Source organism: Zingiber officinale, chromosome 1A, assembly GCF_018446385.1.
Source record: "Zingiber officinale cultivar Zhangliang chromosome 1A, Zo_v1.1, whole genome shotgun sequence".
NCBI classification, from domain to species: Eukaryota; Viridiplantae; Streptophyta; class Magnoliopsida; order Zingiberales; family Zingiberaceae; genus Zingiber; species Zingiber officinale.
In genome coordinates, this window is record NC_055987.1 from 10,659,022 (window position 1) to 10,728,739 (window position 69,718).

The following is a 69,718-nucleotide window of genomic DNA, read 5'->3' on the forward strand; positions in this document are numbered from 1 at the left end:
ATTAATTTAAAAAGATCTAATTATAACATCTAGAATGATTGTAGATTTTTTTTTTTAAAAAAAAAGTGTCAATAATAAAATAGAGAAATACCCATGAGAGGGAGCTCGATCATATCTTTTCTTCCTCTATTTTTTTTTATTTCTTCCTAAATCCTAAATTCACTTTTGCTCCCTGTCTCACACCCAAACTCTTCACTTTCGCCCACTTTGACAACCACCGACAGCCACCTTCCTAGTTCTCACACTGTGATTTCCAGTGTTGTCATCGTTTCATCGTTGCGTCACCATCAATGCCCACTGACACTACACACGCACTTAGACCCTTCAAGGCTTCAATTTAAGTAGAGTTTTCTTGTTTAATCCATGTTGATCTAACTTGGTGCATGATTAAATAAAAAATGATTTTAGATTACTCAATTAGTTTGATCTCTTTTTATTATGGTAAAATCCTTATTCTGTTAATAAAATTATTTTTATAGTATTGATTTTATTATTATTTTTATATAAATACAAAGGATTTATTTTTATTTTTATTTTTATTTTTTGCACTGGACCCTTCAAAATCTAGGGTCGGCCTTGCTAGGAGTCTAAATATGTCATCCATTATCATCTTAAAGAATTCTAGCCCAATATTGCTCAAAAGATTTAGAAAATTTCTGACTTTTATATCATTTGGAACATGCCTATAACTTCATGTACGAGATTCAGGATTAGGATTTCTTACCATATATACTTTCTACATGCTCAACACTTTTCATAAATCTGAGTCTCCTAGGTCCATCAATATGTTTCGATCAAAAGCTATTGATAGACTTAAAGTGTTCTGATCAAACTCATTCCAACTCCTATGTATTTATTAGGTGAACCTGAGTCCAAATAAACCCTTGTTTACTCTTTTAAATCTCACCCAGTAGTGCTTAAAATAATTTGAAATATTCAGAATGTTGGATATTGGGGCCTTAAATGGACCAAAACGATTTTGAGGAAGGAAGCCATCAATTGTTGAAAGTCGTAATTGACTTCAAAATTGAAATCTACGATTCGCGTAGATAGATTTAGACTATTAATTTGCTCAAAACCGATTAAGGGTGAATGAGAAATTAATGTTTAAAATCGGCCCAAAATAATATTTATTATTCATTAATAAAGTGCATGGGAGAATAGTCTCACATCGGAAATTCTCGATGTGTGTTCTCTACTTATTAATGAAGATGTGTTAATGGAGTTAACACAAAAATAAAAGGACAGGTACTCCCTTAGCCCAGGGCGAGCAGGTGCTCGCACCTGTGAGCCCGCCACCCGCCACGTGCGCACGTGCGTACGTGCGCAATGGGCGCTTTGGCACATTTATGCTCCACGTGGCATTGCAGTGCCTACGTGGCACTCGGGTGACGTATCCTCGTGGGCAAAGGGAGATGACTGGACAGTTGACTTAGGGAATGGATGGCTACCGTTGATCAACGTTGATCAAATAGGTATGATGGATCGCTTGTGATGCGATCTAGAGCGTTGGATCGCAAAGAGTAACGATCTGACGGCCTGGGATGAGACTTGATCAGAAGCATCGAATCAATGGATCCAGATCCGATGGTCGATGACAATAGGCGGGATCTGAGGGTCACAACTCCTCAGATTTGATGGATGAGATTGAAGTGGGCTTGGTGAAGGGTTACAACCCTTCAGAATGAATGATCTAGATCGATCCAGCCCAAGGAACACATCCACTCACCCAAAGGACACTCAACCTCTTCTTTCAGTATAAATAGAACCCTCCAGATGATGGAATATTGACTAAATCCTCTCTTCTCTTCCTCAATCATTCATCTCATCTTGTGCATTCAAGAGTCCAAGAAGTCTACTAGAAGGTTCGCTGGTCTCGGAAGTCGGAGTGCTACGATTCTGAGACGTTCGTCGTTGTTGTATCTTGGGAACAAATTGCAACAATCCATTAAGCACCGTAGCGGAGCAATATCGTTTACGGAGATAGTGTCGAACACTAGCCTCGACGATCAGTTTGCATACTCGAAGCTACAGGGTTACGATATTACGTGCAAACCGATATGGCTACTAACGACATTCCGCGGTCGACCGTCGTTCCGACCGCCATTTCGCACGGAGAAAAGCCGGAGAAATTCACCGGAACCGACTTAAAAGATGCAAAGAAGATGTTTTATCTAACAACGCTAAACCTTGTACGGTTTTTGCACGAAGACACGCCAGCCGCTACGGAAGGTAGTAAGGCTGCTAGCAATGCGTGGTCTCACGGAGATTTTTTGTGCCGCAATTATATACTCAACGCCTTGGACAACACGTTATATAACGTATATTGTTTTCTGGAGACGGCGAAATCTTTGTGGGAATCCCTTGAGAAGAAATACAAGACCAAAAATGCTGGATTGAAGAAATTCATCGTCGGTCGGTTTCTGGATTTCAAGATGGTGGACTCAAAAAGCGTCTCATCTCAAGTCCAAGATATGCAATTAATACTGCATGATCTGGAGACATTCGCAGTTGCTGCGGTAATTGAGAAGCTCCCTCCGTCATAGAAGGATTTCAAGAATTACCTAAAGCACAAGCAAAAGGAGATAGGGCTGCAAGACTTGATCCTGAGGCTACGAATAGAGGTGGATAATCGAAAGTTATCCGACTCCAGAGGAACCAAGCGGACTATAGACGAAATGTCCAACCTGGTCGAGCCGAATGCTAAAAAGTCGAAGCAGTTTAAAAAGAAGGCTCAAGCAAAGAAGTTCAAAGGCTCCTGCTACAACTGTGGAAAGGCAGGACACTTGTCCAAGGACTACAGACGCCCAAAGAAGCCAACCAAGGGGCCAAAAGATGCTGCGAATCATGTCGCAACCTCTCTTGAGGACTTGGATCTCACTGCGGTTGTATTTGAAGCCAACTTGGTGGATACCAACCCGAAGCAGTGGTATCTGTTCCGATAAGGCGATGTTCTCCAAGTATACTCCGATAAATGGCAGGAAGCTCTATATGGGTAATTCCACGACGTCGTCAATTGTTGGACTCGGAAAGGTTGTTCTGAAGATGACGTCTGGAAAGGAGCTAACACTCATTGATGTACTCCATGTTCCCGACATCAGTAAGAACATAGTTTCTGGAGCGGCATTGGTCAAGGCCGGATTTAGGTTAGTGTTCCAGTCAGACAACTTTGTACTTACGAAGAATGGTGTCTTCGTAGGAAAGGGGTACCTAGAAAAGGGTCTATTCAAAATGGTTGTAATGCCTGTACTCCGAAATTTTGATGGTAATAAAATAAATGCTTCCAGCTATGTTGTTGAGTGTTTAGAGAAGGTGACAAACTGCTAACAGTCCTTACGTAGCACCCGCCCGGAAGTCTCCCCAGCATATCAATGCAAATGACAGGCGGGACGTGATGGGCGTGCCGCCCGGCCGGCACAGGGGATGAGGGCCGTCCGGACGACGCTCTTCGTCCAGCCGGCCGGACGGACGTCCCGGCCGATGGTGGGTAAAGATGGGACTGTAGCAGTATGGCGTCAGGTAAGCTTTCTGACAGACACATACCGAGGTATGGGCTGCGGACACGTACACGCCTCGGTGGACGTGTAGGAGCTCTTTCACCGCTCTATATAAAGAGCCGCATACTTCGCCGGAGGTACGCGTTGAACACCTTTGGAGCCACTTTTTTCACTACTTGCTTGCCTGACTTGAGCGTCGGAGGGTCGCTGCCGGGAAACCCTTCCCGGCCCGACTTCTGTGCAGGTTCGCCAGAGCTTCGTGAGACTAACCGGAGATCTACATCGGCGACCCGGAGAGCGCCACGTGCCCAGCATCCGTTGAGTCAGCGTTCGGACAGGATCAAATTGGCGCCGTCTGTGGGAACGCTCCTGCATCCGAACGGAAACAATGGACGAGGTTGGACGACAACACACGATGACGCTCTCCATGGAGAAACTCGACGCTCTGATAGAGGCAAGAGTAGCTAGGCTCGTGGAGCAACAAGAGCAGAAGGCTCAAGTAAAAGGATAAAGCAGCAGGCCGCCTCCACCTCTGGGGGGCCGAGCGGCCATGGGGGACCGACCGGGAAGTTTCGCCATCCTCCTGGCCTTGATAAATTTCGACGAGTACATTGTATCCACCTCACTCCACGGGTATTTGGGAGTTGAGAAATTGAGTCAGATCTTATGCTGATCGGCAGATTAGTCTTTCAGATATAGTTTCTTTCGGGAATAGAATTCATCGTAATTTTCCGAACGAAGACCCCGAGCCATTCGGTCGGAGGTATAATATCCGAGTCAAGCGCTCGACGAAGAAGGCCCCGAGCCATTCGGCCGGAGGTATAATATCCGAGTCAAGCGCTCGACGAAGAAGGCCCCGAGCCATTCAGCCGGAGGTACAATATCCGAGCCAAGCGCTCGATACCGAAGGCCCCGAGTCGTTCGGCCGCTCGGCAAAGAAGACCACGAGTCGTTCGGCCGGGAGTATGTTATCCGAGCCGAGCGCTCGACAAAGAAGACCATGAGCCGTTCGGCCGGGAGTATGTCATCCGAGCCAAGCGCTCGAAGGAGAAGACCCCGAGCCGTTCGGCCTGGAGTACGTTATCCGAGCTGGGTGAAAGGTGTGCTAAATGTAAATTTATATACATTTCGGTCGCCTATGTCCTTGTAATGCAGGAAGCAAAATTATAAAGATGGCAAATATCTTCGCCGACCGGCTGTGTTAAAAGTAGCCTTAAAGGCCGTCGAGCTCCGACGTTAAATATCAAGAGACGAGCGATCATCCGAGCGGAAGACCGCCGAGCTCGACGTTAAATATTGAGAGGAGCGAGATAGGCGTCTAGTAAACGTCTCCGCTCCGACGTTAAATATCGAGAGAGGAGACTATAAACCGTCCGGCGGAAGACCGTCGAGCTCGATGTTAAATATCAGAGGAGCAGTTTATACCGAAGGAAGACCGTCGAGCTCCGGCGTTAAATATCGAGAGAGCATAAACCCTCCGAACGGAAGACCATCGAGCTCCGGCGTTAAATATCGAGAGAGGAGCCGGCGTCTATAAACCTCCGAGCTGAAGACCGCCGAGCTCCGACGTTAAATATCGAGACGAGCCGGCCCCTCCGGGCGGAAGACCGCCGAGCTCCGACGTTAAATATCGAGAGCGAGCCGGCGTCTAGACCGTCGAGCTCCACCGTTAAATATCGAGAGACGAGCTGGCCATCGAGCTCGACATTAAATATCGAGAGACCGGCGTCTATAAACGTCCGAGCGGAAGACCGTCGAGCTCCGGCGTTAAATATCGAGAGAGGGCGTCTATAAACCCTCCGGCGGAAGACCTCGAGCTCCGACGTTAAATAGAGACGAGCCGACGCCTATAAACCCCGAGCGGAAGACCATCGAGCTCCGACGTTAAATATCGAGACAAGGCGTCTATAAACCCTCCGGCGGAAGACCGTCGAGCTCGGACGTTAAATATCGAGCGGCGGCTATAAACTTCCGAGCGGAAGATCGTCGAGCTCCGTTAAATATCGAGCGTATACTTGAAATGCAAGAGTTAAATATCGAAAGATTAGCGCAAGTATAAGACGGCGCCGAAGCGGAAGACCGTCGAGCTCCGACGTTAAATATCGAGAGACGAGCCGGCGTCTATAAACGTCCGAGCGGAAGACCGTCGAGCTCCGACGTTAAAAGTCCAGTTCCGAAGGTAAAATTCGACGGGCGACCGAAGCCTATAGGGCCGCCGGATGGTTGGTTTTCTGCGTAACCCTCGGTCGGATCCGACGTAATAGCGTAGGGCCGAGCGGCCCCTTTATAAAATGTACTTGGGGCACAAAAAGCTCAAGACCAAGGCGAAAAACAAAAATCGGACGCAGGAAGAATGGGCAAATAATAAGACACAGTTCATTCACGCCGACCGGCGGATAGACAAAATTTCCAAAGTTTGCCCCGACCAGCACGGATACAGAAAAATTACAAAATAGCCTCACAGACAGATTCTTAGTCATCAAAATTAAAAAGATGGTCAGGGATGGAGCCCATCATGGTCGCCAGGTCTTCGGCAGGGACGGACAGATCGGCAGGAGCATGACCTTTGTTCTTCATGTAGTCCACCGCCATACCCTGACAAGAGAAAGGCAGCCACGTGTCAACAAGGTACGGGTTAATGCACGTGGTTAACAGAAACTTCGGCATAAATTCCAAGGCACGGGCGAGATATCGCCGAACAGCTGAGCATCCATTAGCCAGTCCGAGCGGACTAAGGTATCGGTCGTCACTCGATCAGATCGGCAGTCCAGTCAGTCGGACTTCACCTCCTTCGACTAGACTTGAGGGGAAGACAAGTGATCCGGTGGTCAAGGCAAAGGACCCCATTGCGAGGGATCAACGCCACGTGGAGATCAAAGGACCGGGGGGGTCCACCGGAGAAGGGTGAGCCGACCGGACTTGGGAGAAAAGGATAGACCGATCAACCGACCGATGAGCATCCAACAGTAAAAGGTGCCCTGACAGGGGTCGGGGTTCCGACGCTTAGTTGAAACAATAGCTAAGAGCCGAGCGGAAGGCCTAAGAGAAGGTGACATACTGCTAACAGTCCTTACGTAGCACCCGCCCGGAAGTCTCCCCAGCGTATCAATGCAAATGACAGGCGGAACGTGATGGGCGTGCCGCCCGGCCGACGCAGGGGATGAGGGTCGTCCGGACGACGCTCTTCGTCCAGCCGGCCGGACGGACGTCCTGGCCGGTGGTGGGTAAAGAAGGACAGGAACATCTTCTAACATCCGTCAAGTCCTATGGCTAGGCCATACTCCAAGTCTGACAACGAGGTGTTCTGTTGTCCCATCGAAGACATGATGGGACTGTAGCAGTATGGCGTCAGGTAAGCTTTCTGACAGACACATACCGAGGTATGGGCTGCGGACACGTACGCGCCTCGGTGGACGTGTAGGAGCTCTTTCACCGCTCTATATAAAGAGCCGCATACTTCGCCGGAGGTACGCGTTGAACACCTTTGAAGCCACTTTTTTCACTACTTGCTTGCCTGACTTGAGCGTTGGAGGGTCGCCGCCGGGAACCCCTTCCCGGCCCGACTTCTGTGCAGGTTCGCCGGAGCTTCGTGAGACTAACCGGAGATCTACATCGGCGACCCTGAGAGCGCCACGTGCCCAGCATCCGTTGAGTCAGCGTTCGGACAGGATCATGTATAATAATACTCTCAAACGTCTCGTCAAATTAAATTTATTACCAAACGTCAATGTTGACGGAACACATAAATGTGAAGTGTGCGTGGAAGCGAAAATGACGAAACTACCTTTTCATTCGGTGGAAAGGACAACAACTCCTCTAGAGTTAATACATAGTGATCTATGTGACTTGAAATTTGTGCAAACTAGAGGAGGTAAAAAATATTTGATTACTTTTATCGATGACTGCACAAAGTTCTGTTATATCTTTGTTTTAAGAAGTAAAGACGAAGCCCTAGAGGCGTTCAGAACCTATAAAATAGAAGTTGAAAACTAACTTGACAAACAAATTAAAATAATTCGAAGCGATAGAGGTGGAGAATATAGTGCATCGTTTGATGAATTTTGTACAGAATCTGGCATTATCCATCAAACAACGACACCTTACTCACCTCAATCAAACGGTGTTGTCGAACGTAAAAATCGGACACTAAAAGAAATGATGAATGCCTTGTTGATAAATTCAGGCTTACCTCAAAACTTGTGGGGGGAAGCAATATTATCGGCAAATCACATTCTCAACAGAATCCCTCATAAGAAAAATGATAAAACTCGCGAGCCATTGTACAAATACCTGAAAGTGTGGGGGTGCTTGGCAAAGGTCGAAGTACCTAAACCAAAACAAGTAAAGATCGGACCTAAAACGTTCGATGTGGTATTTGTCGGATATGCCCATAATAGTAGTGCATATCGTTTCCTAGTTCACAAATCAGACATTCCTGATATACATGTGGGAACAACCATAGAATCTCAGAATACGATATTCTTTGAAAACGTATTCCCAAATAAAAAGGGAAACGTTGAAAGTGATAACAACGGAAGTTCAAACAAAAATGACGTTACCGAACTTAGCTGTTATAAAAGGACTATTGACGATCAAAGTGAAGAGCCACGTCGTAGCAAACGGGCTAGAGTTGAGAAATCGTTCGGGCCAGATTTCATGACTTTCATGTCAGAAATGGAACCAAGAACATTAAGTGAAGCTCTCTCTAGACCCGATGCTCCAATGTGGAAAGAAGCTGTCAATAGTGAAATTGAGTCTATCATGAATAATCATACTTGGGAATTAGTAGACCTTCCTTCTGGTAATAAATCATTAGGTTGTAAGTGGATACTAAAACGTAAGTATAAAGCTGATGGATCAATTGACAAATATAAGGCCAGACTTGTAGCCAAGGGGTACAAGCAAGAGGAAGGCCTTAATTACTTCGATACATACTCACCGGTGACAAGGATTACGTCCATACGAGTGCTAATAGCCATTGCAGCACTGTATGACCTTGAAATACATCAAATGGATGTTAAGACTGCGTTCTTAAATGGTGAGTTGGAAGAAGAAATTTATATGGAGCAACCCGAAGGGTTCATGGCTCCTGAAAATGAGAAAAAGGTGTGTCGACTTGTTAAGTCGTTGTACGGACTTAAGCAAGCGCCTAAACAATGACACGAAAAATTTGACAAAGTAATGCTGTCAAACGAATTCAGAATAAATGAATGTGACAAATGCATTTATGTCAAAAACACATCTGAAGGCTATGTAATTGTCTGTCTATACGTAGACGACATGCTAATAATGGGCAGTAATCATGATGTAATCATGACTACAAAGAAAATATTGACCAGAAATTTTGATATGAAAGATATGGGTCTAGATGTTATATTGGGAATTAAAATTCTCAGGACATCAGAAGGGATAGTTTTAACACAATCTCATTATGTAGAATCTGTATTGAAAAAATTCAATGTGTACGATCTCTCTACAGTGAAAACACCTATGGATCTAAGTCAACACTTAGCGAAAAACCATGGTGAGACCATATCGCAGTTGGAATATTCTCGGATAATAGGCAATTTGATGTATCTCACAAATTGCACACGTCCAGATATTGCCTGTACGGTCAACAAACTGAGTTGTTTTACGAGTAATCCAAACGACACCCATTGGAAAGCATTGATGCGAGTTCTGAGATATTTGAAATATACTATGAACTATGGATTACATTATGGAAAATATCCCGTTGTGTTGGAAGGATATTGTGATGCTAATTGGATATCAGATACAAAAGACTCCAAATCCACTAGTGGATATGTATTCACGATCGGTGGGGGAGAAGTATCTTGAAAATCCACTAAGCAGACTTGCATTGCTCGGTCAACTATGGAATCCGAGTTTATAGCACTAGACAAAGCAGCTGAGGAAGCTGAATGGCTGCGAAATTTCTTGGAAGATATTCCGAGTTCCATACTAATCCACTGTGATAGTCAATCGGCAATTGGAAGGGCACAGAGTAATATGTATAATGGGAAGTCACGACATATACGTCGTAGACATAATACCATTAGGCAGTTGATCTCGAATGGAGTGATTGCAATCAACTATGTTAAGTCCAAAGATAATTTGGCAGATCCTCTAACGAAGGGGTTGAGTCGAGATCAAGTATACTGCTCATCAAGAGGAATGAGATTAAAAATCTACAACTGAAAATGACTGTAGCGGTAACCCAACCTTGTTGACTGGAGATCCCAAGATCTTGGTTCAATGAGACAACGAAGTTACAGAAGTTGTGGTCCAGCACATTAGATAGTTTATCTCTATCCCAATCCTAGGATGAATTTGTTCTGCCCTACCTCATGTAGTGAGGTTAAGCTTATGCTTTTAGTGACTTCTATACCTGATAAGGTGGAGTATGGTAGGATACTCTTGATATAAGTGTCACCTATGTGAGTGTGAAGACAGGCCGCTTCAATGAAACACTCATGAATCCAAGATGGTATCCATGGTCGAAACGGAACCAACCATGAGAACCTAAAGTAGGTGAGATAGATCTCTGTGTGGGTGTTATTGTCTAAGTATACACCAACAGCTGAGCAGTTCAAGACATCACGTTCACTGCGCAGCCTAGTATACTCGATAGCATTTCACTACGGAAGGTTCAAAGCCACAAGCTACCTCTCCCGATGCAGTGATTTATCGATTAGACTCTTGTAAAGTGTCAGCATGCATACACTCATTGCATTAATTTCCATTCATGTGGGGGATTGTTGGATATTGGGGCCTTAAATGGACCAAAACGATTTTGAGGAAGGAAGCCATCAATTGTTGAAAGTCGTAATTGACTTCAAAATTGAAATCTACGATTCGCGTAGATAGATTTAGACTATTAATTTGCTCAAAACCGATTAAGGATGAATGAGAAATTAATATTTAAAATCGGCCCAAAATAACATTTATTATTCATTAATAAAGTGCATGGGAGAATAGTCCCACATCGGAAATTCTCGATGTGTGTTCTCTACTTATTAATGAAGATGTGTTAATGGAGTTAACACAAAAATAAAAGGACAGGTGCTCCCTTAGCCCAGGGCGAGCAGGTGCTCGCGCTTTGTAGGCGCACTTTGCACGTACGCATTGTCGCATGGTTTTGAAACTTTTACTTTTAGAGGTAGAAAATAATTCTTTTTCACTTTTCGAATATTTTTTTTAGTTCTTTATATATGGGTTCAAAAAAAGAAGGTAGGGTTCGGGCAGGACCAAAAGGAAGTTTTGTTTCCGTTCCCCAAACTGTTAAAAAACTAGAATTTTCTTGTTTTACTTTTTTTTTCATTGGATCCGCATCGTCGCGAGGAGCATTGAGGAGCTTAAATTTATGCTCCAGGTGACATTGCAGTGCCTACATGGCACTCGGGTGACGTGTCAGGCTCGTACCTGACGTGGCAGTACCTATGCGGCATCCTCGTGGGCAAAGGGAGATGACTGGACAGTTGACTAAATCCTCTCTTCTCTTCCTCAAGCATTCATCTCATCTTTTGCATTCAAGAGTCCAAGAAGTCTACTAGAAGGTTCGCTGGTCTCGGAAGTCGGAGTGCTACGATTCCAAGACGTTCGTCGTCGTTGTATCTTGGGAACGAATTGCAACAACCCGTTAAGCACCGTAGCGGAACAATATCGTTTACGGAGATAGTGTCGAACACTAGCCTCGACGATCAGTTTGCATACTCCAGAAGCTACCCGGGGTTAACACAGAATACTATAATGCTAGTTTTTTAAAACCAACACCATTGTGGTGCTGGTCTTCGGAAACAAGCACCATAGTATGTGATCAGAACCAATACTGTGGTGCTTATTTTTGAAGACCAGCACCATTGCAGTGTTAATCATCGAAAACCAGCACTACTATGGTGCTTATTTTTGAAGACCAACACCATTGCAGTGTTAATCATCGAAAACCAGCACTACTATGGTGCTGATTTTTGAAAACCAACACCAAGGTATGTTAAAGTTGGCAGGCGACCTTAATTTTACCTACGTGTCATAGGACCAGTATTAGATACTACATATACCTTCTACACACTAACCTCTCCTATCTCATTACAAGTTTTCGGAAATTCAAGTCCCCTAGATCCGTCAATGGATTTCAATTATAATCCATTGATGGACTTACATAGCTTCGATCAAGCTCATTCCAACTTATGTATGTTTCTACAGTGCCCAGGAGTTCAAATGTGCCTTTTGTTATCATCATAAAGGATTTATAACATCACTTAAAAGGTTTAGAAAGTTACAAACTTTGTGCCAATTGGCATGGGCCTATAACTTCATGTAAGAGACTCGAGACTATGATTTCTCACCATATATCCATTCTGCATACTCCGTACTTCCATCTCATTGTAAGTTTTTGAAAATTCAAGTCCCCTAGGTCCATCAATGGATTTCTGTTAACATTCATTGATGGACTTAGAGAGCTCCGATTAGGCTCATTTCAACTCATGTTGATTTCTGCAATACCGAAAAGTCTAAATCTGACCTTTATTATCATCGTAAAGGATTACTAACATTGCTCAAAAGATTTAAAAAATTTCAGACTTTGTACCAATTGGCAAATGGCTATAACTTCATGTAGGAGAATGAGGACTAGGATTTCTCACCATATATCCCTTCTATATAATCCACACTTTTATCTTATTGTAAAATTTCAAAAATCTGAGTCCCCTAGGTCAATCATTAAATTTTGATCAAAATTTATTAATGGACCTAGAAAACTTTGATCGAATATATTTTAACTCTTATGAGTTTATTAGGTGAACTTGAATCCAAATAACCCTTCATTTATTCTTTTAAATCCTTCCTAGCAGAGCTCAAAATGATTTGAAACCTATAATTAATTTTTTTTTTTCAATTTCTTTAGCATAAATACTAAATTCAAAATCTTACCATAAAACTTAAACCATAAACACTAAATTCTAAACCCTAATTTTTTTTTTTTTGAAAATTTAACACTAGTTGAATTTTTGAAAAAATTAACACTAGTTCCTCACATATGGATGGATATGCAAGATACATATATATATATATATATATATATATATATATTACCATACACTCCCGTGCACACCTAAAATTTTATTTAGTTTTGAATTTTTTGTTACTTTATACTATAATTTAACTCCTAAATTTTAAAGAGAAAATTTTCTTGTCATAACCAGAAATTTATATATATATATTAAAAAAAAGCTAAACGACAAAAAATTACCAATTTCGCTACCATGAGTGTCACCCAGTGCCCAAATTGGATGCCAGGATAATAGGACATTTATATATTCAAAGAGAACAAAAATGAACTATTCTTAAATAATGTTTACAAGTAACATTTATGAATAAAACTTATGAATCATATTCATTAATAAATTTTTATCAAACTTCAAATCAAAAATCATTTAGAAAAAATAAATAAACTTATAATATCAAACTCACTAACCAACTAAATAAATTTAAAAATATAAGTTTTAACAATCAAACAAACTCGAATTAATAATTAATAACATCTAAATGAATCAAACTTAAACTAAATTCATATTCATACCAAAAAAATAAAGTCAAATTTGAATAACTATTTGAATGATTTGATTCATTTAGATGTCTCTTGATTTGATTATATTATTATATCAAATAAATTTGAACAATATAAATCTCAACTCAACTTGACTTATTTATAACTCTATCGAACACTACCAAAAAAATTTACTTAAAATTCTATAGATCTTATAAATAAAGTAATTGACAATAAAAATGATGAAAATAATAAACACTCGTATATGATTGTGATTTATCATTATATCACACACTCGTGTTTTAGCGCTGCATTACACTAGGCAAACTTTTGCTAAGTAGGAAGTTGCAGGTTATTATTGTACACTTATTTTGGAGTCAAATTTTACATATGACACTAATGCATAATTTGATTGAAAACAAATAAATGTTTAATTTCACGAGAAAAAAATTAATAAGAAGAGTATTTTGGAAAAAAAAAATAATATGTCTTTTTGGAAAATATAAAACTATGATACGTCCTTTGAAAAATTTCGAATGAATTTGGGTCCGAAAAAACAATAACAAAAAAAATGGTATCGTGAAATAAACTTAAGAGGCTCGATCAGCCAGGAACCAAAGCATTCATTTATTTTATTAATATTTAATAAATTAGATTCAAGATTTCATAATGGTCGGAAAAGAAAAGTTTTGATTAGTAAAATATGAATTTGTTAAAAGAAGAAGAAAACAAAAAGAGGCTAAATCCATGAGACTTATTTTGGTGAGTTTTTCTTACTTATTTTTTTATTTAAATAAAAATAGTCAGACTTGACTGTATGGTTGATTATTCAACGCACGAAGTAGGTGAGCAAAAGTTGTATTTAGGATATTCAGAAAATCATTACACTTAATATTCCTGTCAAATCATCTACACCCATTGGCCATTGATGGTAGGTGAGTTTTTCTTCCTTATATTTTTGTTTAAATAAAAAATAGTCAAACTTGACTTTGTGGTTGACTTTGATCTTCTTGAAGTAGGTGAGCAAAAAGTTGTATTTCGGATATTTAAAAAATTATGGATAAAAATCATTTTTTTTTAAGAATAAGTATTTTTTTAAAAAAATAAAAGGACGTTTGTCCCACCAACCTCCCGAAAAACTAAATATTATTATTTCTCATGTCACATGTGAATTTGACATGTTCAATAATAATATAATATTATAATAGCTATCATTTTTATAATTGTTGCAATACCAATTTAATTTTTTCAATAATATTCTTACGTTATACTGGCTAACATTATATATCTACTATAATATAAATTTATCTTATTTAATAATATTCATATCTAGCCGCTACTAATAGTAACTGTTACGTTATACTATTTGATGCCACGATAAAAAATAAATTCATCTATCATGGATCAATTGATAGTATCAGTCAAAGTTAAAACGGTCAACATCAGAACTTACGGAAAGAGTCTCGATCAAAGGTAGTTGTCTGATTACCTCAGTCGACAAAGGAGTGGCCGAGCGGATCATCCGACCGATCAGACGGATGAACATCATGGGTCGATCGGACGAATAGATAAACCCGTAACTGATTGTTTCAGTCGGTAGGAAAACTAGTTGCTCGGACCGCTTGTCCGGCGTAAAGAATGACATTACATCTGGAGGGGACGAGAAAACAAAAGAGAACACTTTGTCTATCATTAAATATGAAGAAGTCAAGACAAAGAAGAACACTTCATCTATCATTAATGCATAGAAGTCAAGACAAAGAAGTCTTTCTTTGACAATTAATAAAATTAAATAAGGGTAACTGAACGATCACAAAAAAGATATAAAAGAATACACCAGATATAAGGAAAAGTAAGATTTATCTATTTCTTAATTACTCATTCTTTTTTTCTAATTCTAACTTGAATATCGGAGGATAATACCAAGAACTCTTTCCTTAATTTAATTTTATTTTATAGGATTAAGGTCTTCATCCCATCAGTAATCATCCAATCCTTTACTTCCCAACTTCTCTCATTCAGTTAGATCACTATGCATTCATGTCCTTTTGATTTTTGACATTTAATTTCAAATTATTAATTATTCCGGTTAAATCATCAACCATTTTTATTATTTGAACACTAATTAACTTTCTATGTAAGGGCGGAGTCACATGTTAGATTGCCTGAGCTTTAGCTTGGTACTCGACAGCGTTAGAAGGAGTTGCAATTTGAATTTGCTATTTAATGATCATTATTTGAGTTTTTGAGAAAAATGAGCCTTGTTAATTATTAAAGAGAAGTGATCAAACTTAACCCAACTAATACGTAATGGAGTGCCATCTTTGCCTCGGACTAAGGATTAAGCAGGGGTTTTTTTTTCGGCTATTTAGTTTTCGAAATTATTTCGTATTTAAAACTCTTTGGGTCGTCGGCGCAGATCGAATTGTCTTTCATACGAATAAAAAATATCCACAATTTTTGTGGAGATTAATTGGCCAAATAACTGGATTATAAAAAAATTGTTTTAATTTGTTGTAGATTTTTTGACTCGTAAACATCACAGGATAAGTTTGCCTGTCGATTTTTCGTGGAAATTTTCTGGAAAAAAATTAAATTTCCCGATCAGTTGCTATTCACTACTCGTTCTTCATCTACCGCGCGCGCGAGGTCGACGGCGACGATGCCCGACCTCAACCGCCCAACTTTGTCGTCCTATTCGCCCCCCGCGATCCTTAAATACCCATACGAATCCCCTGTTAATTACACACCCAAAGCAACATCGTTCAAGTCCCGAGTGTCTAACTCGAGCTAGCTCGATCGTGTATCCATGGCGATTAATAATAACGGGAACGCCTTGGCCTTCAGCGACGCCCAGTGGTCGCTCGCCGGGAAACGAGCGGTGGTCACCGGCGGCACTAAGGGAATTGGGTAAAACTTCTAGAAACCACGCCAATTATATTTCCTCCTCCTTAATTAATTTCTGCATGCCGCGTGAGTGAAGCTACGCCATCGTCGAAGAGCTGTGCAAGTTCGGCGCGACCGTGCACACCTGCGCGCGCCAGGAAGCGGATCTCCTCGAGTGCCTGCGCCGGTGGGAGGCGAAGGGGTTCAAGGTGACTGGATCCACGTGCGACGTCTCGTCGCCGGAGGACAGGGAGAAGCTCATGGCGGAAGTGAGCTCCGTGTTCGGTGGCAAACTCGATATCCTCGTGAGTGCATCTACGCGAATATATCGAGTCGTTCGATTATGTGCGTGCGATCGTTACGTTGTTAACATGCTTCGTGCAGGTTAACAACGCCGGCACGGGGTTTGTTAAGCCCATGGCACTGATAACGCCCGAGGAGTACAAGTTCATGATGAGCACCAACGTCGACTCTACCTTCCACCTGTCTCAGCTCGCCTACCCCCTTCTCAAGGCGTCCGGCGGCGGCGCCGTCGTCAACAACTCCTCGCTCGCCGGCTCGCTCGGCATCGACAACCTCTCCATCTACGGCACCACCAAAGGTGATGATCACGATCGACAGTTAATAAATAAATAAATAAATTAATTAATTCAATGTTTGCGCGATTAATTCAGCGGCGGTGAACCAGCTGACGAGGAACTTGGCCTGCGAATGGGCGAAGGACAACATCCGAACCAACTGCGTCTCACCTGGTTCGATCAGGACGCCACTCCTAGAGCCGGTAATTAATGTAATTGATCATCTCGGTGCGATCGACTCGATCGATCGATCGAAATGCTTGACTCGAATTAAGTAATTGGTACACGCATGTCGTTGCAGCTACTGGCGATGCCGGAGTTCAAGGCGAAGGAAACGTATCGAATTCCGCTGGGCCGCGTGGGTGAGTCGGAAGAGGTGGCGCAGCTGGTGGCCTTTCTTTGCCTCCCTGCTTCCCGATACATCACCGGCCAAGTCATCTTCATCGACGGAGGCAAATCGATCAACGGTAACCTTTGAGTCTTAAGATATATGTGGAGACCTAGCTACAAAAGTGATTGTAACTCCTATCTAAATAAAGTCTTATATATAAAGATGAGCTTAAAGGAATTGGACTGGTTTCCTTTTTAAGTGGAATTCCACAATAAAAAATTAAGAGATTAAAAATAGAACATGACTGGTTCCCTTTCAACTAATTAAGAAATTAGTTGATCGGACAGAAAACCAAAGGCGACATGGGATGACTCGAGGCCACGCCATTCTCGACACGCGTCGCCCGGACAATCCACCGACTGTGGCCGCATCGCCGTCTCATTTTATTATTTGAATTAAAAATTACATGTGATGAAACTGAACAAAGTCGTGCAAGGCGAAGGCGGCGATGCCACGTAGCCACCTCACGCACCTTACGATCGAGAATTTGGGTAAGTTCGGACCGGTCGATTAGACCGTCCGCGTCATCATTGACAAAAAACATGTTTCGCCTTTTGGCGGTAGTGGACCACGTGTTCGCATCTTACCACGCGTCCCGGAGAGGATGCGGGAGAGGCGGGATCGACGGTCGAGATTCACTCGAATCGGTGGGAAAAGAAAGAAGCCGGCCCCTGCAACCGCGATCCACGGGTTTCGTACACGACAGCTAGACCCGTCACCGCGGCATGGCTAGATGGGACCGATGGGGCCCTCTCGTTGGCTTCTCAAATGCAGGGTGCGAGTTTGGGTATATATGTGAACTCCATGCCTAGGACACAGACTCGCGTCCTCCCTCTTCTGTCTTCCACAAATTCGAAACCGAAAGGGATCGAAGAAAAGGGGATCGGTTGTTGCTCGACGGCTCCGTGCGAGTGAATACTTGATGGCTGAGATCTTCCATGGCGCTGTGAGCTGTGGCGCGGAGGCCTCGGCGATGGCTTCGTGCGAGTCTGGACCGCTGGCGGCGATTGGGCGGCGGATGGAGAGGCGCAAGTTCGCTTCTGGTACAGAAGCTCTTAACTTGGATGAGATAGAAACCAGTAGGAAGCGGCGCAGGGTGGATGAAACCGGCGACGCCGATGCAGAGCGCGAGGAGAATTCCGAGTCGATGACCGGCGGAAATATCGAGACTCCTCCAGTAGCGTCGCCGGAGGAATCGGAAAAGTCAGATAGGTGTCCTAGGTATGGGATATCGGAGTTCTGCGGGAGGAGGCGAGAGATGGAAGATGCGGTCTCTGTTCGTCCTGATTTCCTCCGGCGAGACGATCTGACCCTGGGAAAGCACCACTTTTTCGGAGTCTTTGATGGCCATGGTTGCTCTCATGTGAGACACTGCACATGCTTTCTCCCAGGTCCTCTCCTCCAAAATTCTTTCCTCACAGCTGACGACCTTCTTTTCCTCCGCGTTTCGCAGGTGGCCACGCTATGCAGGGATCGGATGCATGAATTTGTGGCGGAGGATGTCATGGCGCTGGGGCTGAATAATGCCCTACCGCATACGGTATGGAAGGGGACAATTGAGAGGAGCTTCGCTCGGATGGATGCGGAGACAGCTAACGGGGACGGCGTACGCCCGAGCCCTGGCTGCCGGTGCGAGCTTCAGCCGCCTAAGTCGGACCATGTGGGATCCACTGCCGTGGTCGCCATTGTTAGCCGCACTCACATCGTCGTCGCCAACTGCGGCGACTCGCGCGCCGTTCTCTGTCGCAACGGCGTTCCCATTCCGCTCTCCTTCGATCACAAGGTATATATATAAAACAAAAATTGGTTCTTTTATACATAATCTGGCACAGAATTGTGATACGAACTGATGAGTATTTGGTACAAATTCGGCAGCCTGACCGAGAAGACGAACTCCTGCGGATTGAAGCGGCCGGGGGTCGGGTTATCTATTGGGATGGCGCCAGGGTGTTCGGTGTGCTTGCCATGTCTCGAGCTATAGGTAAGCTCAGCGTCTCACCCTTTTAGTCCTCCTGAATTGGATGGATTTTATGTTTGATAAGCGTAAGCTAATCGATCGTGATGGAGCAGGAGACAACTGCTTGAAGCCGTTCGTGATCCCAGACCCGGAGGTGACGGTGACGGAGCGTGATGACGGCGATGAGTGCCTGATACTGGCGAGCGATGGGCTGTGGGACGTGTTGAGCAACGAGACTGCCTGCAACATCGCGAGGATGTGCCTTAATGGCGGCGGCGGCGTCCGTGGCGAAGCCGCAGAGACGGACACCGCGAGCCGAAGTGAGGACGACGGCGAAGAACTGGACGATCGCTGCGGCGTCGACGCGGCGTGCTCGGATGCGGCGTTGCTGCTGACGAAGCTGGCCTTGGCGAGGCAGAGCGCCGACAATATCAGCGTAGTCGTCGTCGATCTTAGAAACAAGCGGAAGAGGGAGACGACGGCGAACTCCCAATAGCTACTACCATGATTCTACTGCCGTGCCGCAAATTCGCAACCTGAAGCTTTTTTTTTGTTAGGGTTCAATCAGGGGATGAAATTGGGCAGAAGGAAATAGGAAAGTTACGTAAAAAAATTCGTCATCCTATCCTATTATTCAGTTAATGCAATAAAAATACCCGAAATTTTGAAAATAAGAAATTGGAAGGAAAAAAAAAAACAACTACTTCAATTGGGCGACCGTCATGGAAACTTCCCTACTCCGAAGGCCATTTTACTTGGTTTACAGATAAAGAATATCCAGTAAAAGTCCATGTTTTTTTTTTCTTTTCAAACCGAGGGCATAGACAACGGGTGCAAACGAATCGAATATATAGAAAAATATATGGCTCGAATTCGGTTCGAAATAGGTATATTTGAGTTTGAGCTTGATTTGAAGTTCGAAAAATTTAAAATGTCTAGTTCGAGTTCGGTTCGAATTAGGGATCGAGTTCGGCTCGAAATATTCGAACATGTTCGCGAATTATTCAAATTATTGTTCGAAAATAGGTTCGAAAGACTTGAAATTTATTTATTTAATATATATTTAATTTATATTAATAAATATTAAGACTCGCGAGCGGCTCGCGAACGAGTTGAATAATATAATTTAGACTCGAGTTCGGCTCGAAAAAAAGTTCGAAGATGTTCGAGTTCGGCTCGAATTCGATAAATTTGAATGCGAATCGAATATTTTTCGAGCTGGCTCGAAAAACTCGTGAATCAGCTCGATTCGTTTACAGCCTTAGCATAGGCGCATAACCGAGTTGACATATGACAGATTTACAGAATTACGTAAATGTCAAATATTGATAAAGATCAAGGAGCTAGTTTTGATTTCTGATGTATTCCCTCATAATAATGTGGGCAGTTATAAAGAGTCGTCAGAATGAAGGATCACAATCAAAGCCAACTATTTTTTTCCCCCTAGACTATGGTGTAGTGGTGTAGTGAAAGAGTATTAAATTGTCATTTAGTTATAGTATATCTGTAAGGATTATTTTTCAAATGGAGCACTCAATCATAATATACTGGGCTTCATCTACCGTGAATACTTCCTGATTTATCCTAACAACTGGTAGAAAATTTTTATAGATCAGGATCGATCGTTTAGATTTGGTGTTACCTAGTTTATCATTTTTTTTAAAGCCAACGATTTTTAACCCCTAGGTTTGGCTGAGTCGATCACCACATGGTAGAATTGTCAAGTTAAGTAAGAATCAATTTACGATAATATCGAAAGAAATATCTTTTCATATGATTACTTGTTTAGTTTCCTGATTTTTTTTACAAATAACTATGAGACTGATCATGTAGGGCATTCGGAATAATTTTATGGGTCTTTTGCCAAATCAAAGTCAAAGATTTTTATTTTTATTTTTGGTAATTTATGGAAGGATAGAATATCTTTAGCCTCCCGTATTTTCTATCCTGCAGTATTTTGTCCACCTGTATTTAAAAAATAATATTTAATCTCTCTGGATCAAAGTCGGATATGAGAAATCTTATAAAAGATAACTGTGCCCATAATTTTTTTTTTTTTTCATTTTTCAATAATAATAAGGGCAAAAAAATACATTGAATTTACTATTATATCATTAGGTAAAAATTCTCACAAAATGCATACATATACTAGCATAAACAATAGAAAAGCAGCAATTTTGGAATGGATAACTAGTCAAAAACTCATTTCACTACCTTAACCAAACAAAAAAAGAGTCAGAATTCCAAATTGATGAATGAAAATTAATTGAAGATGGAACAAAGTTTATCATTAAAAATTTCCTTCTCACCATCAAATGTTGCATACAATGACAATTTGCTGGCGGAATATTCTTTATTCTTTCTAGCACAAATTTCTAAAAGAGTACAATATGATAGGTATCTAAGTTCTGCTATAGGCCAATTGGCGGCCACTCGGTCGGGAGCTTGCCAGCTCGGCTTTCTAGAACGCAACAATCGACTTGTTCTTCACTCAGCCCTTCATGTTGTCCAAGAGACGCACTGTGCCTGATCGACCTATGCTCGATCGGACCTTAGGCCTGATTGGCTAGGACGGTAGATCGGGTAAATTAGTAGTTAGTTCCAAATTCCATCTGTGAGTTGCGAACGATCACTGTTTGGGTGGTCTGGCCGACCCTTCACGTCTGACCTACGTTGTGAGGCCCGCTCAGCCAACCTTGCATATTTAGCAACTCTAGGTCCATCCGACCTTGCGACTTTGACTTCCACATCAGCTGGTCCTTCCAACTTTGACCCTCTTTTCGAGGGACCTATCTTTATCACCGTATCAACAGTGATATTTTTTTTAAAAAAAACCCAACACTATTATTTTAATGTAGTCCGTAATTAGTGGAAGGGATAAAATAAATAATAAGATAAATGATAGGCAAAGGGAATGAGAAGCACAAATTACTCAGGGACAGTAAGCGTATCCCATGCGGAAATAAAAAAAAAATAGAAAATATATATAAATCATTATCACCCGAACCTAACCTAAAGAGAATCATCGCTTCTCCCTTCTCCTCCACCCACGACCTTAGGACCTCCTCCACAGGCGCACGAAGCAAAGATCCGTCAAAGCTTTCCACGACCATCCAAACCCTAAAGCCGCGAAGGATTTCCCCACCAGCGAAGCGACATTGCGAAGCTCCTCTAGCGAAGCCTCAAACAATAGGGAGGAGCTCGTCGTTGTTTCTATGGAAGACACGGACATCACAACTCAGCTTCTCTCGTACCGTCTCTAGGTAGCTCTCTATCTTCTCTGTGCTCGTGCAGATGATGTTGTGCAGCGTGTGCCTGGCCACGTTGTGCGTGTGGCACATGAACACGCGAAGCTCCTCCACAGCCTAAGCCCTAAAGCTCCTCCACCAGCAAAGCTCCTCCGCCAACGAACCTCCTCCTCCAGTGAAGCTCCATCACCCAATTATATCAGCTACATGAAGGCCATTTACTCCACGACTGAACCCTAAAGCCAGAGAAGGGGTCTGTACGAGTTTGTTTTTATTTAGATTTCCCCAATTGATATTGAAATGAGGATATGTGTTGTGCTTACTTGAATTGTATAAAACTGAGGACAAATTGATATGAAAAAATACAAGACAAAGGAACAAATATTCATGGCAGTTAGCTCTTCATCAGCAACATCTTTCACTCGAAGAAGACACATGAATAATGAACAAGATGAAACTCCCTATATATTATGTTATTGTAGGATAAGAGTTACTCTTTGGACATCATGGAAGGAAACCAACCCAGAAAGATGATTTTTTCATATCCAAAATTTAAATTAAGTTTTCCTTATATAAAATTGTTTCAAAATCAACTATATTTATATGTTGAGATCTCTTATATATTTTTTAACTATTGGGTTTTCATTATTATTCGCAATTTAGAAAAGGGGATGTAATTTCTTTTTATGGCACAATTTAGAATTGTTAGAGAGAACTAAGACAATTATTAATGATTTGAAGAGGGATAACAAAAAATTATATACGGAGATTAGTGAATTGAAGAAATCTAATAGTTACGAGGGTGCAGTTGATTGCAATGGTCTTCTAGAGGATGTGAACAACTCTGTTATTTGAAGTTGAGTGATGAAATATGTTCACTAAATAGGAAGTTTATGTTGGATCATAGAGACACTAGAAGGGGAGAAGGGGGGGTGAATAACATTCGTTGAAAATTGCAAATTAAAACTAGTTACGTAGCGGAATAAAAAAACAATTAAAGAACAACGCTAACAAAGTCAAGTTTTACTTAGTTCGAATCCTGTGACGACTCCTACTTCAAGGCCTACAATCATCAATCACTTTCGTTGGACAATCACTATCAGTTCGAATAATGTGTTATAAGTATTGAGTACAAGAATTGAAATAATTGTTACCGACAAATAGAAAGAAAAATTGAAATCTTTTGTTCTTTGAACTTTGGAGAAGCTTTTCACTGTCGTCGGAGCCTTTTCGGAATAACACACAAGAATGAAGCTTGTAGTAGATGATATTATGAAGTTGTTGATCGAAGACCTTTATACAGGCCTATTTTGGGCGCTTGGAGTCTCTCCTGGGCGCCTAGAATGTACTAACGTGGCGAACTCTCGTCGAAACTTGATATTTCAAGTTTATCCACTTTCGGGCATCCGGGTCTCCTCCGAGCGCCTGGACCATTGAATTGTGTTCGGCTAGTCGTCATGCTCCAACTCAGCTTCTGGGTAACTTTTGTGGTCGTGGTGCCTGGACCAACTCTAGAAGCTCGAACCGCTCGGGGTGCATGGCCAGGTACCTGTGGGCTAAGCTGTCCAGGCGCTAGGATCCCGGATGCCTGGATCCCGGGTGCTCGGATCCCCTCCGGGCACCCGGACTCTCTTTTTCAGTCTTTACTTTCTTGCAAAAAAGAGTTAGTTCAGACATAAAAATTATCCTGCAAAATAGAGTTAGTATATTAAAAATTCGATAGTAGTAGTAATTAAATCTTGTCTCCTCGAGACTAGGATTTAGTAAAGATCTAAGCGTAGGTTTTTCAAATGGACCTAAGTTGGATCGACGCCTATAGTTCCCTCAACCAGGAATGCGTTCTCATTAGATCTCTCCTCCAGATGCTTACCTCCACTTACCAACTGCAGTTGCTTGACTTTGTTTTTAACCCACCAGGTCTTCCCGCCAATTGTTAGGTCCCGCGGACCCAACTGGATTTTGGCCAGTTGTCAGATCTCGCGGACCTAACCGAACTTCTCACTAGATATCGGGTCCCGTGGACTTATCTGGATTTCGCACTAGCTATCTAATCCCGCAGATCTAGCTGAATTTTAGCCTAGTGTTAGGTCCTCCAGACCAATCAAGCCTTGCACACTTGGTAGAAAGGTTGGACAAATAATACATTTAACTTTAATCTATTTGTCATAAATCAAAACTTGATTATCCGTGCAACCTGTACCAACAGTTTAGAGTTGTTATTGTTGTAGTTGTATTTATTTGGATTGTGATGATTTTGAGGTGGTTGATGTAATTTGCTATAAGCAAATAATTGTTGAAGTAATGAAAGATATTTTTGGGGTTTTAATGTACCTTCTCAGTTATTCTTGGTTGTTCACTTGCATATCCTTTTATGTCCCATGAGTTTTTTCTTAGTAGCTTTCAAAATGCAATGGAGAAATTGAATTTGTAAAGTTTTGGTGATGAGTTACATTTGATATCTGAATTGTAATTCCATAAATACATGAATCATCTTATGACATCATGTAAGAGATATTCTGATTGTGATTCTATGAATACATGAATCGGTACAGAGTTTTATGCATCTTGACACCTTGCTTTACAAGGAGATGAATGATAAATACACATTTGGATTCTACATCTATGTGCTACTTTGTGTGTATAGTCATATGTATGTGATGCTAAAAGACTTGATAAGATTGAAGTCAGACGAGAATAAGATTGAAGTGGTAGAGATGAATAGTGTATGATATTGAATGACTTATGATCAGGGGAAAATAACCATTTTTTAGAAATCAATACTAACTTAGGGTTGACGAATTAGTAAAAACTGTTCATTTAAGGTAGGATAACTTTTATTCATTGCAAGATAACACATTCTAGTAACAAACTAATAGACAATGGAGTCAGCAGGGTAAAGGAACAAAGTGTTTGAAGTTTAATAACAAACTAACATATTCTAGTAACACATAATTTAAAAGTTTAAATTAACATATTCCAGTAACACATTTCAATAACAAAATAACACATTCCAGTAACGCATATACATTTGTCTGTGATTTTCATAATTGCATCAACAAATTGCATAGTTACTACTTACTAGGAAGTTGAACAACTCTGTTACTCTAAACATAATTGCATTACAATCTTCTATAGTTTATGTAGCAGCATTTTAACTCTTAATCGAACTGAGAATAGTTTTACTCTAGTTGAGAGTATGGCGATCATTGACACCTGATTATGGATAATCATTAATCTCAAAACCATCCTTTCGGTTTTGCCTTCCTAGAACACTTCATCTCCATTCATAATTCGCATTCCAGTCAAGAACATCAACTAAACTACATTTGGTTCGAGCTTAAGAGAACAAATGATGATTGACAATGGTACCTAAACAACATCATTAGGAACCAACAGTTCTTTGTCCAACCTGAATAATCTTCGACTCCCTGTAAGAAAAGAAGCACTGCTTAGATTTAAAAAAAAAAATCCTAGAAATACAATAAATGAAGAATCTGCAATCAAACCTTGAAATTTATCAATTTGTTCAATGTTTGATAACTCATCTTATTTTCTATCAACTATAGAACCTTAAAGACAGTTGTACTTATGTTCAATGTTAACAAATAACAAAAGTAAGAATAATTATCACCAAAATATAACACCAAAGTACCAAATTGCACAAAATATATAAACCAAATCTTTTTCCAAGACTTTGCCTTCACCCTTTTCTCAATTTATTCAATTTTTTATTATTTTCTTTTCGTAGATGGATGTCCACAAGACCTTACTTTGAGTGGACTGTGAAACTTTTTACTCTCATTTCTTGATTCATCATGTATTATGTTGATATCTTGATAACCATCCAATGAATCATCAATATTGATATCTATAAACCTTTTTTTGGCTTCTTTCAATATCCCAATTAAAACGAATCTCCTCTTATCATTTTTTGACCCAAGTTGCTCCACTTCCTATAACAATGGTTGAAGATTATGATATCTTCGTCTTTCCTCTATATGATGACAAGAGTCATCATGAATATTGGTGATTCCTTGATATCCATGTTTAATGCATTTGCGCCATCATTCCAAAATATAAGTTTCTGGAATTATAGTGACATTTCTTTTGATCAGAATAGACATCAAATGTTTACATATAATTCCATGAAACTCAAAGAGACGACACAAACACTTAATTTGATATTGTAACTCACTATATTGTACCCAAAAGAAAATATCTTTTGGAGTTGCCCCCTCTTTTCCATATACAGTTTTCATCACCTCAAAAAAGAGTGTTGACCCTTCTTGCTTCACAAATGAAGTGTTACAAAACATCAAACCTCGCAGTTCATCTTGAAATAACTTGAATATCTTGTTAGTACAAACACTTTGAAACTGCTTTTCAATTGGATTGTCGCTGATGATCGAAATAATTGAATTGAAAGACGTAAAATCAAAATTATCTTCCTTTTCGATCTTGCTTTTTAAAGTATTGTCATATTGTTCAACAAACTACCTCAAAGTTGTTTTTGAATTAATATAATTATCAAAAAATACATTTATACTCTCACTTCTTTGACTTGTCAACATCCCTATCCAAAAATTATCTTTCACATACATAGGTATCTACTTATGATGAATTTCATATAAAGAATTCAACCAACCATTTTTCTCCATGCTAAATTCTTCGATCAATTTTTTCTAGTTAATATCACATTCTTTAGATGTCAAAGAATTGTAAACAATATTCTTCAAGTTTCTCTTTATTAACTTATAGTTGGCATGACTACTAAACTTTGCTGGAAGTTTTTTCATAATATATCAAAGACATAAACGGTGATGAGAGTCTGGAAATCCCTCAAGAATTACAATTTCATCGCTTTGCATTGAATTGAAATAATAGCTCATGGAGTTCACCCTCTCATATGTGCCAACCATCTTTGCATTGAACCAAAATAATAGCTTGTGGAGCCCGTCCTCTCATATGTGTCAATCATAATTTAAATAACCAAATGAAAGTTTCTGTATCTTCTTTAGATATCAAACCACAACCAAGTAATATGGATTCACCATGATGATTTACTTCAATAAACTGAGCAAATGACATATCATAACTATTGGTAAGATATGTAGTATGAAATGCAATGACATCAGAAAAAGAATCACATGCATCCCTACATCTTGCATTAGCCCAAAATATATTTTTTATACGAGAATCTTCATCTATGTCAATCACATAAAAGAAATTTGAATTTCTACTTTACATAGGACAAAAGTAATTATTCAAGGTTTCTATATCACCATTCTCAAGCCTTAATCTCCGTGCTTTAGCTACATAATTTCTACAGTTTCTATCATCAAATGGTAAATTTTCATAACCACCAGCTCAAACAACAAATGATTGAAAACTTTTACTCAAAGTTATTCCCGCTCGATCATTCAACTCTAATTTCATCTTAGGCTGGGAATCTAATACTCTATTACATCTAAAATATCTTGACTTCCTTAGGCTTAATGCATGATTGTGGTCTAGTTGAATACTAGTAATGACACATAATTCGTCATTCTGAATTGTAATATTTATCTTTACTTTACAATCCATTTTGCTACAAGGTCTAGGATAAAAAGAATTTTTTTTCACTCTAGGAACGATCGTCTTACCAATTTTAGAGCATCCGAAATAAAAATACTTCATCTAACCATCATCTTTTTTTTTTGGAACCCAACTTTGAAATACCAAAACCAAGACTTTACATATAGGATTTGTAAAAATCATGAACTTCTTCAAATGAATAATACATCCCAACTTGTAGAGTATCAATTGCAATTGAGCTTGAAGAATCACCCAACACTTGCACATCATCCTTAATTAATAGTTCTTGCTCTATAACAATTTTACAATCTAAATTTAAACAAAACAGTTATTGACAAACATAAAAAAAACAATAGCACAAAGAAATGTTTAAGAAAATTATTAGAAATAAAAACTACAGATGAGAACATAACAAACATATTTAGTTGACAATCGTTGTTTGCCAACATTAATGATATGAGTCTCATCAAGTATATTATGTGCTTATTGTGCATCCCATTTCATACAAAAATTTAACATTAGTGATATGAGTTACATTAAGTTCAAAACCTAAGTCAATCATCTCATATTCCCATTTCAATATCATAAAAACAGAATTACCATGGAAGTTTTGTTGGTGGAGGAGTTTTAGAGCTTAGGTCGAGCTTCGTGGCATTGCTTCTCTACTTTGTGCACTTGTGGAGTTCCCGCGGCCGTGGGGTGGAGGAGAAGGGAGAAGCGGCAAGGTGGAGGAGTTTTGCGGCGTCGCTTCTCTGCTTCATGCGCCCGGGGAGGAGAAGGGAGAAGTGGCTAGGTGGAGAAGAAGGGAGAAGCGGTGGGGTAGAATAGCTTTGCAACATTGCTTCTTTGTTTCATCGCCCGTGGAGGAGAAGGGAGAAGCGGCTTTGCTTCTCTGTTTCGTGCGCCTACGGAGGAGGTCCTGTAGCCATGAGTGGAGGAGAAGGGAAAACGACGATTCTCTTTAGGTTAGGTTCGAGAAAGTGATTATTTTTTTTAGATTAGATTCGAATGATAATAATTTATATATATATATATATATTTATTTATTTATTTCCACATAATTTCTGAGTAATTTGTATTTCTCATTCTCTGCGTATCATTACTTAAAATAACAAATATTTTTTTTTTTTAGAAATCTGAAAGTTACGTGCTTGATAAATTTCACAACTTCAAGGTTCTTTTGATCAATCACTGTTTTTTATATTATTTTTTAATGCTAAGTGAGAAGCTGGGATTTGTGTTCCAGCTGCAGCGTGGTGGGACAAATTCAAGCGTGATGGGACAAATCAACAGCGCACGCGGTCCCAGCTAAAGGATCACCAGGCTTACCAACAGCGTCCTCTGCTGATCTAATCCAAGATGCCTTGTAATTCTCGCTCTGCAATTCCTTCGGCGGAGCGACAACACGCGCATACTCCCCACCCGTAACCCCGGCCTATCGCTGTTACAAGTCCAAGTCGACCGCTCACGTACGTTGCCATCACCTATACGAGGAATTTTGCTCTCTTTCCCTTAACTGCCCCCGTTTCTTCTCGAACCTTCCAAGCCCCACTTCCATGCCTGCCGGAGACGGAGGGGTGATCCTCTGCCACGTGTAAGCAAGCTGGCCGCTACCGCCGCCGCGTGGGCTCCTAAGACCTTTCTCGCCACTCGTGGCCAGGAACGCTCCGCCGGATCCGACGTGGCTCTCCCGTTATGCACGAATTGATTCGGCGTAGTATTAGGGCTCCGCTAGCCCCCCCTTTCATTTCATTAGTGGAAGTTGCTCCGAGTCTACTTCTGCTTTTGTGAGCGGAGCTCGAGGTCGACGTCAGGCGATCGAGAGGTGAAGAGGAAGCTGAGAAGAGGAAGTGGGGAGATCGATTTGGTGGCGCGGATTGGCGGGTTGGGACTTAAAGGGAAGAGGGGGATGAATGGTGGTGAGGAAGGGAGAGGAGGAGGAAGAGGAGGGGAGGAGGAGATGGAGGAAGACGGGAGGGAGGCGATGGTGGTGGAGGTGAAGGAGGAGGAGAGGGCGAGTGAGAAGACGGTGCTGATGTGGGGTTATCTCCCAGGTGCGTCGCCTCAGAGATCGCCGCTGCTTCAACCGGTGGCCGTCCGAATGCCGGACTCGCAAGCCGGAGACTGCTGGAAAGACGTCAGCGGCGGTGGATGCGGTTTCGCCTTGGTCATCTCAGGTATTGACACTTGTTCTACTTCTTTTTTTTTTCCTTTCTCTTCTGTCTCTTTTGGCACCTTCAGTGCCTTTCGTCTCTCCTATTAAAAAAGAGCGCTTTTGATTATGTGCTCTGGTTCGTTTTCTTTTCTTCAGCTTTGTCATTCATCTTGTTGGTCTCTTTCTTCAATCTAGTCCGACGTTGAGTGTGTTGAAGTGATTATGTAGTTTTTCTCGCAGTTTTTTTTCCTATTCATTAAAAAAAAGAGTATCAGTTGTGTCTATAGCGTTACAAATAGCTTGTTTTTTGTGTGGTTAATATTGGATCTAATTTCTGGTGGCTGGAATTAAAACTTCTAAAATACTGAGCGTAATTGAATTGTCAATGAAGGGCATTTTTTCAAGCTAAACAAAAGGCACAAATTAAGTCGTAGCATGTGAATGGCTAAGCATGATAATGCCATAGTTAAATAATCAGTTCTCGTGAACCTTGATTTGTTCTGTTTCCTAGATTATGCATAGACATTTTTGTCGGAAGCAGATCCTGTTACATACTTGTAGTCTGACGAGGTAATATTTCTTAGGCATGTTATCTTTTCAGACGTCACTACTAGAGTTGAATGTTTACTGATTATTGACTCGAACAATGCTTGCTTCTTTTTTGCATCAGAGTTTGGCAAGCTTTTTACATGGGGTTCGACTGATGATATGGGGCAAAGTTATGTTACATCAGGAAAGCATGAGGTATTTAATGTTATTTGAATGCTTTGAACCGCCATTCTCTCAGTTTTCTCTCTCTCATGAGGTATTTGTGTTATTTGAATGCTTTGAACCGCCATTCTCTCAGTTCTCTCTCTCTCTCTCATTTTCTGTGGTCACCTCGGGGCTAATTGGGTTTATCATTTTTTTTTCTCTCGCTCATTTTCTGTTTTTTTTTTGTTTCAAGTTGACCTTTTGGATGGATGATCCTCATATGTTTGGCTTTCATTAGGAGACTCCTGAAGTATTTGACCTCCCAACTGAGGTGCCCATAGTCAAGGCAGCTGCTGGATGGGCTCATTGCGTAGCAGTCACAGGTGCTATGGTTGTCTGAAGTTTATAAATAAATCCTAGCGCATCTATTATTAGATTACGTCACCATAAGAAAAAGAAGAAAATAAAAATAAAAATATTATCTTAAACAATTTATACATAGTTGATGGGTAATCTAATGAATGTAACTACAATTGAGCTTTTGGAAACTCAAATTTCTCCTTCTTAGGCCAGCTCAAGGAGATGTCTATACTTGGGGATGGAAAGAGTGTGTCCCAACTGGGAGGATTATGAGAGACCAATCATTTCCTGGAGGGACATCAGAAAAGGAGGAAAAACATGGTGGATTCCTGAGCGATCAAGGTGATAATTTGGATGTCGTGCCTATTATGATTCTAGTACATAATGATCCTCTTTAATTTAATACTCTTTAAAATTCTGTTTCTGGTTTGCTCATAACAGCAAGCCCTAGGTCCCAGGGGTCAAGAACTAGTGGATCTGGTTTTGATAGTAGGGTTGGTGATGAGAATACTAAGAGAAGAAGAATAAATTCAGTTAAAGTAGGACCAGAAAGTTCATCATCAGGGGATGAAGCTCTTTCAGCGCCTCCATGTCTTGTAATTCTCAATGTGGGAGTACATATCTCAATTGTTGCTACTGGTGGACGGCATACACTAGCATTATCAGGTACATCCATTTGCTTGCTTGATACATATAGGTACCCATTTATTCTATGCAATAAATTATCTGCTGGTTTCTTTGCTTTTATATTACTACTTAGTATGCTTCAAGATTATAGGAGTAATTGATGCTAATGCATTATGGCTTCAAAGTTCAGATGCGGGTCAAGTGTGGGGATGGGGATATGGAGGAGAAGGACAACTTGGTTTGGGTAGTCGTATACGAAATGTGTCTTCTCCTCATCCTGTACCTTGTTTAGAATCAACTTCTTTCAGTAAAGAACGATCATCCATTGCTATGAAGGGGAATCAAGATGGCCAGTCTTATAAAATCATAGGGAGCTCTGTCACGACCATTGCTTGTGGTGGTCGACACAGTGCTGCAGTTACAGGTCTGTAACTATTTCATATTTCTCTGTGCCTCAGTTTTGTTGTCAACTGCATTTTTGTTTATTTTTTAATTGTTGTCTTTCAATTTAGTTAAAGTAATATATCTAATTAAAAGAAATTAATTGATTTAGAAATAGTCTTTATTTAAAACATATGGAGACAAAATTTATGTATAATACAATTTAATGTTCTAATACTTACCTCTATGTTTTAGCGCGACGTTAATTAACTGATTTATATTTCATTCCAAACTTGTATTGTGTACTTGCAGATACAGGAGTGTTACTTACTTTTGGCTGGGGGCTTTATGGCCAGGTCAGAAACACTTTTAACAATTCATACTCCAATTATGATCATCATTTTAATATTATCTTCCTTGTCATCTATGTGCCTGTATTTGAAACATCTCTAAGTAAAGAGAAAATGAGGAGGTAAGCATGTGTTATATTTGCAAACTTAGGTTTATTGAAGGTTTAAGGTGTGACTGAAATTATTTTATAATACTGAAAGCTGAACATTGTACTTGGTTTAGATGATAAAGAAAACAGAGAAATTGCTCTAAACCTGTTTCTACCATCCCTTTTACTTGTCAGAGTGCCTTCATTCTTGAATGGGAATTTGAGGGCTAAAGTTAGAGAAGCCCTTAATAGATGAACAAACATTAATAGTTATAGATTATAATATTTTCCGGCAATCATCAAAATTATCAAATTGGTTTTAACTTTGGGATAGCTACCAGAGAAATTTGAAATGATGCATGACTGTAATCCACGTCAACACTATTTCTATTGTTTTCTTGTTTTTATGCCTAACTACATAATCCTCAAACTTCAAACAATCTTGATGCTGGAGTTAATTATGTGGTTCATTCTTCTAATATGTCTTGACAAATTTAGATGGAATGGCTAGTTTAACATCAATCCTTGGATACTTCTGGTTCACCGTGTCCGTGCATGCGAATGTGGTCATGTTGAGATAGGCAACCAGATGTTAGGAAGATAGCAAATGCCTTGTCATACTTGTTAGGAGCTTGAGCATTCTTAGCATGCATTTCTTGCAACACAATGTTGATACTCTTCAGCTGATATAATTGCGTGATCAAACTTTATGGCTATACATAATTAGTTTTGCGCTTCCATTTAATATTGAATCTTTTAGAGTTAATATCACTTTCCTCTAGTTTATATGCCACTGGAGAGCATATCAAACTAAGTATGTGAATGGCACATCATAATTTCTTGTTTTGTACTTATTCATCGTCTCAGATTAAGTTTGAGAACCATATGCTCTCATTCATCAGAGCATGTTTAATGTGTGAGTAACATACTTTTTATTTTCTGATAATTGAGTAGAGAAACTAGTAATGATTGGTTTGGAATGTGGTCGTTCTTTTATTCATGTACCTTGCTCTTTAATCAATCTGGATATTTCCCTTCGCTGTCAATATCATTCACTTCCAAATGTTAAATGTTTTTTAGGATGATGGCATAAAAATATGTTTCTTTAAAAAAAATAGTGTGGATTGTAGAAAAAGACAAACATATTTTACTATTGAAGATGATGTCCATTTTAACATGGGAGTTTGCCTTATTTCTACGTTTTTATCTGAAATACTAACTTATCTTTTCTTTCCCTTATTTTATTTTTGTTCAGTGTGGACAAGGAAGTACGGAGGATGAACTGAATCCAACTTGTGTTTCATCTCTTCTGGGTGTCGAAATTCAAGGAATTGCTGCTGGCTTGTGGCACACTGTGTGCACATCTATTGATGGTGCCGTATACACCTTTGGGGGAAATCAGTTTGGGCAGTTAGGAACTGGTTCTGATCTAGCAGAGGTGATTATTTTCATTGCCACGAAATCTTAAATTACTTGGACATTCTTTGCGAAATGATGGAGTTGTTACATTTCAAGACTGCACAGAATACTTTCTAGGAAGTAGAAGAAAACTTAAATCATTTGTGAAACTTTGCCTGCATGCTATTTTATGTTTCAATCAAAGCGGCATCAATCTGGTAGTATGTATCAAGATGTTACTGCATAGGTGCAACTTCCAGTGACTTGACAGTTACCCCTTCGGCATACTTGTGGTTGCAGACTCTTCCAAAACTATTGGATCATCCATGCCTAGAAAACAAGAATGCTAAAGTAGTCTCTTGCGGAGCACGCCATAGCGCCATGATGACAGGTAAAATATTCTGAATTCATCCAATTATGCAAGTTCAGTTTTAGTTGCCAAACTCTATCCAGAAGGTGTATTTTCACTTTGCAGTGAGCTGCCTGGTAGTCTATTTTCAATGTGTACTGTTAGCTGGCTTAAATATGGTTGAAGAGCCCGTTCTATTTCTTATATTGTCCAAAAAATGAAATTGCATTCTTGTTTTTCTTAACGTATAGGCCACTTTTTAGATATAGTTTCACCCATTTCTGAAACAAAAATATTTATATGTACCTGGAACATGACTACATATTTGTATTGCAGAGGATGAGCAGGTTTTTTGCTGGGGATGGAACAAATATGGCCAGGTATCATTGTCTACTAAAAAAAAATCTTATTGTCCTCGAACTTTAGCTTTTTCATTTCAGCTAATATATATATATTTTTTAAATCTTTGCTCAGCTCGGTTTAGGGGATGCGATTGACCGAAACACCCCAGCATTGGTTCCACTCGGAAGCCACAGGCCAAAAAACGTTTCTTGTGGGTGGTGGCATACCTTGGTTTTTGCCGAGTCTCCTACATGATGCTTGTTATTAAGACGTCGACATGTCTATTATCATTCACAATTTTGTTAGAATCAGTAGGTTTTCAACTATATGCATATGTATATATAGAGCAGTGTTATGCTGCACCTAGCGTGCGCGATTGAGAGGCTTCCCGCGTGGGCAGGTGCGCTCAGTGCGTGCATGGGATGTGCAATATAACATTTCTATGTATATATATACTGGTGAAATAGGCATAAGCTTTTGCATGTGAATCATTCTTTGTATGATTCCGGCGACAAGGATCCTCAGGTCCATTTTTTATGGACCAGGGGATGATCCACAATATAATTGTGGCTGCGATTTGGATGTAGTTGGTTACGATCCTTTCTTGGATTCACCTTCTCATCTTGGTTATGGTTTAGATCAGTGGGTAGATGACCAGACTCTCATGTGCCGAGCGGGGTGGCTTTCTGTCTTCCATCCCAATCCAAACTATAATTGGATGGGAAGGTGAGTCCAGAGAGGAATCACAATCAATCATGGCTACAATCCAACTGCAATTATATTATGGATCATTCTCTGATCCACAAAAAATAGACAAAAGGATCCGATCTCAATTCTGACAGCCACAATGTCACTCTTGTACATTACTAATACAGGTTAGTGATCACGCCATTCTGGCCTTCAAGACATGAAAATGATGTTAACATTTATGAGCAGGAAAACCAGCCTAGTTTCATTCTAAAAGCAAGCCCTCATCTGAAGGTTAAAGGTGATCTTGTGCATTGCTCATCACTCATTGAGATTATTAGTTATAATTTTTATTATTACTAAGCTTATCGTGAATGTGCTTGGTTCTTAAAGTTCTTGGAACCTTTTTCTACTTGTTAATTTGATACGGTCATAGGGAAGAATCATTATATGCAATATTACTCTACCTTTTTAAAATAGTTGTTTTCAGAATTCGTTCATGATTTTTTATCATAAAATAATAATTTTAATATTAAGCCACGGCCCTTTTTTAATTTTTTTTCCAGATATATATAAATAAATAGATTTGTTTTTAAATGGAAGGGAGTGAAACATGGCAATAATGTGGCCTTAGTGGAGCGTATGGTCAACGGTTCGAGAAGCATTTAGCGTGAAGGATTCTCTTCATCTAGACATACGAGTGACACCGTTGACCTTTTAACATATGCTTAGCTTTGGCTCGTGTCTTCCTTCAGAATTAAGATGGAAATATTCAAAATCTTTAAATAGCTCATGAATAAGTTTAGCTAAATTATAAGGAAAAAGAAAAACTTTATCTATTTTGTTAGAATACTTAAAAGAAATTTACAATTCACAAATCTGTTGCTTGTATAATATCATAAGAAAGAAAAAGTTAAAACCAACCAAGTGATGAAAACATATTCCTCATTCATAAATTCGTACATTTTCTTTTCCTTGGAATTACCCAAACTAGTTGCAGAGCTTGAGCGTTCAACTTGTGATTAAACAAAATCAAAAAAAAATTGTTAATTCTATCCAATAAGTCAAAAGAAAGCGATGATTTCTTATGAACTATAATTTTAAAAAAAATGGTGATAACTTTAAGGAGAGCTTGAGATTGAAGCAAAGCTAATGGGCAATTATGCCTGACAGTACATTTTTATGCCCAACCATATCTTTTGCTGTATGATTTGACCGATTTGATTTGATCTGATCGATTTGGTATTATTGACATTTATTTTTGGCTAACTACACCTATAAATTTAATTTACTTACCATAAAACTAAACTAATATTAGTAAACTTACAATTTTGGTAGTACAAAGTTATCACTTCTCTATGGTCGGCTAAAATTAAGTAAAAAGGTCTAAAAAAATATCTATTCTTTCCCTTCCAATTTAAACAACATTTATTTTTCCAACTAATAATCGACTTACTTGTGGTTTACGGAATAGCATCTAAATTTATTTTAAGCAATTAAAAATACGGTAAATTGCCATTCACAAATTCTTTTTTTATTAAATTATTATTTTATTATTTATTATTACGTGGCGAGGAGTGGCCGCATAATTGTTCCTTCTGCAGCCCGCAAAATCCGAGCCTTTTTCTTTCACATCGTCCCTTCTCTATTTCACTGAGGCCACTCATCGAGCACTTTGAGTGCGGCGCTATGGCCCAAGACCTCTTCCTTCCCTCCTTGTCCCATTTCCTCCGCCGCCACCTCTTTCTCGTTTCCGGCGAGGAACCCTGCGACCCCCACCCGCGGCAGGAGGACGAGCATCGCTTGGCGGTGCTCACGCGGCGCATGGCTCGCCACCTCCTCCTGGACGACGCCGAGGTCGACCAGGAGATGCCGGAGAAGGCCGAGGTAAGAAATCGCGAGCTCGTCGGCGATTATTTCGGGATTGATTTGGTTCTTGTTTCTGGAGTTCATTTTTTTTTTCTTTCCCAACGGGCCGATCCTTCGACTACGATGATTTGTTAGGGTTACCTGGAACGCGGGATTCTCGGTTCGACGAAGGAGGCTTCTTCGGCGTTACACGATCTCAAATGCTTTTTCGATCCGGCTTCGGCACGCCAGCAACTGCAAGCGGCTAATGTCAGTCTCAGTTCGGACGATCTTTGCTTGTTCTCGCCGTTCTTGTCTGTGACGCGTTTACTCTTCTGCCAGTTTCAGCACCTGAAGCGACTCCAATCGATGAATCAGAACTCCAATTCGAGGCAGAGCAAAAACAGAGGTTGCGGACGTGGAAATGGCTGCCCCTTAGATCTGCCGCCTTCCGCGTGGCCGCCTCTGCTAAAGCCACCTCCGCCACTGCCGCATCACCGGCGGGCGATGCTCCTCGGCACCTCCCGCAAGGAGTCCGTTGGCACCGGCGTTTTCCTCCCCCGAGTCGCCGCCGCCAAATTCGTGCCAAGGAAGAAGTCCAGTGAGTTCGCCGCCACCCTTCTAGTTACCATTCACCTTAAACATTCTCGCTGCCTCTTGAAACTCACAGCTTCTTCCACGGATGTAGTTCATTACAAAAAGCGTCAAGCTTCAACTCTGAATCTGAGCTTAAACGGTAACAATTCCACCGATAAAAAATTGTGTTAATTTCAACGTTTTATCGATCCTCTTTATAAACAGGAAATTTCCCCTTTTTTTGTTCTTTCTTTCTCCCCACAGCAGCAGCAGCAGCAGCAGATGCGCCAGTCGCAGCGCAGGAGACTGAACTTCCCAAAGAGTGGACGTACTGACTTCGTCTCTCTTCAGACAATAGCAGTTCAAGCAGTGCAGCTGTTCTAAATTTTGCGGAAAGAAAAGATATTATTTGTTTATGCTTTTCCCTTTCTTTTTCTTTTTAATGTTCAGTTGATGTAAATCGCCATATCGCCGGAGAGTGTTCTGTCGGCTAGCGACGGTGGTGCGGGTAAAAAAGGTTCATGAACTCCAATAATAAAATTTTATATTTATCCACTTAATAAAAGGTAATATTTTATGCGATAGTTTACCAAATAGTGCACTTAGAAATTTTAATTGACCAATAGATGTGTGTTTTGTTATTTTGATATTTATCAGAGGACATATTTTTTCAAATGCATTTTTCATTTTATCTTTCTGATAAATTTATTTTTTTTTATTTTTTATTTTTTATTTTTTTCCTTGTCTCTCTCTCATTCTCCTATGTATGAGATTCTTTTATTTTTCTTTTCCTTTCTTTCCTCTATTTTATTTGCATGTATAGTATATGTCTGATATACAAATTATATCAGTCCAACGATATTTAAAATTTAATTAATTTTTTTATAATATTTTAATACATTTAGAGAAATTAAAATAAATCATGAATAGTAAATTTGAATTCCTTATAATTTTAGAAATTCACAGAAATTGAAATAAATATTATTAGAGCTCTCTAGGTCCATCAGTAGATTTCGGTCAAAATCTATTGACGACTTTGTTGGTGCAACATCCCTCAGGTCAAGGTTGACCTGGGTGACCAAGCTGAGTCTTGGTTTGAGTTTAGATGTTTGACAATAAGAAATTGATTGAAGAAGAGTCAAGTAGGTCAAGATTGACCGGATACGCAGATGGAAAGCCCTAGTGAGTGAAGCTAGGCAGATGGAAAACCCTAGTGAGTGAAGCTAGGTGAAAGTCCTGGTGAGTGAAGCCAGGCAAGGGAAAATCCAGATGGATCAAGGATGATCGGACATCTGGTGTTGGGAAGTCCAAGTAGGTCAAAGGATTGATTGGATACTTGGCACGAGGAAATACAGATAGGTCAAAGGGATTGACCAGACATCTGATGGAAGTCCAAGTAGGTCGAAGGTGACCGGATACTTGGCATGAATAGAAAAGTCCAAGTGGGTCAAAGGATTGACCGACACTTGGTGGGAAGTCCTAGCAGGTAAAGGGTGACACTAGGCATGATGTACCAACAGTCGAGGTTGACCGGATGTTGGTTTGAGAGGCTTGGAACTTGGTTTGGGCAAAACCAAGTGTTGGATCGATCGGTGGATCGATCCGAGCTTCCTAGAGCAGAGCCTCGGATCGATCCGTGGATCGATCAGATGTCCCAATCGATCGGTGGATCGATTGGGACGCCTGATGTCAGCCAGGAACCCTTAGTTAGCGCGATAAGCTCTGGATCGATCCGTGGATCGATCCAAAGCCTCCCCGATCGATTGGGAGCAATCCAATCGATTGGGATTCGACCGTTGGCGTCGTTTATAGCTGTTGGCGTGCGATTCCTTCAGTAGAACTTCACCGATTCACTTCAGATCTCTCGCCAGCTCCTCCACAGCACTCACAAAGCTCATATCGCCAGTTCTTGAAGGATCTTGGAAGTTCTCCAAGTCAAGAGGCGGATCAAAGCCAAGAAGAGAAGCTAGGGTTAGGGTTTATACTCATTGTAAGCTTGTAAGCTTGTATTTCTTGTATCCTTTCCCTCTCTTCTTATATTGAGTCTTGTAGGGCTTCTCCGCCCTTGGTAGTTACCTTAAAGGAGAGTTTTATTTAGTGGAGGGTGTGTGTGTTGGTGTGGATCCTTGGATTAGTCACCTCTTGTGAGGTGGATACCAAGTAAACCAACCGTGTTAGCGTTGTGTGATTGTTTCTTTATATTTCCGCTGCACATCTTTGAAGGAACAAGCAACGCCGAGCAACGAGCGAACGCGACGAGCTATTCACCCCCCCTCTAGCTACTTTTCGGTCCTTACAGACTTAGAGAGTTTCGATTATACTGATTTCAGTTTCTATGGATTCTTGATGTTACAAGGAGTTTAAATATGTTATCCATTGTTTATTTTGACTTTTAGAATGTGTTAAAATATAAGAAGAAAGAATTAACAAAAAATCTCTACGTTAGGTCTGATATGAAACCTCCACGTTAGACCTGATATGAATTATATCAGACCTAACGTAGAGGTTTTTTTTTATTCTTTCTTCTTATATCTTAACATCTTTTAAAAGTCAAAATAAATAAATGGATAGCATATTTGAATTCCTTGTTATATCAGAAATCCATAGAAACTGAAATGGGTGTAATCGGAGTTCTCTAGGTCAATCAGTGGGTTTTGATCGAAATCCACTGATGAACTTAGAGAGCTCCGATTGTACCCATTTCAGTTCCTATGGATTTCTGATATTGCAAGAAGTTCAAATATGTTATTCATTGTTTATTTCGACTTTTAGAAGGTGTTAAAATATAAGAAGAAAGAATCAGCAAAAAACCTCCACGTTAGGCCTGATATGAATCATATCAGGCCCATGTTAAGCTTGATATGATTCATATCAGGTCTAACGTGGATGTTTTATGCTGATTTTTTTCTTCTTATATTTTAATATTTTTTAAAAGTCAAAATAAATAATGAATAACATATTTGAACTCCTTGCATTATCAGGAGTCCATAGGAACTGAAATGGGTACAATCGGAGCTCTCTAGGAGTGAATTTCGGTCAAAATCCACTTATGGACCTAGAGAGCTCTGATTGTACTTATTTCAATTCTTGTGTATTTCTGAAATTACAAGGCGTTCAAATTACTATTCATTGTTTATTTTAGCTTCTCTAAATGTATTAAAATATTATCAAAAAATTAATTAAATCTTAAGGCCTATGCTATGTATGCATGCAAATTAAAAAGAGGAATGAAAGGAAAGGAAAAAATAAAAGAAGCAATATGTATAGGAGAGATGAGAGAGGAGATAAGAAAGTGATGAGGAAGAAAAGAAAAATGATAAAAAAAAATTAAATTTATTAAAAGGATAAAAAAGTATTCACTAGAAAAAAATATATTCTTTGATAAATAATAAAATAATATATTTTTTATCAATTAAAATTTCTAAATGCGTCATTTGATAAATTATCGTATTTTAAACCTTATAAAGCCTCCAAATAATACTGACGTGTAGTTCAATAAATTCAAATAATAGTTCAGGTCAACTAGACAGACCTGGCTTAACCAATTGCAGTAAATTAATATTTAAAATTTTCTATTATTGTTTGGAAGTTTATTTGGGAAACAGACTGCCTGCGGATCCACTGCAACTCTCACTTCATCCATCGAATTAAAATACGTGCCTTCTTCTTACTCGGAGGGCCCCACTCCAGCGGCTGCTCGGTTTTGAAAATGGTCGATTCAATTCTAACGACCGTACACAAAATTGGATCGGATCGCAATCGCTTGTGGACCCCGAATGTACCCGTCTTCTGATTGGTACGATTGGATTCAAATCACAGTGCCAAACTGTTTACTATGTGCAAACGATTTAAAATTTCGCTGAAGGTTGAACGAAGCCGAGAGGAAGAAAGAGAGTACGAGAGAAGCATTTTGAAGTTTGAATCTGTCTCAATGCGGCGACTTCCACGAAGCGGCATCGCGACCAGCTTCACTTTCCGGATCGGTGCGATTATCCCTTTGAATGCTGTCTGGCCGCCGAGGATTCGGGAATCCGGCATTCTTTTCATGGTTCTGGAGGCTTAGAGAACAGGATTAGGTTTTGGTTCTATCTCCCTTAGTTCTTTCGAGCTTAGCGTTACGATTTGCCCGCTTTAACTGTTTTTTTTTTCTCCTGGAGGGTAGATCGGCGATTTGATTTTATTGGAAAAGTTGAAATTTTGGACTGGGGGAATAATAGTAGAGTTTCGAGTTCTATTGTATTGAAGTTTGGTGGAAGGAAACATGAATCACGGCCTTAGGGCTGGGGTGATGGCGGCGCCGGCTCCGGAGCGGACCTTGACCAAAGAGGCGGATGACGAGCTCGCCCTATTCCTCGAGATGCGGAAGCAGGAGAAGGAGCGGAGCAACATGCCACCGCAAAACGCCAGCGAAATCGACCCTCCATCGGGTATTACCAGCCGTGATAATTCCTTTCTCTATGGATATAGAACTTTTTTTTTTCCGGTAGTTCCTCACTTCACAACTTTCCTTCCTAACAATGAATTTATCTTTGTTGGTTCTCGTGTATAGGTTCTAAACAAGGGATTGCTCCCCTATTCAAGATCACAAAGGCCCGAATGGATGAATTCCTAAACTCTGACCGCGGAAAAAATGACTACGACTGGTATCATAATATTTTCCTATCAATCATATACTTACTATCTATGACATACTTCCATGATGAATTTAGATATTTGATCTTTGCTCGGGTGTCCAATCTGGAAATATGTTTTCTTCACCAATCTCGTCGTGTGGCTGTTGTAGTGTTTGTATCAAATGGACTAAGTTCCTATGAGCTTAATGCATTTCTCTCTTACGAACTTGGATAAACTAAATTTCTTTCCGTCCTTTGTGGTTTAGTAGTAATCTTATTAAGATGATCTATAATAAAATTCATGGTTGCTGTTGGACTTACCAATTTGGAGAGTGATCAATTTTCTGAATTGGGTATTTTACAGATTCACAAGCTTCAAATTCTGAAGATCTAAAGCCTGTATTCTTTCATCCACATATGAAAAATATTTGTCGTTCTATATTTTTATTTCTTATTTAATTTCTCCTCATCCGCCTTTTTTTCCTTGAGCTAAGGAATCCCTGATGAAATTCCAAATTTCCTTACGGTATCTTACCATGCAGCGGTACATTTGTCATAATATGTAATGTGATGTGTGATCGCAAGTACACGGCTACGTCGTCAAGTAATAAAAAATCGAATCCACATAGACTGTGAATCAAGTACTAGTCAGAATGACAAAATAGGTTATTTAGAGAATCAAGGGTGGTTGAAGTTACGAAATGAAGGCAAAATGTGAGAGAGAGGGCGAAAGAAGCGATGTGATCAAGTAGATGAGAAGAAATAAGAGAAGGCAAAATGATCACAGAAAAAAGGCAGAGTGTGATTAATGTGAGAAGACAGAATGTGATCATAGAAGGAAGACAGATAGGACTGTAAATGAACCAAGCGTTCGTGAACAAGCTTGGTGTTCGGCTTGGTAAGAGCTTGTTATGTTCGTTCAATATACACAAGATTAATTCAACCAACAAGTTTGAACAATTCGTTAAACTAAACAAACAAGCTTGAACGCATATGTGTTCAGTTCGTTAACGTTTGTAAATAATGTTCGTGAACAACGTTCGTGAACATGTTCATGAACCATATTCATTAATAAAACTCTTTTCAATATGCTAAACAAATAATAAAATAAAATAAAATAAACAAATAAGTTTAAATTATCAAGCTCAATAACCAATCAAACTAAAAGTTTCAAACAATCAAACAAGCTTGAATTGATAACTCAATAATATCTAAACGAACTAAGCTCAAGCCAATCTCGAACCAAGCTCAAGCCAAGCTTGATGTCCCCAGGGTGTAGCACAGCTGGGGGTGCATGGTTTCGTGGTCAAAAGGTCCAGGGTTCGATCCTCGGAGTGTCATTGCCTCCCTCCATATCCGTGGGACCGGCTCTAGGGGGGCCGCTGATGTGGCGGTTCCACATTTTTGAATTGAGAGCTTGATAACATCTAAACGAACCAAGCTCAAGCCAAGCTTCAAACAAGCTCAAGCTCATAAAAAATAAACCAAGCCAAGATTGAGCAATCATTTCAAAAGTTTGGTTCATTTTAAACTCGGTTCGACTCAGCTCGGTTACCTTATCAAACAAGTTGAACACCCCAAAGCTTGGCTCGGTTCGTTTACAACCCTAAAGATAGAGTGTGATCAAGATAGGAAGACAGAGTCACAGAAGACAGAGTGTGATCACAGCTAAAAGGCAGAGTGTGAATAAAGTAGAAAGACAGAAAAATCACAGAAGGTTCAGTGGTGAAGGTAATTCTAGGATTTCGGTTTCACCCAAATGATTTTAAATACTTAATCTATGTTTGATTTTCTATCCTCAATGGTTTTTTTAGGTAGATCGTCCTATGATATTCGATATAAACTTTTGGTACTACAACGGTGTACCAACCCTAATCATTGTCTACTTTCGGAAGGATCGTAACTAATGATCGAAACATAGGGGGACCCTATTACTAGATCCCTCGACCTCTATTAACCACCTTTCCTACTGCATGACAACGAATTAGGTTCAATCCATTAAGCTCTATGATGACCTAGGGTTCCTTGTGGCATATCGGGTTGCACTTTCGTATCCGACTCTCCGCATCTTGATGTTCTACGGGTTGGAGGGTTGGATTCTCCTTTCAGTTTATCGCTAAACCATCGTGGGATACGAATCTTGTGCTTTTGACATCGAGGTCATGTTAATACGGTAGATTTGAACCATAAACACACATTTCATTGAACAAGAAATATGCAAACTCAGTAGATTGAATGAAAAGATGTTCACATATTAAAAGGCTACTCCCTACATTTTAGAATCTAAATAACTACTCCATCATAAGGAAATTATAAACCAAAGACACTCAAAGAAGCATTCATAGAATCCAAACAGAGAATAGAGATAAGAAATGCTTAGGGAGAAGATTTTCGGAATGGTTCCTTGTGCCGGAGATGGACAAATCATTAGAGTAGATGCAGGTGATAGCTCGGGGAAACCCTTTCTCAAGGAGGAGGACGAAGCCCTTCGGTCCAGATCCCTAATCCAAATGAAGAGAGCTCCTTTTATAGTGTTGAAAAATGGGATGCCGACATGGACCGCGCGTCTTGGCACAGGCGCCCGTGTCGGGTATGGAGGTGCTAGATCTGGCGGGCCACGACCCGTGCCGTTGGGCATGGGCGGCCATGGCAAATCAGCAGAGCCCGACACGACCCGCGCCGCCTAGCATGGCTCGTGCCGCTGGGCACGGGCTGGTCGTGGTAGAGTAGCAGAGCCATGCACACTTGTGACGTGGGGAACAAGCACCCGTGTCTGACCAGGGCTTCTTCATCTTGATCTCTTTGCTCTCCATTTTGTTTCAATCTTCGTTCCTGTCATTCAAAATACACGAGAGCAGTATCTAGGAGTAATAAAACATGAAAATGAGACATAGAATCATGAATCATGCATGCAAAAGTAGGGTTGCGTTAGGTTGCCAGCCAGCGTCAAATTATGGCAAATATTCAATGAATGAATCCATTAAACTATTGTGCTAATGCTAGGTTGTTCCCCGGAAGGAACGCATTGCAGGGTCCGATCTCCAGAACTCGGGTGTAGTGATAAATATGCAAGAGTTCACGTTACAGGGTCCGACTGTAATGTCTCAGCAAGGACCGCTACATTTCCATGAGAACTTGGGTGTAGTGTTAAATAGGCAAGAGTTCTCACACCATAGGTTAGATAAGAACAAATATGATAGGAAAACTAATAATCTAAAATTTGGAACATGGAATGGAGGTAGTAGATATAATGATTAGGAGAAAAATTAGTATTTTGTGTGTACAAGAGACAAAATGGACAGGCGAGAAGGCAAAGATGATAGAGAACTCGGGTTTTAAGTTATGGTACACTGGAAAGAGTAAAACAAAAAATGGAGTGGGTATCATTGTAAATAGTTTGTTAAAGGATGAAGTTGTAGGAGTAGTTAGAAAAGGGGATAGAATTATAGCCCTTAAGCTAATAGTGACGAAAGAAACTATGAACATAATTAGCGTATATGCACCACAAGTAGGATTAGATGAAGCTACCAAATCAAGGTTTTGGGAGGACTTAGATGAAATATTACAAAATACGATGAAAACCCTATATACTTCACACTTATCATAATGCAATGGGAACAAATGTGGATGGATAATTTTGAATTAGCTACACAGTCTATTGTGTCACTTAATTCCATGTATAATTTCTAGCTAGTAACTTTATGGCAATATTTATAGTTGTAATCTTAAATTTTAATCACTACCAACACAGAAGAATGGACAGCATTATATCTAAAATAATGATGTTATGTTATGAGCAAAATAATAAAAAACCATAAGTTGATCTATTTTGTAAATCGTAAGGAAAAATTACGTGATAGGATAAAGAGTTGCTACAAATCTAAATATACTTTATCATGCTTACAAATGATTTTTTAAAAAAATTGATTAAATCAGAATGAGAATTGGTTTAAGCAGGAATAGATTATTTGGCACATGATTCTGGCTCCAAAAAATTGTGTTTTCACCAGAAGAAATTAGCTTATTCACTTGCATATCTGATAGTATGGTGACGTTCTAATAGTGAGGATTGGATCTGAGAGATGAATATGACAATGAGCCTAGGGATTAGAGTGTGATTGCACCATACTGAAAATGTACACCACATCTAATTCATCTAGTTCTTACAGCTGCCTCCAACCTTAAAGGGAAAGAAAACTCGTTGCATAGATGTTACTTAAATTTGATCATAAGGTATGCCATCAAAAATATCAGTTACTCTTGCATGTTTGTGTTGGCCGTGTGGTGAGTTCAATTTTGATATTTCTGAGTCACGGTAGTTTGTAGACAATCTGTAGTTCGTATAACCATGGTATATTTGTAAACAATCTGTAGTTCCCTATAATTTCTCCAATTTCTAGACAGCTTGTATTGTTGGCAACTGGTGTGAGTACTGCCATTGTATATACTCACATGATTCTCCTAATATATTCATTTGATTAGGACAATATATATTGTTGAAATATGGAACCAATGATGAAATTTTGATACTAAAATTACGAACTTAACCTGTCTACCATGGAGTTATTTGGTTGGCTAAGTATTTACATGGTCTCACCTGGTGTGACAAAATTAATTTTCTATTTCAGGCTTCTTACACCACCAGGTACTCCAATTGTTCAATCTTCAGATACTGAATATAGAAGATCTCCTATCGGCAGTAATGGAACACCAAATGCTCGTTCAACTATGCTGAGATCTAGGGTGAGCCTATTGTTTATTTTTCCTTTTTTTCATATATGCGGTTTACCAATGAAATAAACCATGGAATGCCTTGATATATTAGCAGTATCATACACGACAATTAATTAGGGCACAACAATCCATAGATTACTTGTTCTTTATATTTTCTGGTTGAGGATGTTTGACTTTACATAAAAGAATAGGAAAAGCCACTACAACCTCTATATTTACTATATGATACTTTTCGTGCTAAGCTTGATGAGCCATTGATCTCTAGTAAGGACTCCTACATCTTCACTCTTCTTGTCTCCTTCCCACTTCTTCCTCTCTTTTCTTTTTCTTCTCACCTTCCTCCTACTTCCTTTTCTCCTGAGTCCATTCCCTGCACATTCCCTTGTGCTCTGGTATTGTGGTGGGAGATTGCATATGAAAGATTACCTCATTTACCTTATTAAGTTTGATCCTATCAGTGATTTCTCAATAGAGATCACATAGTTGCTGTTGAAAGAATGTTTATATTTTCTGTGGCAGTCATTTGTTATCACATTGGTTATACATACTATAGAAATCAGAGTGATCCACTTTTTTACACCAAATTTTTTGGGTCATCATAACATCCATCCGCAGTTAATAAATGCTCCAGATCCTTCAAGAGATTCATTGTTACCCAGACCTGCATTGAACTCATCTGCTATGGGAATTCGGCGACTATCCTCTGCCGGTGGCCGTAATCACAGTGGCTCTAGACCTGCTACGCCGACTGGACGTTCTACTATACTTGCTGGTCCAATAACTACCAGTAGACCTTCCACTCCAACATCTCGAGCTACTATACGTTCAAAGTCACAAGCACCTCCACCACGGTCGTCGACACCGGTCAGGTCTTCTACACCAACTTCCAGACCCACAGTACTGACAACCAGTAATCACTCTTTGAGGTCAACAACTCCTACAAGAAAGCCTTCTACACCAAATCGACCATCTTCTGTCATAGGATCTGCTTCAACAGCATCTAGAAGTTCAACACCATCACGAGGAAACTCTGCGACCATAAAGTCTCGACCAGTGAAACCAGCAGACATCCCTGGCTTTTCACTTGATGCACCTCCAAACTTAAGAACATCATTACCTGATAGACCATCTTCAGCTTCTCGAGGCAGGCCTGGAGTCCTCAGCAGACGGTCATCTTCTGTTGAACCTGGTCCCGGTGCCCGACCAAGACGCCAGTCTTGCTCTCCATCCAGAGGAAGGGCTCCAAATGGTGGCACTCAAAGGGTAAATTCTGTGCAAGCTCCAAGCAAACTACAGCAAAGTGGTGCCAATGTGAATTCTATTGCAATTGGAAATAAAATGGTCGAGCTCACAGTCAACATGAGAAGGCTCGTGCCCTTGAAGCAACACGACTACCGATCAACCAATAGCAGCCTCTCTACTAGATCTTCTCTTTCACCAGGGAGCACCGGTTTTGGGAGATCACTGTCGAAACAATCCTTGGATATGGCCTTTAGACACATGGTATTGGCCTTTGCTAGCTTTTGATTCATGTTTCTTTCAATTCTGAATGTTCATCTTTGCCAAAGCAGGATATCGGACAGACCATTCCCAACAACCTGAGGCCGGTTTCAGCATCATCATCGACTTATAGTGTGAGGTCGGGACCTACAAGAAGTAGGACTTTGAGCGTTTCAAACTCTCCTCTTGCCACAAGCAGCACCACCAGTTCTGAACGAAGCGTAAATAACAACCATATGGCCGGTCTGGATGGAAGTGAGGTTGAAGAGGATATGATCAGTGAGAAAGGAAGCATTTGTTCCTCTACTCTCTCCATTGCCAGATAACCAAGTAGAAGCGTCTCTCTCTGTTCAAATAAGTTCTAAACACACGAGGAAGGTTTCTTTCGGAACGAACTGATGAATTATGTAATACTTGGATCAAATTCTTTGTTCCTAGAATTTACGGCGCTAAATATTATATTTGACTTTCATGAAACAGAGTTTGTCCTCTCCTTCAACATGTTTAGAAAGTAATTTATCATATCATTATTTGATTATTTGGATAGGCTATTGGAATCTTATCCATTCATAAAATATATCATTAAAATTTACTTTCTAGCATGTCCATATATGAAGAAAACATTGATCATTTGACAAAGTTGTCCTTAACCATTTTTTTTTCAGAACAAGGATCGTCATTTCAAGATTCTTGGTTCAAATACCACTAGACATTTGATCTTTATCTTTCTGAAATCATGACTACTTTGCACTGTGGCATTGTCAAAATAGTTTCCATCACAATGTAAGAAGAACACACATTATTTCAATCTTGATTACTCACCAGTAGTCCATACATGAACATAAACCTCCGGTGAAATGATGGAAGCGAAAGCGGTCTCTCAAGATTATGTCCCTGTTGTATATACCAGACACAAGTTTGGCAACCAAGTGGCAATCGTCGCAAACACGAAGATTCTTTGTAATCCTTATTGGTGCAGGAGAAGAGGTACTAATGAGACCGAACGCAATGGCCAGCTTCTCACTATGCAAAGAAAGTGCTCTCTCTTTCGCATCTTCTTCTATATCTTGCAAGACCAGTTTCTTATCAGGTACATAACCCACCGCTTTCAATCTTGATGCAATTTCATCCAGTTGCAAATATATCTTCTCTTTCAGAGGGTGAGATATATCCCCCACCAGGAACTCATGAACAACTCCTTGAACCTCAATTGAGCTACAACCTGCTTCCTTTTTAAGCGAACTGTCTTTCATCGACTTCCTCAGCCTTGCCACGGCGTTCCAATTTCCTGACCTGGCGTATAAGTTAGACAGAATTACATGTGCTCCGTGGTTTCTAGGCTCCAGCTTCAGTAGATGTTTACAGGCATGCTCACCTAGCTCAACATTCCTATGGATAGCACAGGCTCCAAGCAATGCTCCCCATACCGAAGCACTAGGCGGCATCGGCATATTCCTTATACACTCTTTAGCTTCTTCCAATAACCCAGCGCGGCCTAGGATATCAACGATACAACTGTAGTGCTCAGCATTCGGTGCAATGCCGTAGACAGGAAGCATTTTGCTAAAAAACAGCTTGCCCTCATCGACCAAGCCTGCGTGGCTACAAGCACAGAACAAATTGGTGAAAGTAACACCATTAGGCTTGACCTTGGCCTCCTGCATTTGTTCAAAGAGATCCAAAGCTTCCTTTCCCTCCCCGTGCATTGCGAATCCAGCAATCATGGCACTCCACACAAACACATCCCTGTTCTTCGTAGATTCAAACACATCGAGCGCCTTCTCCAGATCTCCGCACTTGGAGTACATGTCGATAAGAGAAGTGGTCAGATGAAAATTCAACGCGAAGCTGTTCTTCTTGATGTATGCATGGATCCAACAACCCAATTCCAGTGCGCCCAATTGGGAACAGGCAGACAGTGCAGCGACTAAGGTTACCTCATCAGGCTTTACATCAGCTTGCTGCAGATCGTGAAAGAGATCCAGTGCTTCCTTTGAACGCCCACTCTGTTCATAGCATGAGATGAGAGCATTCCAAGAGGCGATATCACGGTCAGGCATTTGATCGAACAGATGGCGAGCGGCATGAAAATGGCCTAATTTGCAATACCCAACAAGCATGGTAGTCCAGGAGATGGAGTCCTTCGTGTTCATGCTGTGGAAAAGCAACTCTGCGTCCTCCAAGCTTCCGCACTTCACGTACATGTCGAGCAAAGCGTTGTCGAGTATTGAGCTTGCCTCAATGTCATCATTTCGCTGGATGTAAGCATGGATGCGCCTTCCGAGTTCCAAGTCGCACTTTTTCCCACAGATGGAAGCGGCGCTGACCATGGTGACGTCGTTGGGCATCACGTTCTCCCGCTGCATCTCCTCGAACAATCGCAGAGCGTCGTCCCAGCGGTCTCCCAGCGCGAAAGCATTGATCATGGAATTCCAGGACACGACGTCTCGGGACGGGATATTGTCGAACACCCTGAGGGCAAGACCGGAATCGCCACACGCTGCGTAGAAGTGGACGAGCGTGTTGAGGATGAAAATGTCGGAGCTGAAAAAAGGGGACTTGACGACCATGCCGTGGAGCGCGGCGCCTTCGCGGAGGGCGGAGAGCGCCGCGGCGGCCTTGATGGCGAATGGGAAAGTGAACTTGTCGGGGTCGTCGGGGCCGTCGGAGAGTAAGCGGGCGAAGAGGAGGAGGGCGAGGCGGGGGTCGGGGCCGGCGGCGTGGGCGCGGATGAGGGTGTTCCAGGAGAAGAGGTTGGGGAAAGGGATGCTGTCGAACAGGCGGCGGGCGTAGGCTAGGTCCGGGGAGGGGGAGAGAGAAGCGCCGACCAGGAGGCGGCTGGCGGAGAACGGGTGGTGGAGGAGGCCGAGGCGGAGCATGCGGCAGTGGATGCGGTGGATTGTCCTGGTGTCTAGGCGGCGGTAGTCGTCGAGGAGCTGGAGCACTGGATGGTCGTCGCCATTGCTATTGACGCGGACGCAGTTCCTGTTGCTGTCGTTGGATGCGCGCATTGGAAGAGCAATGGAGGAAGGGAAGGAAGGGAAGGAAGGCAAGAGTTGATTCGCCATGGATGAGGACGATGAGTTCAAACTTCGAACCGATTCGAACGTGAGTACAATATTTCAACCATATATTCACTTTGTCCAAATATGTTAGTATGCAAATATTACCAATTTTATAATAAAATATTTTACCGACTAAATATTATGATCTCATACCTTACTAATTAAATATACCAATCAAATATTTAGGTGTTTACAATCCTTCCTCGCTACATCTAATTTTATATTTAAATAAGATTAATACATATAATTTTAATATATTAATTTTGCATTTTTTGGTTAATTAAATTAAAAAAAAATGGTAGTCCACTTTTTTCTTGGACTCCATAAAGAAAAAATTATCTGACATTAACTTATACCGCCAATAATCCCAAGAATAAATATTTTCCATTGGAAATACCCTTAGTTATAGGATTGAGGGTTTACTTGTCTCCGCATAATAGGTTTATTATAAGAGCACCCACAATGAGATGTTAAATGAGTATTATAACACCTATTTAATACCCCTTCTCCATTGTGAGTGGGCATTATAATGCCCACTCACAAGAGAGAGGAGAGAGGATGTTTAAACCTTTAAACACCTTCTCTCTTAATTTTTTTAATATTTTTTTTTCTTTTTTAAATTATAAAATTTTTAATATTATTTAAAAAACTAATAAAAGGGATGAATAAGTGTATGGTGGATCCATATTAATGTTAAAAGGGATGTGAGTAAAAGAGATATATTGTTATAATAAATATGTGACAGTAGACTCTATATCTTTTGATGAGATGGTGAATATTATAATACATTAGTTGTGAATGCTCTAATGGTAAAAGATCAACTTCTGACCGTTGCACTAAAACTAGATGTTTTACATGATTGAAAGAACAGATATAACATAAAGGAGCCGTGGTTTAATTTAAGACAGCAAAAAAATTATTCAAATTATACAAATTTTAATACGAACTACTGTAATAATAATTAATTAATTTGTGACTGAATAAATTTTGACTAAATTATTTTGATCTTTCTAATAACTAAAAATTACTTATTAATTCAAAGTATGTTTAATCAAATGATAAATTGTCCTAAAATTTTTAATAGCAAACTCAATTTTCTCCTCCGTTCCTATATTAGAAAAAAAATTATTCTCACCCTCTTCAACTTCCTAATCTATATCGATTTGCTTAATTGCCCATATTTTTTTAGTTATATAAAAAATTCTATAATGAGATATAATTTCTCATAAATATAACATATTTAAACTAAAATATACTGAACCTCCCTCCATATCCGTGGGGTCAGCACTAGGGGGGTCACTAAGGTAGCGGATCTACTTTTTTTATTTAAACTAAAATATACTATATTTTCTATCAAATTCAGCATCATTCTTTTTCCGCTTAATCAATTGATTGACATAATCGATTCTAATTAAATGATATTGAATTTAGGAGAAATTTTATATTTTATTTTATACTTTTTGTATTTATTAAAATTAATAAGAGATTTTGGTCTAAAAATAATGGTATAATTGTTTGCGCAATATCCCTAGGTCAAGGTTGACCTGGTTGACTAATCTTGGGTTGACTCAAGCTTGAGTCTTGATGTTTGAGTTTCGATGTTTAACAATACATGAAGATTGCAAATGCAATCATCCGATTGGGGGATTGTTGATATAATTCATCTCTGGTTAAGGACTGACCAGTTAGATGTGAAGAAGAGTCAAGTAGGTCAAAGGGTTAACCGGATACTTGACTAGGAAAGTCCTAACTGGACGTTAGGGAAGGGGAAATCCTGATGAGTGAAGTCAAACAGTTGGAAATCCTGGTGAGTGAAGTCAGATGAAAATCCTAGTGAGTGAAGATCGGTGAAAGTCCTGGTGAGTGAAACCAAACAGATAGAAAGTACTGTGAGTGAAGTCAGGCAGATGCAAAGACCTGGTAAGTGAAGTCAGACACGTGGAAATCTAGGTGGGTCAAGGTTGACCGGACACCTAGTGTTGGGAAGTCCAAGTATGTTGAGATATATTATCTGTATTTTTTTAGTTATATAAAAAATTCTAAAATGAGATATAATTTCTTCTAAGTGTAGCATATTTAGACTTTTTGTATTTATTAAAAATAACAAAAGATTTTTGTCTAAAAATAATAGTATAATTTCTCCTAAATTTAGCACTATTTAATTAGAACCGAGTATATCAATCGATCGGTCATGTGAAAAAAGAGTTGTGCTTAATTTGATAAAAAAATATACTAGATTTTAGTTTAAATATACTGAATTTAGGAGGAATTATATCTCATTTTGAACTTTTTTTGTCAAAAAATGAGGACAATTAGATAAATCGATGTACATTGGGGAGTTAAAACAAAGAAAAATTTACATACAGAGAGTGAGAATAAATTTTTTCAGACGTAGGCACTAAAAAGAAAGTTGAGTTTATATAGGGAGTTTAGAATAATTTACCCTTAATCAAAATGAACACTTTTAATTTTTTTAATGTAAATGTGTATTTGTGGTGACACTCACTATAGGTTAAAGTTAGACTTGACTACGGTTCAGAATTGACAGTTTAATGATTCGAAACCAACAGTTTGACGGTTTAAAACCATCGTTCGACGATGCCTAACAAGTCAACACTTAACATTAACCGCTCAAGACGAATATGATTCATGTTCGAAACCACCGGTTCACGGTTCGCCATGGTTTAAGATTGTTATATCAATTTTTTTTTAAATTTTAAATTTTAAATTTATTTTTAAAAAAGGACTTGTACTTATTTAAGTTGTTTGTGTATCCCCTTAGGGTATAGGAAAATTAAAGATCGTGTAGTTCTTTTACATGTTTATCCTTTTATATTAGGAAGTAAGTTGTTATTCACTTCTATTTCTCGTTCCTGTTGTATTGGTTCCTTCGGTATCAAATTCTTCAACTTCGTCAATAGAAAGTTGCATTCCTTAGATTCTTTTCTCGTCTCTGGTCAATCATCGAGTAATGCTTGAGCTTTCAATGAGTCGAGAGACAAAGTTGATCATCGTTCATCTAATATGTTACCACTGACACTAAACGTCTGCTTCACAGCAATAGTTGACACTGGACAAACTAAAATTTTTTTGGTGATTATGGAGAGGACGGGAAAAGCTTTGAGATTTCTCGGACCACCACTTTAGGATATCGAAATTTTCACTATCTGCTTCACTAAAATCAAAAGAAGTCGTAAAATAATTCTCAAGTTTCTATATGAAACTTGAGGATTCGCGTGGATGTTTCGCCCAACTTTTTTTTAATGAAAGTTGTGCTTTTATAAGTTTTAATTTTATGTTTCAAAATATTAGATTGTACTTATATTTTATATAATATTGATTATAAAGATTATATAAATAAATTTAACATTATAGATAATATTAACTAAATAGAGAAGAAGAATCTTTAATTGAAATTAAAATGTTATAATACAAAGTTAACATTTCTTATAAGACTTCTAATTTAAATCTAGGATCTAAAATAAATATAATTAAATAAATTTTAGGAATAATATAAAAATATTTTTCTCATTTAGTTTTCATAGATAATATGCAAAAAAAATAAAGATTCATCATTAATACGTTCATTTAAAACTAATATTATATTAGAAAAATTTTCTAAAATTAAATGTATGGTGGGCTAATAGACACCGAAAAGTTGTTCAGTTGTATCGTTAAATACTTAAATTTTACAAATATTATTACAAATATTCCATTGATGCGAAAATAAATATATATTAGTATTAGTATTTTATGTAAAAAAAATATAATAACTTTTTTATATTGAAATGAATTTTGTAATAATTGATATATTGAATTCAACGTCTTGTTACATCATGTGAAAATTTTTTAGTTCTTATTTCATTAGTTTTACAAAACTTACCTTATTATTTCATTGTAGATGAATGCTACCATAAATAAGAAATTACAACTCTAATTGGTTTAATATGATTTTCTAAAATTTTTAATTAATCTTGAACATATAAATTTAAACACATGATATACACAATGAATATAAAAAAATAAACCAACAATAACATGTTAACAAATAAATTTTAGTTCTATCTATACAAGAATTAGTATTATCCAATATTATTGAAAAAATTTTGTAAGTTAATCTATATTTTTCTGAAATTAAATATAATAATTATGTGATGTTATGAGTATGTGATTCATTAAAAATTCTATAAGATAACAATTTTTTTTTGGAGATTCAAGAATTATCGATCCAATGATAAGTCATCCATATACTAATATATTTGCTAATGTTCACTCCAAATATCAAAAACATAAAGAAACTTTATTATTTAATTTACTAAATTCATCAATTAATTTTTTTTCTCCTTATTTTATTAATTTTTTTTAATTGTACTAGTAAATATAGTTCTAGGAACACGTTTAACACATACATTAAAAGATTTTTTATAAAAATCTTCAAATGTGTATTTCGATCTAAAACTCAAAGAAGATGTTTTACGGAAACAAATTTAGTTAATGATTCTCTTAATTTATTATTAAAATATACAAATAAATCGAAATCAGTATTACTGTTAGTTGAAGAAAATCTAGATAATTATAATTTAGAATGGTCCATTCCATATTTCGTCGAGTGCTTCGTTTCTATGTGTTATTTCAACGATCCATAACCACTATCAACTTGAATTTATAGGAGACATTGTAGTGCTTACATTTTTTACGCAATTCTTCTAATAAAAGAGTGACTTTCTCAATATGTTTAATGAAAATAAAAGATTTTAGAGGAGAAATTTTCTTAACTTTAGAAGTAATTGCATTGGTACTTCCTTATGATTTAGGTGTCGTAATCGAAATGTGCTCGATCTCATCATCGGTGGATTAAATGTCAGAGGCCTTATGCAGATTCACTATTTCCTTTCCCCTCCGAGATCGAGATGATGAACCTCCACGACTTCCTTCCATTGTAGTTTAAAATTTAAACCTAAAGTGTGTAAAAATGGAGGCTGGAGTAAAAAATGTGTAGATAATGCAAAATTAAAAATGAGAGTATAGAAGATGTGTGTAAAAATGATAAATGAACTTCCTATTTATAGAGTTTGGATAGTAACAGACACTAAATCATAGCAATTGATCAAAAAATAATTAAATAATCTTAACCGTTGAAAAAAAATACTCCTACCACCCCCTCAACGGTTATAAACTGTCAGTTAATCGATGGAACCAACGTTCAACGGTTTAAGAAAAAAAATCGATGGGCAGAATCAATGGTCCTTCGGTCCTACCGAGCCGATTCCGATTCGACCCAGTGATCCTAGTCAATGTGCAACTAACCCGTTGACCCGAATCAGGCCCGAGCTCGATCCGACCCGTGGTCAGGTCTAATTAATGTGATACCAAATTTAATTTTATTATATAATTAAAAATAATACAATCTAGAAAGATCTTTAAATGATCACTTTGATTAAAAAAATCTTAGTAATACATTAAATCCTTCTTTATCATATATTACATTATTGATGGGTAAACTATTTTAAATTTTTAGAGGTGGATAGGATTCCTTGTTTATCAGATAAATTTAAGAGAACAATTTGGCACACTGAGAGAGACCGTTAATTTAGATGGGTTCAGACTAAAATTTTATCAATTTATTTAAAAGTGAATCAAAATGGACAGGTCATGTGGGTTATGAGTACAAATTGAGAAGGAAATTTTTTTCTTGAGATTATGAATTATGAAATTAATATATGTAAATTTTTATGAAAATTATGACTTATTTTTTTATGTTATTTCACTTTTGACTGTTGGTTAACATGTATAAATTCTACATGTGAAATAATTTAAAAACATTTATTTATAAAATGATCAAATCCAATGAATCTTAGAATTTTTTATATACTTTTTAAATTGATTTTATGGATTAATCCATCTAACTCACAATTTATCAGGATTAATTATTTGTATTTGTCGGAAATTGAACTATATCTTTCCAATGGCAAACCTTACTTAAATACCAACTCGATTATATTAGTAGGAGCTATTGATATAATTCATCCTAAATAACTTAATATCATTGATCCATGACAAGATACGAACATTTAAATTGCATCTGTCCCTAATAAATATTGTATTCAAACTAATCCCAAACAGCATGTTGCAGTAACTATCTGTCTCCATCTCATGGCGTGCTGCCGAAGATGTCTCCGGTTTCCCAACTGGATAGATTTCGGATGATATGTTGTCCAATCAATCGACCAACCAATTGGATACAATTGATTCCACACACAAGTTATCAAACAGTTGGATGAATTCTCCTAATTGGTCCAACAATCACCTATCAACCACTCTTTTTTTTTCCCAATAAAAATATAATTAATTCCTCATTTTTTATTTTCCCTCCAAAGTCCACAGAACACATGCGATTCGATCGACTGTCGTGCGGGTAACTCCCAACCGACGAGAAATTAGATAGAAATTAGGTGCGTGACGACTTATTCCCCCAACCTTGCGTCCTTATCCTCAAAATCTAATGCATCACACCTTTTTTCCATTCAGCTTAATGGATTTAATCTAACCGAACACGACTAACCTCTATTTTGTGTGCACAAAGCAAAGATAGCAGCAAGGATTTAACACGTCGGTCTTCCTTCAAAGTTCAACGATGGGCGTTTGTTTCTCCCGTTTTCCTTCAGCCCACCTCGCCCTCTGCGCGGCCTTGGCCCTACGGGCGCACGCGCTGACTGAGTCAATTCATCGAACAGTTGGCGGTCCGACTTTAGAAACCAAACTCCACCTACACTCGGTCAAGATCTCTCGAATTTTTTGACCTGGATTGAGGAAGAGGGTCGTCTCTTGTTCTTATCCCCAGCGGATAGTTTCTTTCCGCCTAACATCCAATTTTTATTTTTTTATTTTCCTCTGATGGAAGAAGCGCGACTCAGCTGTTCGACGTAATGCCCACCTCAAGTTTTCGACCGCCTAACGCCTGTCGTACCGTGATGAAACATCAACCTAGTTAGGTCATCGTGCCAATAGACATAGATAAACATACGTAGATCATAACACGGACATGGTTTTAAACTAACAGTAGAGTAGAATGAGCAATAAATAAAGAGGACTTGTTGGGATATAATGCGGTCTTACCGGGAATCCAGATCATCCAGTGGATATCCAGTAGAATTAGCAGTGCGTAATTTGAAGAAATGGATTTCCTACTCGGATTATGCATTTCACCGAGGCACCCACCTGTTTTAGCCAATAGAGGGAAAGATAAAGACATGAGCATGCGTAATTTTAAAAAATGGAATTGTTTCAATGTTTGGATAGGCTCTCTCAATGTTTATCTCTATCATTCTGCTATTTGGATTTTTTTTAAAAAAATTATTTTTATGGAGTTCCATTTCGTGGCTCGTTCCTACCGCCATTATTTATTATTATTATTATTTAATTTTTTTTAATCTTTATCCTTTGCCCTGTGTTGCGTGTGTATATATATGTATATCCAGTTATATTGATTTCTTACCAGCATTTCGTCGAACAGGTTGTCTGCCATCTTCGACCTGTCTCCGCCACCATCTTCTGAAATACCGAGGATTATTGATATGGCGGCGTCGAAGATATCCGCGAGATCTCCAGCGGCATCGGATCAGAATTCGTTCCCCTCGACGTCCTCCTCCGCTCCCCAACCGGAGTGCGATGCCTTTGCCACAGCCGCCTATCAGCGATATATCCGCCTGCCGGAGCTCGCCAAGCTCGCCGGGTCCAGGAAATTCCCCCAGTGGCGCAACGAGTCGGTTCTGAAGCCGGCTCTCCAGGGCCTGGAGATCACCTTCCGGTTCGTTTCCATCTCCCTTTCCGACACTCGGCCGTACGCCAACCACCGCGAGTGGAAACGCCGGCTCGAGTCGATCGCCTCCCGGGAGATCGAGCTCATCGCAGCGCTTTGCGAGGAGGAGGGCGGTGCCGGCGCTCCCATCGCGGATCTCAGCTCGTGCGCGGGGGTTCTGTCTCGGGGATACAGTTCGCAGGAGGTGTGGAAGGTCCCGGGCGCGGCGGCGAGCGTGGTCGCGCGCACAAGCGAGGCGAGCCTGCTGCCGCGGCTGGCGGCGTGGGAGAAGTCGGAGGACGCGGCCGCCAAGATCCTGTTCCAGATCGAGAGCCAGATGCAACGGTGCGCCTTCACTTTGGGACTCGGCGAGCCCAACCTCGCCGGGAAGCCCACCCTCGAGTACGACCTCGTCGTCCGGCCGTTCGACCTCCACGCCCTCAAGCGGTGCTCCAAGGCGCACCAAGAAGACCAGGTGTTGTGCACGATCCATCAGATCCTTGAGTCCTGGCTAAGCGCCGCCCGGGAGCTCGTCGCCCGCGTGGAACAGAGGATCGAATCAGAGGAGTGGGCGGCCGCGGCGGGCGACTGCTGGCTCATCGAGCGCGTATGGAAGCTGCTCTCGGAAGTGGGGGACCTCCATTTTCTGATGGATCCCGATGATTTCCTCCGGATCAAGAGCCAGCTAGGGATCAAGGCCGCCTCTGGCGGCGGGGAGTCGATCTGCTTCCTATCGGAGACGCTGATTCACGTGACGGGCGCGTGCAAGGAACTTCGGCGGAGCGTGCCGCGGATCCTGGGCGTGGAGGCGGATCCCAACGGTGGCCCGCGGGTGCAGAACGCGGCGATGCTGCTTTTCCACAGCCGGCGGCGTGGGGAAGGGGACGAGATGGGGAAGGTTGAACTGCTGCAGGCGATGCAGGCGGTGGAGGCAGCATCGAAGCGATTCTTCTTCGCGTACAGGCAGGTGGCGGCGGCGGTGATGGGGAGCCTGGAGGTCAGCGGAAACCGAGCGGCGTACGTTCCGGCGGAGGCACTGGATTCGCTCACGCAGATGTTCCTCGAGCCGCCTTACTACCCGAGCTTGGACGCCGCGAAGACCTTCTTGGGGGAGTACTGGCAGCGAAGCGACCTCGGAGCGACCAAGGCAAACTGGTAGAAGACGACCTAAGTTTAGATCCAAACTAAAATGAAACTAGAAAAGATTAAAAATATATATATATTTTTTATTTTTATTTTTTATTGAATGTATTTAATATCATTATTTAGTCTACGTAATGCGTGTTTTTGTAAATGGGAGTATAACGAGTTTTAATGTCATTATATTTAATTGGAGTATAACGAGTTTTTTCCTTCTAAAAGTAAATTAAATTGAATAGAATTAATTAATCTTTAAAATAATATATATTAAAATCGAATAGGAAAGATGGAAATTCTATCTCGAAATTGTGGATGCTTTAGCACTTATTTGATTAAACGAGTGCGGACGCAGAAGCACCTTTAGTGCAAGTCACCGGAAGTTACTTAATAACTTTCAAATTATTAATTCTAATAACTTAACATCATTATTTATTTGATCTATCTGTGTTTCTGATTTTAGATTATGGGTTCAGTTGTTAGTTTTTAATATTTTTTTCTTTTCATTTTTATTCTGGTTTTAGTTTTTTTATGGGAAAAAATTTTAAAAAAAAACCTCATTTTTAAAATAAATTATAGGTTATTAAAAAAAATATAAATTAGCGGCTATCTCTCTTCTATTTGTTTCTGTCTAAATTGATATATTGTAATAGTTATGAAAATCGTAACTACTAAACAATTATAATAATTATGATATCATAGTTATCATTAAGCTGTAGTTTACAATTAAGACTAAGAGTGACTTGTTAATGATGTAGGAACAATAGAGTTAGTTTTCGAAAGTCATGAGACTTTTTTTTTTTGAAAAAAAAAATTTAAGCCTGTTTAAAAATTTATATTTGTTATGGGTAAAATTCATAATCAGCCAAGTTTCAGATTAAAAAAATATCATTTAAGACTTTTCTTCTTAACATCATTTTTTTACTATTTTTTATAATTTTATATGTTTTTTATTAGAAACAGACTCAAAGATGCATATATTTTCTCAACTGGAACTTTAATTATTTTATCAAAACAAACTCAAAAATACATGCATCGATTAGTTTCTCAATTCGAAATCGGATTAGTTGATTAGAAATAAACTCAAAGATACACATATTGGATTAGTTTCTTCATTCAATATCAGATTAGTTTATTAGAAAGGAACTCAAAAATACATATATTAGATTATTTTCTCGATCCGTAATCGCTTAGATTAAAAACAAGTCGTTTTTTTAGGTTACAAATAAAGCTTAGTCTATTTTTATTAAAGTATTTTTTATATTGTAGTAAAACTATTTTTTACCCTTTTCTTAGTCCATAAGCAAATTAGGAAAAGGGTCCACAAGATGCCATCCTATAAATTCAGGGAATGTGTTCTCTGAACTATTTTTCTTGATTCACTCATGGACTAAGAAAGATGGATTGGTGGGAGACAATGATCCTCACATGTTAAACAGGTGAGGACTATTACTTCCCACCAATATAAATATTAGATTAAGAGATGATCCAGTATTTATTGATTAGGAATAGGAGCATACTAGAAAAAATGAATTGATGAGAGATAATAATCCTCACATATTAAACTAGTGAAAATTAATATCTTCCACCAAAATAAATATTAGATTAAGAAATAATTCAATATTTATGGACCATAGGATCCTTTGCTATGAACAGATGCATTCTGAAATAATTACTATATCTAATGGTGTTGAGGGTGGACGCCCTATTTCTTGATTTCTCCTTACGTGGTGGGAACTTGGCAGTGTTTTACGGATGGGTGGATCCGTTGAATCTGGTCCAATTCGTTGTCAACGCTTTTTCGTGGTATAAATTCTACGAATCTTTAAATGAGATAAGTTTCCTGTGCGATAAGAAGAAACGCAATTCATAAATATTCTATTTTAAATAGAATCTTTATTTTATTTTATTTATTTATTTATTATAGGTAGACATTCTTTTCTTTTTTTCTTCACTTATTCTACGTATTTAAAGTATAATTTATACATATTTAGAAGTCAATGTTTAGAATATTCATTTCTATTTGAAATTCAAATTTCAAAATAAAATACCTATATTATTGACATCCTCTCGTATAATATTTCAATGTTAATGACGGCTCATCATTATTTATTACAATTAAAGCACATTATAATTTTAAAACCTGTATTTATAACACTTTATTATTAATTCCAATTAATATAAGTAATACATAAAATATTAAAGATAAGTTTTTTTTAATAAAATCTGAATTTATAACACTCATAGGATAAAATTTGATGCTAAAAAATAAGTGGAGAACCTTTCTCCACTATACTTCTTTTATGCTAAACAATAAAATACATAATCAGGAGGTGAAAAAAAACTTAATTTTATTCCTATATTTTCTAAACTTTGTGATTCCTAACAAAAATATTGGTATGTGATGAAGAGAGAATGATGCCAAAGATTAAGACTCTGGGAAAAAATAATACTTAAAGGTGGAGAGACAATGATAGTAAGCATTTTGAATTTAGGAAAAAATAAATCTCAATATTTTTTTTTTACTTTGATATAATCCTAAAATTTTAAATTTTATTTATTTCAATATATGGTGTGATAACCCCTTTTATATATTTGTATATAATACTTAGTGACCTAATACATCAATACATATAAATTTTGTAAAATAAATATTTTCTCTCAATTAATTAAATAATATTATTTAATAATAATATGATTTATTTTAATGGACTCCTCCTTAAGAAGTTAAATGGAACAATTTGCTGGCAATATTATGAGGGTATTTGGCTGAGCTTATAAGCTCTCTAAAACAGCTTATAAGTTGTTTTGGAGCTTATAAGCTCTTCAAATTTGTTTGGTAAATTTTTTTTCGAACAGTTTATAAGCTGTCAAAATAAGCTGTTTTGAAGTTTATAAGCTGTTTTTAAAAAAGTACGGAAGACCTTACTTTTTTTAAAAAAATCTTATTTTAGTAAATTTTTTCTCTAAAATATCCTTATATAATTTCATAAATCCTCATCTTATCCTCCATAAATTTTTATAAGCCTAATATCTTTTTATCTCCGTCGACTTTTCTTCCAACGCTGTGTCATCTTCTCGGCCAATGCCTCTTTTCAATTTTCTCTCCCTCGGTGCAAAAATTCGTCCAAAACCCTCTATTAATAAAAATATCAAAATCCTCTATTAATAATATTATACCATTTTTAGTAATTTTATTAATAAAAAGATCTTATAATACCAAACACATCAATACATTTAAGTTGATTGTAATAAGTTCACCCAAACACTTTAACAACTTATTTTTAAAATAAGATTTAACAACTTATAAGCTCCTAAAACAACTTATAAGTTGTACGAACTTATAAGCTATTTTTAATAAGTTTAGCCAAACATCCTCTATATCTTTTTGCCCCGGGCTATGGTGTAGTGGCAGGACATCCAGGTTGTCATCCAAGTACCCGCGATTCGAATCTCAGTTATGATGAATTTATAAAAAATTTTCCTCCAAATGAAGTACACAACTAAAAGAAGCTGGACTCCTGAACTGTCCGCTGCGAGCATTTCTTGATTTATCTTGATGACCGATGAAAAATTTTTATGGGATCAGATCTATCACCTGACAATAATTTTGTCCGAATTCGAGCATGATTTTTTTTTTTAGGTCTTTGATCACCATAACTAGGTTGGGAATAAAATAAAAAATCTATTTGGATGGAAATAAAAATGAGGGTGAAAATAATAAATACGGATCAAAACGGAGGATATAAAATCCGATCTGATCAAACTTTCGTCCTCTTATTTCGCTATTTCTACTTTTTAATCCCCTTTTTCCTCGACCCATTCGAGAAAATAAAACGAAGTCCTGATCGACGCCATTCTCCTCCCCTCTCTCTCCTCCTCCTTTTTTTTTTCTACCGCCGCTTGATCGACGTTGTCTAGATCGAGCAGAAGCTCTTTGCCTTCGATTGGGGGTGAGTCTAGATGGGGCGGCTGTTTCTGGTTAGCCTGGAGGGCAAGATTTACAGTTGCAAGCACTGCCAGACTCATCTCGCACTCTCCGACGACATCCTTTCCAAGGTGCGTTCTAGACCTTTGACAACCCATCTAATATTAGGAATATCGCCCCTAGATTTCTCGATCGCTTTTTTTTTTTTTCGTGTGGCTCAGGATTATATGCCTGCTCGATTGATAGGAATAGAGAATGTTCTTCGCTCCTTTAATCTCAGAAAGGAATTTCTCCCTACCCTATTTGTTTTTTCATTAATTGTTGCGGCGTTGCTAAACAAACTGTATCTAGGGTTATTTCTTTTTTTTTTGCCTATCCAGATAACTGGCATGGCGCTCGCGATTCTCTTTTAATTTATTATTAATGAATCATCAACCCTTTTCAGTGTTGAGTCTCTTCCCCTGCCACCAATTGACAGATAAGTAGACGATCCTTAAATAGGTTATAACTAGAATTACTGAAACTTGAAGTATATGTATGTTGGTAGAAATATTGTTAGACTTCTGATATCTGTCCTTGAAAGTGGCATGGATTAATTGAGAATGTTAATCAGATTGGAAGGGTGTTAATTCGTCCCTAAAGCATACTGTTTGTTTGTGTTGCTCTCTACAAGATCATAATTGTTAATAAGTTGACTGTATGTATCATAATTAAGATCTTGTTGGATATTCTGGCACAGAACTCTGTTAAACCATGAAAATATGAACAGAAGTGATAAGTTGGATAGGATTTTTATGGTTGAAAAAGAAAAATATAAAGGAAAAAAACTCATGGCAAAGCAATCGCAAAATATTTTCCATCCATGATCCATCTACGTCCTTGGAGTAAGGAAAGAGGAAGAAAAGCTTTTTAAAAAAAAATGCAGTTTGGTGCATGAAGTTCCCACCAATGTAAGTCCTGGAGAAGGGTCAGACCACATTGGGTCTATTATATGTAACCTTACTTTGCAGTGCAAGAGATTGATTCCGTTACTTGAACATTTGACTGCAAGACAACAATGCGCCAAGACTCTCCTCCTTAAATTTTAAAACTTTATTTTTTTTTCAAAAACTTAAAACAAAGAAAAAATCATTTCAATATTTTAAAGTCCGGATTTGAACTGTAGTGCTTGCAAAAGTGAGATTCCTGTCCAAATTGAACTGATGTTAAACTGTTACTCATCTAAGTTGTCAAAGCCCTTTTATTTTGTAAAATAAAATAATTAATAAGGTATGGAAGTTACATGTGCATTTAAATGAATTGGTCACGTGATATTCATTCATCATGAGCCACAAATTGTTTATTTCTATTGTCTGACATCCATCTAACTGATTTCTGTATATTTATTTGTCCAATAATTAAAGAAGGCGTCTTTATAATCTATAATGACAATCAAGATATTTCATGTAATGTTGATTAAATTATAGCACATTGAAATAATGTTCGATTCTGACCCTTTGCCTAAAGGATAGCCACTGTCTATTTAAGGATGTTCATGTAAGTTCTCTTGTATGATCATCTTTAGCTTCAATTTATCTGCTTCCGGCATTATGTTCTGTGACTTTGAACTTTAAGACTGTTGACTAATGATGGAAACAATGCAGAATATATCCAAATTTGTGGCTTGAACTTTTCTCCATATTGCTGAATTAAATAGTTAATTTGTAGTGTGTAGGTAACTAGCTTGCCATAATATCTCTTTCCTTATTTTTCACTCTCTTCTCCAACAGGCATTCCATTGCAAACATGGTAAAGCATATCTCTTCGACAAAGTGTAAGTGGCATAATTGCAGTTTAGTTGAATTATCATGTTAAAAGTATCTCTATACTTTTTTGTTAATGCCGATGTTCCTGTGGTTAAAGGGTTTGATCATTTGCTTGCTATAGAAAATCTTTTATTTCACAGCCAGAACTGCCTTGGATTGGTAAGGTGCAATGAGTGTTTGAGCATCATGTTACCCAAAGGAGGTTTGACCCACAGTTTTTACACATATGATGCAATGTACTGCCATATATTTTCTAGTGTTTGGTTGTGGCTTTCAATCTGATTTATGCAACTCCTGCTGTCATGGGGAGGATGATCTGTGATCATTCTGCTCTGTATTTAGGCTCTGAGGAAGTTTCTTCCCAGTCCAAAAAATGGTTAGTCTATTCTCGCCATTTTTTTGGTAGTCCACATTGGTAGTCTCAAGACACAGACAGTGGCAGTGATGAGGTTAGACTGCTTAGAAATTGGAATGCTTGGTAATTGAATGGAATATACCTTTCCATGGTGCAAGCCAGTTTAGTGTTGGATGAGTGGGGCCATTCTGATTTTTTTTTTTTTTAAAACTTGGGAGAAGAGAAGAGTAAGCTTGACTGTATTAAGGCATTTTGTTCATCTCCACATCCAAGGAATAGGTCTACGGATGGAGCTCCATTCATAGCATTGTCAGCAATTACTTTACCTTTGCCAAAGTTTGCTTTTGGCCTAATCGCCAACTAGAAAAATGATGGTTTTACATATCCTTATCATGACAGAAGAACATTTACATGCAATTATAATGATGTGGCAGTTCTAGGATTCTTTGTGGACAAGCAACAATAAATTAATAAAAGAGGGAAAAGGGGGTCTCCTTAATGGAGTTGCCTTTTGTTTTGAAACCATGAGCCAGCATGGCCATTGACTGAGATCGTCAATTGCCAAGCTGAGTGTGGAATCAATGCGATCCATTGTTTTTCCAAAGTCATGGGCTTGTAAGCATTGCGATGCTTTCAAATGCTTTCTGGAAGTTTATTTTGAGTGCAAAGAAAGAGAATTGAATCCATTTTGGATTAATGTAGCCTAAATTTTGCAGTGAGAAAGCCATCACCAATCGACCTTCCTTTATTGAAATCAGACTGGAAGGGGTCAATTAGCTTGACCATGACTTTCCTTAGGCAATTGGAAAGCACTTTGCCAAATAACTTGAGATATCATGAATAATTGATATTGGTCTGAAGTTATACCAATGTTTTAGAAGCATCCACCTAGGCATATGCATCAGGGAACCTCATTTCATATAGCCTATGCTATCTCTTGTACAATTGGCTTTATTAGGCTGGACCAGGCAGTCTATGCAACCACATACAAAAACACAGAAAAATGTTTGTGCTTTTCATTTGAACTAGTTTGAGTTGAATTATATCAAATAAAGACCATATTATTGCTTTGTCCTGCCAAATATAAGAGCTTTTATGATGTTGTCTCCTCCTCAAAGGAATGGGTCTTGTGATTATTAAGCACTTAACTAGTATCTTTTTTTGTTGTGATAACTTGTTAGTGTTAATTTAAAATCTTATGTTGCAAGTATTTCTTAATCTGCATGCTATTTTTATGATTGTTATTGACTAATATGGATTGTTTAATATTTTGTGTTTTACATTGTTTGGTTAACTATATTTTTTAGTGTAGAATTATTAATTGAATGTGGTCGTCAACATATTATATTTTGTGTAAATCATTTTTATCACTGATTTTTAATTTTCTTTATATGAACCTCATATCTCTCTCTATATTTATGGTCATACACTGCATCTTCACATGCAGTGGAGTAAATTTCATACCAGTTGCACACACTCATTAAAATCTTGAATGAAAAAAACCTCCTCATCTTTTTAGGTGCTTAGGTAAGTGTAAGAATGGCCAAGGCATTCTTGACTGCATTGGAAGGTGTAGAACTCATCAAAATTTTTGAATGAAGTCTTGCTCAAAAAGACGGCAATAAGATTTGAAATCTCAACCTTGTTTAGGACTGTAAGAATTTGTGCGCAAGGTTTAAAGTCTTGACCTTGTTTTGAAGTTTTGGTCCCCGACCATAATGATATACTTTTGATACTATACTGTTCCGTTCTGTATGGGTGTCGGGATGGAAAAGAAGAAAAGGATGAAGAAAGAAGAAGAGTCTTGATTTAGGTTTTAGGCCATGGAAGCAGTTTGTGATGAGCTCGTGGCACAGAAGCGGGCTACGAAGATACTTTGCCTCAGGAAGAGCTTGCCAAGTCTCATTACAAAGGTGAAAAATGCTCAGATGGAATTCGTGAGAAGGAGAAAGCTCGAGGGAGCTCAAGCCAAAGTAATAAGCTCATGAGGAGCTCGCAAAGGAGGAAGTTCACGTCATCACGTGGAGCTCACGATGAAGGCAGGAGGATTGTGACAGGGTATCGGTAGTTTCTTGCATACTGTTTAGCAAGCAGAACTGAATGTTTGTCCACCCATGCTAACCTGTACCGAGTGATATTTAAAATATGGCCATGTGAAAATCCACATCATCCAAGTTTTCTATTTTTTCCCATCATTTTCCAGGTTGCATCCTTGATCTTTTTGGCAGTAAGTTGTGATTCCAAGGAATCTTGAACTCTCTGCTTGAAGACATGCCTCTAGTGTTCGAGTGTAAATCTATCTCGTTCAGGACTCTATTTTACCCTCTGTGCTTGGTTGCCTCAATCGATTGGAAAAGTGAACCATAATTCTGATGTGGCTGGAACAGGTTAGGCCTTTTAATATTCAGTATGTTTAAGTGTTCATGTCCTAATAAACACGAGGACTTGCATAGTTTGTGATGATTTATACGATATAGTCCTGTCTTAGGATGCCACCTCCTGCCTTGAATATTACATACATCTGAAGGCCTTTGTATTCATCAATGTTAACTTGCTTGTTTTAAATACAAATATCACATACACCGGTCAGTTTTCAGTTTACCAAAAATTGCAGCTTAATTTTTTTTTTCTTTGTCAAAGCTGATCCGTAAGCCAACCCAAGCTGAAGAGGCTTTTGGTACCAGCTTTACTGATCCAATTATTGGTTTAGTCTAGTTTCAATAACTATACTACCTGCTTCCAAACACCTAAAGTGAGTTCCTTGCTGCAAATGAGATTGTTGGCTGCCCACTTGCAGAAACCAAATTGTTTGCATGATTTATAATACAGGGACCAATTCGTGATCTATTTTATTTGTTTATATAAACAGATAGATGAACTCTTATTGATAACAACAAACAAACTTGAGTTTCAACTACTGTAGGAAGCATCATGAATGAAAAAACAAAAAACTGGTACAAAGAATCTTTATCTTGCTTTCAGGGGCATTTGATTAACATAGCACAAAGATCTCATATTAGAACTTTGATGCCTCAAGTTTTGAAATTTCATATGCTGAGAAGACCATTAATTAGCTATTTTAAGGTCATCAGTTTCGTTTTTTGGCAGTGTAAATATATCTGTTGGATTTGAAGATGATAGAATGATGACGACAGGGTTACACACTGTGTCTGATGTTTTCTGCGTTGGTTGTGGCTCTATTGTTGGATGGAAATATGTAAGAGTTATTAAATTTTGTCTTCTCGTTCTATTT

General features: G+C 38.8%; 8 protein-coding genes across 10 annotated transcripts in view; 7 read left to right on the forward strand and 1 right to left on the reverse strand.

Annotated features, from left to right (window-relative positions):
- Positions 1 to 15,668: 15,668 nt before the first annotated feature.
- On the forward strand, positions 15,669 to 17,094 carry LOC122018151 (tropinone reductase homolog At5g06060-like). Its single transcript, XM_042575762.1, has 5 exons — positions 15,669 to 15,951; positions 16,025 to 16,232; positions 16,312 to 16,528; positions 16,602 to 16,708; positions 16,807 to 17,094. Exons 1-5 carry the CDS (start codon positions 15,851 to 15,853, stop codon positions 16,981 to 16,983), a joined length of 810 nt encoding a protein of 269 aa, XP_042431696.1. The 5' UTR covers positions 15,669 to 15,850; the 3' UTR covers positions 16,984 to 17,094.
- A 601-nt stretch (positions 17,095 to 17,695) lies between these two features.
- On the forward strand, positions 17,696 to 19,515 carry LOC122018135 (probable protein phosphatase 2C 24). The gene is made up of 4 exons (XM_042575761.1): positions 17,696 to 18,259; positions 18,350 to 18,679; positions 18,772 to 18,877; positions 18,967 to 19,515. Exons 1-4 carry the CDS (start codon positions 17,819 to 17,821, stop codon positions 19,347 to 19,349), a joined length of 1,260 nt encoding a protein of 419 aa, XP_042431695.1. The 5' UTR covers positions 17,696 to 17,818; the 3' UTR covers positions 19,350 to 19,515.
- A 9,928-nt stretch (positions 19,516 to 29,443) lies between these two features.
- Positions 29,444 to 35,212, forward strand: LOC122018167 (ultraviolet-B receptor UVR8-like). Of its 2 annotated transcripts, none has more exons than XM_042575764.1 (11): positions 29,444 to 29,852; positions 30,501 to 30,574; positions 30,822 to 30,906; positions 31,097 to 31,225; positions 31,325 to 31,549; positions 31,701 to 31,934; positions 32,204 to 32,247; positions 33,586 to 33,768; positions 34,029 to 34,119; positions 34,425 to 34,457; positions 34,552 to 35,212. In XM_042575764.1, the coding sequence occupies exons 1-11, from the start codon at positions 29,585 to 29,587 to the stop codon at positions 34,572 to 34,574; spliced, it is 1,389 nt and encodes a 462-aa protein (XP_042431698.1). In that variant the 5' UTR covers positions 29,444 to 29,584; the 3' UTR covers positions 34,575 to 35,212. The 2 variants fall into 2 exon arrangements, with proteins under 2 accessions (XP_042431698.1, XP_042431697.1); XM_042575763.1 differs by having other exon boundaries at positions 29,446 to 29,852; positions 34,414 to 34,457.
- A 1,520-nt stretch (positions 35,213 to 36,732) lies between these two features.
- LOC122018193 lies at positions 36,733 to 38,114 on the forward strand. Of its 2 annotated transcripts, none has more exons than XM_042575766.1 (5): positions 36,733 to 36,993; positions 37,111 to 37,224; positions 37,297 to 37,555; positions 37,643 to 37,690; positions 37,798 to 38,114. In XM_042575766.1, the coding sequence occupies exons 1-5, from the start codon at positions 36,796 to 36,798 to the stop codon at positions 37,863 to 37,865; spliced, it is 687 nt and encodes a 228-aa protein (XP_042431700.1). In that variant the 5' UTR covers positions 36,733 to 36,795; the 3' UTR covers positions 37,866 to 38,114. The 2 variants fall into 2 exon arrangements, with proteins under 2 accessions (XP_042431700.1, XP_042431699.1); XM_042575765.1 differs by having other exon boundaries at positions 36,736 to 36,993; positions 37,795 to 38,114.
- A 3,256-nt stretch (positions 38,115 to 41,370) lies between these two features.
- Positions 41,371 to 48,928, forward strand: LOC122018220 (mucin-5AC-like). Its single transcript, XM_042575767.1, has 6 exons — positions 41,371 to 41,606; positions 41,693 to 41,957; positions 42,080 to 42,173; positions 46,772 to 46,886; positions 47,493 to 48,380; positions 48,449 to 48,928. The coding sequence occupies exons 2-6, from the start codon at positions 41,792 to 41,794 to the stop codon at positions 48,701 to 48,703; spliced, it is 1,518 nt and encodes a 505-aa protein (XP_042431701.1). The 5' UTR covers positions 41,371 to 41,606; positions 41,693 to 41,791; the 3' UTR covers positions 48,704 to 48,928.
- Positions 48,929 to 49,096: 168 nt separating this feature from the next.
- On the reverse strand, positions 49,097 to 51,572 carry LOC122018236 (pentatricopeptide repeat-containing protein At2g29760, chloroplastic-like). Its single transcript, XM_042575768.1, has one exon. The coding sequence runs from the start codon at positions 51,443 to 51,445 to the stop codon at positions 49,196 to 49,198; it is 2,250 nt and encodes a 749-aa protein (XP_042431702.1). The 5' UTR covers positions 51,446 to 51,572; the 3' UTR covers positions 49,097 to 49,195.
- A 7,366-nt stretch (positions 51,573 to 58,938) lies between these two features.
- On the forward strand, positions 58,939 to 60,578 carry LOC122018252 (nematode resistance protein-like HSPRO2). Its single transcript, XM_042575769.1, has one exon. It carries the CDS (start codon positions 59,017 to 59,019, stop codon positions 60,397 to 60,399), a length of 1,383 nt encoding a protein of 460 aa, XP_042431703.1. The 5' UTR covers positions 58,939 to 59,016; the 3' UTR covers positions 60,400 to 60,578.
- A 3,574-nt stretch (positions 60,579 to 64,152) lies between these two features.
- Positions 64,153 to 69,718, forward strand: part of LOC122018268 (protein yippee-like) — a 6,011-nt gene continuing 445 nt past the window's right edge. Inside the window, exons 1-3 of the mRNA XM_042575770.1 lie at positions 64,153 to 64,436; positions 66,075 to 66,118; positions 69,574 to 69,682. Of these exons, the coding sequence (XP_042431704.1) occupies positions 64,341 to 64,436; positions 66,075 to 66,118; positions 69,574 to 69,682 (249 nt within the window). The 5' untranslated portion in view covers positions 64,153 to 64,340. The remainder of the gene's footprint in view (positions 64,437 to 66,074; positions 66,119 to 69,573; positions 69,683 to 69,718) is intronic.

Bases quoted from the DNA above. Each gene is read 5' to 3' on its own strand.
- LOC122018151 (XM_042575762.1), top strand. From the start codon at position 15,851: ATGGCGATTAATAATAACGGGAACGCCTTGGCCTTCAGCGACGCCCAG. The intron at 16,233-16,311 runs GTGAGTGCATCT...TGCTTCGTGCAG, and splicing joins GTGGCAAACTCGATATCCTC to GTTAACAACGCCGGCACGGG. The intron at 16,709-16,806 runs GTAATTAATGTA...ATGTCGTTGCAG, and splicing joins GGACGCCACTCCTAGAGCCG to CTACTGGCGATGCCGGAGTT.
- LOC122018135 (XM_042575761.1), top strand. From the start codon at position 17,819: ATGGCTGAGATCTTCCATGGCGCTGTGAGCTGTGGCGCGGAGGCCTCG. The intron at 18,680-18,771 runs GTATATATATAA...CAAATTCGGCAG, and splicing joins CGCTCTCCTTCGATCACAAG to CCTGACCGAGAAGACGAACT. The intron at 18,878-18,966 runs GTAAGCTCAGCG...GTGATGGAGCAG, and splicing joins TGCCATGTCTCGAGCTATAG to GAGACAACTGCTTGAAGCCG.
- LOC122018167 (XM_042575763.1), top strand. From the start codon at position 29,585: ATGAATGGTGGTGAGGAAGGGAGAGGAGGAGGAAGAGGAGGGGAGGAG. The intron at 29,853-30,500 runs GTATTGACACTT...TTTTTGCATCAG, and splicing joins TTTCGCCTTGGTCATCTCAG to AGTTTGGCAAGCTTTTTACA. The intron at 30,907-31,096 runs GTGCTATGGTTG...TTCTTAGGCCAG, and splicing joins TCATTGCGTAGCAGTCACAG to CTCAAGGAGATGTCTATACT.
- LOC122018193 (XM_042575765.1), top strand. From the start codon at position 36,796: ATGGCCCAAGACCTCTTCCTTCCCTCCTTGTCCCATTTCCTCCGCCGC. The intron at 37,225-37,296 runs GTCAGTCTCAGT...CTCTTCTGCCAG, and splicing joins AGCAACTGCAAGCGGCTAAT to TTTCAGCACCTGAAGCGACT. The intron at 37,556-37,642 runs GTGAGTTCGCCG...CCACGGATGTAG, and splicing joins CGTGCCAAGGAAGAAGTCCA to TTCATTACAAAAAGCGTCAA.
- LOC122018220 (XM_042575767.1), top strand. From the start codon at position 41,792: ATGAATCACGGCCTTAGGGCTGGGGTGATGGCGGCGCCGGCTCCGGAG. The intron at 42,174-46,771 runs GTATCATAATAT...TTTCTATTTCAG, and splicing joins GGAAAAAATGACTACGACTG to GCTTCTTACACCACCAGGTA. The intron at 46,887-47,492 runs GTGAGCCTATTG...ATCCATCCGCAG, and splicing joins CAACTATGCTGAGATCTAGG to TTAATAAATGCTCCAGATCC.
- LOC122018236 (XM_042575768.1), bottom strand. From the start codon at position 51,445: ATGGCGAATCAACTCTTGCCTTCCTTCCCTTCCTTCCCTTCCTCCATT.
- LOC122018252 (XM_042575769.1), top strand. From the start codon at position 59,017: ATGGCGGCGTCGAAGATATCCGCGAGATCTCCAGCGGCATCGGATCAG.